Raw genomic sequence first — 59,765 nt, 5'->3', positions numbered from 1 at the left:
CTATTCAGAAACGCAGCTAATGCATACACTTTTTCACAATAATACGCCATATTTCTGGAGTTCATATTTTATCACAACATCAGAAAAGATATTTAATATTGTGAAATGTGCCATTCCTCGTTATATAGCATTTCTACTGTATAAGGAATGATTATTAAACATTTGTAAATCGTGATTCCATTCATTTTCTTGCCTATTCGAAAACTTTGAGCTCTCTAAAAATTTAGCTGTAAAATATAAAATCAGTAAATCGTAGAACAAAGGTATGATTTCTATTCTTTCTATAGAAATTACGCCTTTCTATCTTTATTTGGATGCGTATTATTGATTTTCATAATTGGTTTGGGATTTCGAATCATCATCACTTTCAAAACTGGCTATTTTTTTCTAAGATGCTGACAGGTTGTTAATATCTTTACTTTTTTTTTTCCAGATAAAGAATGACAATTACTGAAATAGTTATAATTTTATGTCTTACTCATTCAAAAACTTCACATGCATACCAAAATATTACAGAGTCAGAAATTTTCCATAATTATCTTAAGAGTCAAAATCAATCAGAAACTCAAACCAAAGAAATTCAGGATTACGTTAAACCAAATGATACTGTTGCAAATGAACAACCAGAAACTTTTCTTAGTATAGCAGATGAGGGAATCGAAAAAAAGTACAATACATCACAAAATAATGTAATTTTAAACGGAAGAAGCAAACGAGCGGCTTCAAATTTCAAGACAAATCCTGATAACATCTTTTTTGGCAATAACAGAGGGCATTATAAATTTCATTCTTCACTTTGGAAAAGAAGTAATAAAAAGAATTCTAAGTCAAGAAAACATAAAAAGAAGAAACAACACCATAAAACTTCAACAAGTATTTCATATTTAAATGCGGTGAATACCACAACGCCAGTTGCATTCATAGCAGAGGGCACTAATGCCCCTGCAATCAGTGCTGATAATGCTTCGACAAAAGGAAATTTATTTATTATTCCCATCAAAAACAGGAAAGAACGTCCGCCTGCGAAGAATAAATCACACAAAAAGAAAAAATACAAAAGACCCACTATCTCCTCATATAGCGCTGCAACTTCAAATTCTACAGAATTGGTCAGAAGTGATATAGGATTTTTAATAGAAAGCATAAAGACCGTGTCTTCGCTGAAAAACAATGGGAGTATAGCCACGAAGAAAAATGGATGGAATGTGTATATTTCGAATGACAAAGGATCAACGACAACGACGATGGAGAATGCTGTTACGTCTGCTATTAGTCCTATTAGCAATTTGTCCTCTCTAGTAACTGATACAGATGTGTCACCCAATATTCCCACAATGTTAATGATTCTCGAAAACTTCACTGAAGCTCTCAAGAACGAAGAAGCGTTGCCCAATCAAGATGAAATATCAAAAAGTAAGGACATCGAAAATGATCTGAAACTTCTGAAAGCTATTATGCCTGATGAAGGTACTACTGCTCAAGAGTTATTGCTTACAGAGGAGTAAGTTATTCTATTTTTCTTTTAAATGATGAAAATTTATTCCTTTCTGTTACACTGATAATCAGTGAGAACTCATCGTAATAAAAAGTCCCGTAAAAATATTTTGACAGAAATTTGATAAAACCAGTGATTTTCTTTTATATTTAATTATCTCACAAACTTGAAGAGAGCTATGACAAATGCAATGGTTATAAAAGTACTGAGAGATTCCGAGTAGATAACAAAGTGATGAGTATATTTAGTGAATTTTGAGATTTATTTAAAGTCATGACAACAGCAAATAGGGTGCTTCGAGGGTAATGACCATTTGGTGGTTGCATAAGAGTAAAAGTATTTTCCCTTATTGTGTGTGAAGACGAACTATTGTTGTTGTTTCTAATGACACTTGTCATAGACAAGCCCACTGACTTTAGAAGTCAGTGATTTTTTTTTTCAGTAGCGTCATCTAGAGCCAAGAGTACGACTTAGCTACACACACGTCACAACCCTTTTTTACGGGGCGGACTTCATTCATGCATTTCATTCACTCATCCGCAGATCGTAATTTAGACCTGAATCAGAGAACGATCACCCCCGATCCAGTACCTCAGTGGTATTACTCTCAACATGGAGGAATTTGTGATCACGGCAAATTTATACGTGCGCCAGCCACAATACACACGGAGAGTCTTCGACCGGTGGGTGCGAACTCGCAACCCAAGGGACGCCAATCCAACGTCCTACCAACCAGGCTATCCCAGCCTATGAAGGCGAACTAAAGATAGCCGATAGCTAGTTTTGGTACTTCTTTATTAAAATGTTGAAATTTTTATAAAGCTTTTAAATGAAACCTTTAGTTGGTTCTATTTTAAAAGCATGGCATTTGTCACGCAATGGAAAAATTTATTGTTCTGTTGAACTTCCCGGTGAATAATTTGCTTAAAGAAAAGGGTATCATATATCTTGCCTGATTATCAGTTTATGAATATTAATTATCAGTCTTTATTTGATAACTTGACTGAAATCCAGAATTGTTCACTTTACTGCACTTATCGGATATGGTTTTTTTAAAGATTAGACAGTAAAATTAATAGATTAGAGAGTCATAATGAATTTAATTATTCATAATAATAATTCATTACCATAATGAATTATTATTATCCAATAGGATCAATATAACTCTCTGTAAACATTAAGCAATAAAAAAATTGCAACGAATGCCTATTTTTGACATGTTTTTTTTACTTTCTCGTATACATTAATATTGTTAAAAAAGTATAGTAATCAATAAAAATTCGAATTCGAGATTTTGACGAATCACAACAGTTTAGACTTCCCTGAGATCGAAAAACACATTTTGGAAAGTGTCTCTCTGTCTGTGACAAATACAACTCAAACGCGCTTTGATCTAAACGGATGAAATTTCGTATATGGCCACATTTGTAGATTTCTATCGAATTTTCAGCAAACTCGACTCAGAGAAAATCTGCATGTCTGGGTGTTCGAATATGAGTCAGCACAATCACTACAAAACGAAAGAGCTAGATAAACCAAATTTTGTTACATAGATTTAATGTCTATAGTCTAGATATGTATAAAATTTTGAGTCAGATCCAACAAGGGGTAGTCCGTCTGTCGGTATGTACTTTTAGATACATGTAAGGGTGATAACTCTTAAACGCAGTGATTTAAATATATCAAACTTGGAATGTCATTACTTTGATTAAAGTATAGTTTTGTGCAGGTTTTTGTTTAATCGGTCTAGAAAAAGGCATTTAAAACACAAATTCGATTTTCGGATTTTATAAATCGCATGTCAGGGATTAATCGTCAAATAAATTACCTAGGATAATACTATAGAATGACACCGATTCATTAAAAATACTGAATTCACATTAAAAGTTAATATTTCGAAACTGTTGTAAGCCAATGCTATGCAAGGCGTTCTCTGAGATAACACCTTTATTAGAGATTATGCGAGAAATTTTGGAGAGACCACACATACTGGTTTAATTGTATTTTTATAACTGTCCTTTTACATGTTGAATAATTGTTTTTAATTTGTTTTTCCACTCCACTAAAGGAAAAGGCAGGGGGACACAAGAATAAAAATTTACCGGTCAGTCTGGCGGTATGAAAGAATGGTACAGTACATTCCCGAATATCTGGTTAGGGACTATCCGGTTTCCGTACTATCCGGTCTAGCTTTCTTTCATTGTAATTGAATGAGGAAGGCAAGGCGTCTATTAAATTATGTAATAAAGATTTTTTCAAAACCTAAAGACTAAGTTTTGACTCTTATCTTAGGGTTATCTTTTCATATCTCTGTAATCATTTATCAGAAAAAAATAAAATCAGTTTGAGCCAGTTTTCTTAAGAATTAGGCCTACGATTTAAGTTAATCTTTTATTTATGTTTCCTGCATTTAAGCTAGGCATTACAGAATTTATGTTAAAATGTGAACAGTTTATATCCTTTTTTTCTCGAATAAATTCTTGAAACGCGCAGTCCAATATATAAACATTTATAAACTACCAGTACAGAGACTTCTATTTTAACTCTACACGTTACCGGCAACTGCTTCTATGATTCCCCAGGCCGCGATTGCATTCACATTGAGATAAATGGAGGGTTTAGTACTCAGTAAGAAATAAGAAAATTCGCATTATAGCAGCGAGTTTTGGTATAAAAACTTCTGGTATTTATACAAATGGCAAAGAAATGAATTCATAGAACTCCGGCCTATTGACCTTTTTTGTTATCCTTCCGCCCCATTAGGCCGGATACTCGGGAGTGTACTATATTAAGAAGTAGGAAAAACACAAATGACAGAAAATAGCTCATCAAAATACTGAATATAAAAATTGTCACCTTTGAAAAGATTCGTTAATCCTAATATGAAAATATAATTATAAAACACTTAGAAAAAATCATATTGGTTAGTAGTAGATAAAAAGAAAAATAAATTTTACTTTAATAGTGGATTTTTCAATAATCAGACGGATAGCCGCAACATAGCAAAAAACTTCATACACACAATTCCAGAAATACACTAAATTTCATTTGATGTGCTACTGTCAAATTTCAGATTTTATTTGCATTTATATGATGACAAAAAAATCAAAATGTCTATATGTATATGTAATGATATTTTAATTCTAATTTCAAATTAATTAATTTCCAAGAATTTATCTTAATTTAGCCTATAGTAACTTCATTCTAAAAATATTCTCTTATTTCGTGATCCAATTCCACTTTCGGTTTAATTAATTACTCTGTAAAACTAATGCGCCATCATCATTTGCTGCGTATCAAATGAAAGTGATACTTCCGTTGCCCTTGTCAAAGGTCAACATATGTATTCCATCGGCATGTGGCCGGAAGTCCCATGTTATATAAGACTAGTGATCATTTGTTTCGACCCTTCTTCCTTTTTTTCTTACATCTGCTTTTGTCCCGCGCTGTACCTTCTTGTAAATAATCATGATTGCTTCCCAAGAGAGAATAAAACGAAATTAAAAACACAACGTCTCGTCTATGTCTTCAAACCTGCATTCTGCTTCAAACAAAATAATGTTATATATATATATATATATATATATATATATATATATATATAGGAAAGCTAAAGAGGAGGACATACAGGTGAATTATGGCTCGCCTTGCGACTTTTCCGACAACAATAGCAGCTGCTGGTATGAGCGAGAAGTCGGGGACACGCTTACCTTGGATGTGAACATCACCAGCTCCAAAGACGAGAACGCCTTTGCAGTCCGATGGAAACGAATGTACCAAAAATACAAGCAGAAGCAATGCGTGTACATTAAACTCGAAACTGGTGAGTGGTGTTCAAAATCAAAACCTTTTCTTTTATTCATATTTTAAATGGAACCAATTTAACATGACGCCAATCACATGACTCAAACATTCTATCAAATTTTGAACGAAATATATTCCGTGAAAGCCTGTCTGTCCGGTTTTTCAAATACATTACAAGTGAACTCAATAACTTCAAAAAGCAAAGAATTAGATACATAAATTTTGATATACAGGTTTATCATCGAAAATGTTGATACCTATCAATTTTTGAACCAAATTTGTCAAAGAGTTAACTGTCTGTCGATCTGCAGTTTTGTATTATGTAAACGGAATAATTCATAAACCTAATGATTAAAAATTTTTTTGTCTACAGCTTTTCCTATTAACACAGAATGCCGAACAATATTGTCACTATATCTTCATGATACTGACCGGATTCAGAATGTGGAAGAACATCATGGAGATATCGGATAATATCTTGAGATAATACTGTCAGTATCTAAAGCGTAGATTTTCTGCAAATTTAAAACCAAATCTCTCAAAGAAGAGACCATTTATTGGTCTGTCATTTCACATGCATGTAAACGCAATGATTTATACGCGCGTCAGTCACCAAGCACGCGGGGAATCTTAAGGCCGGCGGGGTTCAAACTTACCTTAGGAACGCGAATCCAACGCTCTTCCAACCAGGCATCCCGGCCTTGTAATATAATTAATATATTGTATTAATAGGGAAATGAGCAAATAAGTTCATAATAATATAAATGTTTTTTAAAAAATATATATTTTTACTAGACCGTTTGACTTAGAATTAACAAACAGGGAAATTGTATACTTTGGGGACAGAAAATGAGTAACTCGGCCATATATATATTTTTTGAAATTTTTATTAGAATTTTAATAAATTAAAAATTAAGTTTTTTTCCTATATAATTTCGAAAAATATTATGCCTCAAAACTAAATTTTATATCATCATACAATTTTTAAAATAAGTCTTTTCAATGATACCAATTCTTCAATTCTTTTGCCATATAATTTCATTTCTATTTTGAATCATTTTTTAAAAATATCTTGAACGTATTTTACAAAAATTTATCTCATTGAAGTAAAGTATTTCATTTTGGTCATTTTCTTTTCTCCCCTCGTTATTTCAGTCAAGATATGAAGATTCAGCTTCTTTTCCGATGTTGAAAAGGTTCAATATTCTAATGAAATAATCGTTCGTCCATCTCATTTTGGCTTTCACGAATGTAAAACACACAAAATATTGTAATCATTGAAAAATTCAACCATTATATTTTGGCGAATCTTCATGTTTCAAACCTCCCTAAGTCGCGGAAGCACACTTTTGGAACTGCGCCTGTCCGCCTTTCTGTGGATAAAATAACTCAAACACCTTCTGAGTTGAATGAAATTTGGTACTTGATCCTTACACCAGATCTTCAGATTTCTAACAAATTTTAAATGAAATCTATATAATAAAAGTTTATTTGTTCGACTGCGATAATTGTAAAGAGTCAAACGCTATATTACTAAAATTTAGTATACAGTTTTATTAAAGTTTTATCTAGGATTGAATTAAATCCGTCAATGGGTTGTTAACCTATTGGTCTGTGTATTCTCATGCGTATAAACGCAATAGCTCAAAAAACGCTTGCAGAAATTAAATTTGGTATGTCATTTTGTTGCTATTAATTGCAATTTTGTGTCAAATTTTGGTTCCATTGGGTCCGAAAAAAAGTACAAAAAGCATATTTGATTTTCTTCACTATAATACGAAAAGAAGAGCAAAACGCTCATGTAGAGGACTCTGAAAATACAAATTTGAGTACTCTAGACATTCACGGTGGAAAGGGGAGGATAATATCTTTATTAGAGATTATGCGAGAAAGTTTCGAGGAGACTACTCTCGGTAATTTCTTTCAGTTTCAAGAAAATTAAATAAAATGCTACGATTAGAAAGAGAGAACTTGGTTGAGATACTCTTAGGATAAATAAAACATTAACTACCATTTTTCTCTCCTCAACTCAGTTTATAGCACTATGTTTTTAAATGTATGCAAGCATTCAAAGTTTGAAATTCTTTCTTTAAATTTTTATTGACTAAGAGAGACTTCCCTGGAATATGGTCTTGGGCAGCGCGAACCGAGAACTGCGAATAGATCCAGTAACGAATACGGATTTGGATCCTAATGCTATTTCAGCCAAAGTATTTCTTGTGTCGAGAAAGGATGGCAAGAAGACGTATCTGTTGATCAGAGAGCTGATATTTCGCATCCAAATACCAGCCACAGGTAAGAAAGTTATGATAATTTACAAAATATACATAAACAAATGGCAAACGTGAAATACAGAAAATACTCAAAAGTGGAATATACAGAAAAATTAAAATACACTTTCCTTTCTTTGTCTGTGTTTGGCATTTCACAGAATAATCATAGTTGTTTTGTTGTTATCAAATGAATAATGTGACAGTTTATGCGCTGAGTTTGATACATCCATACATTACTTATTAATAAATTATTGAAAATATTACGCAGTTGTATTCTTAGATATGAAAACCTACGCTTTTACGCATGCGTCAGAAACCGTTGATTTCACCAAAACAGGAATAAAATGAAAGATGAAGTGTTTTCGTTGTATTTATCAATACAATAAGTCTTGATTGCCAGCATAAATAGGTGGTTAACGATTGCGGATAATCTGAAAATTGAACAAGTCATATGAACAATAAATACAAAAATTTCGAATTAAAATAAAATACAGTGGAATCCGTTCTTGAATCTTACCGGTAATGCGAAACAATTTTTCCTTTAGGAAATCATGTTAAATAGGGCATTGCGTTCCATTCCGAAAAAAAAATATTCAAGCAAATTTATAATAATGTAATTTATTAATAATATTTGCTTTTTTATATAAGAAAATTATCTAAAGACATCTATCTTCAGAGGCATAATCTAGTGAAAATGAGACACAGCATTGTCATTAAACGAATTTTTAACGCGCAAGCGACTGTCTTATGAATGTGTGCTAGTTTGAGTTTCGAACTCGCAACGTTAGGGTTCATAGCCGAGTAACAAAGCCACTAGACAAAAGTGTATATTCTTTTCCGGAGGTTGTTATCCGGTTATGAAGTTACCACCACAAATGTGATACTTCTCAACATACGATGTAATAATTTCCCATGCCTTCAACATCTCCCTTATTTCACTGGAAGGATGTTGCTTTATTACGTTTATTATTTTTTCCTCTCTTGCCCAAATCTCACCCGCAAGTTTTTGTTGTGATACAGCAAAAACTTACAAGTCATAACTACTGAAGAGCTATTCTGAACTAGTCACGACTGAAGAGCTACATTGAAGTCATATACATTGACATAACTATTGAATTATGACTACTGAATAGCTATACTGAAGTATAGTATAGTCACTACTGAAGAGCTATATTGAAATCATATACATAATCATAATTATTGAAGAGTTTATGAAGTTGTATTAATAGCTCCATAAACTCTTCAGTAGTAAACATAAAGCTCTTCAGTAGTTATGACTATATTCTTCCATCAGCTCGTTAATGTCGTTGTTATCCTTCTCTAGCTCCATAATCTTGGCCAGAAACAAAATCTCATCGATTAGGTATCCACAGGACTTTTCTCAACCCCCTCGAGGTTGCTTCCGACAAAGCTATCTGACCAAAACTTTTCTATGTAGATATAAAAATTCTTTTCAAATAAGAGCTCAACACAAACTGATGCAAGCCAATCCAGCTTATGACGTCAGAATGCCTCCTCATCACTTGCTCTGCGAAACATCGTTCGTTTAGAGAGTCACTTTTTTTAAATATTTTGTTTTGCTCGTTATTGGTGTGGTGCTTGTTAAGTGAAGTTTGACTCAAGTATTGTTCAAAATGACATGTGAAAACATAACTGATAGAAAATGCATCTAACCAGATGTAGATCAAGGCCTAACAACAACAACATCAAAAATCCCCCTCTAGGGACGTTCTAACTTCGCTCACAGAGTATCGCCTCTTTGTGGAATAAAATCTTCCAAAAGTGAAAACATCAGGTTTCTGAAATGAACAATGTTTATATTTTCTTGTTTGTTACCAAAATGTACTTTTCTCTCTTTGATAGACATGGGTTCGTTATATCCGGGCGAGGAAATAAATGTCAACCTAGAGAATTTTGTGACTCTCCCGGAAAATGGCAATTTTTTGTTCGACTGGAAGATGGAAAGATCGGATGGGAAAACCCGAACATTGCCGAGCAATTTCAAGAAAAGCACAAGCGGTAGATCGGTCGTTGTCAAAGAGTTCAAGAGGGCCCAGGCAGGGATCATAGTCTGTGTCGTATATTCTTCCACAGGTATAGCAGTGGCAAAGAGACGATTCAGCATTAATAGAGTATTAGGTAAGTACAGAACGAGTCGTAACTATTTTAACAGTTATTTCAAACTTTTTAGTTCTTTATAATAGTTCAAAATTGTACAGTAAAGCGTTAAAAACCCAGACTAACTGGTTTTTCAACTGTTTGATTTTCTGAATCCTAATTTAAATATGATTCTTCAAATTTCCTTATGTATAATCCTTTATGGGATAATTTGTGTTGAGCTTCATAGTTGAGTGTTGAACCATGTAAAGTTACATAGTTTTTCGTTGCAATTTTATTTTTTTATTTATTTGTATACAAAATATATAAATAGAAAAGATTATCGTCACAAAATTCGAACTCGAAATTTTGGTTTAATCTCTAAGTTTTAGACCTACCCTCCCTCCTAAGAAAACAGACATTTTTGGAACTATGTCTATTTGTGAACAGGAGAATTGAAAATAAAAGAGCAAAATAGAGTATATATTCTTAGTACTAAATAAAAGTCATATATTTCTATCAAATTTTGAACGAAACTCATATTTGTGAAGTCTATTTGTATACAAACAAAGTACAAAAGAACGCGATATCAAAAAATAAATAAATAAATAAAAATAAATAAAAAAATAAAAAGCTAGATAGATAAAATTTGGTACACAGATTTCACATTTAAAGTGTACATTTTTATCGAATTTTGTATAAAATCCGTCACAGAGCTAATTGTCTGTCTATCTGTCTATCCATATTCATGCAAACGGAATAGTTAAAAAATGGTAAGATTTAATTAAATGGAATTTGACGAAATGTTGAGTGCCAGTTTTTTTTATTTACTCGAGAAAAAGGCATCCAAAATCTATACTTATTTTTTTACTTTCTAGTATACATAGTATAGAGAAAATATTGTAATCGTCAAAAAATTCGAACTCGAGATTTTGACGAATCTCCATGTTTTCCACCTCCCTGAATTCAAAAAAATGCCCATCTGTCTGTTTATCTGTGGTCTATAACTCAAAAACGCTTTGATCTAGATGGATGAAATTTGGTATATGGTCTTTGCACCAAATCTGTAAATTTCTATCAAATTTTGAGTAAAACCTGTTCAAAGGTCAATCCGCTTGTCCGGCTGTTGAATATAAGTTAACAAGATAACTACAAAACAAAGAGAACTAGATAAATGAAATTAGGTACTCAGATTTAACATTTGTAATATAGACACCTATCAAATTTTGAGTCAAAATCCAACAAGAAGTGGACCGCCTGTCTTCTCTGTATTTTCAGAAACATGCAAACGCGGTAACTCAAAAACGCAATGACTTAAAAAAAATCAGATTTGATATGGGATTTGTTGTTTCGTTGTTGTTGTTATTTCTTATGGTACTTAACATGGACAAGCCCGCTGTTACGAAGACGGCGATTTTAAGCCGGTGGAGGAGCGTCTCTTGTTTTTATAGTAGCGCCAGCTAGGGCCAAGAGTACGACTTAGCTACTCACGCATCACTCATTCGCTTGCACAACCCCGTTTTACAGGAGGGCACATTCACACATCTCACAGATAGAACAACGGAAGAACAATCATGCCCAAACCGGGACTCGAGCCCAGGACGCCAGGTCACGGGGAAGACTCGCTACCCCTATGCCAGGCGCCGGCGGTATGGGATGTTGTGACCACAAATATAGTTTTGTTCAATCGTTGGAGAAAACGGATCTGAAACACAAATTTGATTCTCGGATACTATCAGCCGCATGACAGAAATAAATCATACACACATACAAAGAAAAAAACCTCGCCAAGAATGGCACGACAGATTTAATAAAAATGTTAAATTCCCATAAAATTTCGTAACTATTGTACGCCAATGTTTAGCAACGCGTTCTCTGGGATAACACCTTTATTAGAGAGTATGCGTGGAAGCTTCGGGGAGACCATTCTCGCTGGTTTTTCATTATATAGCTTCTGTGAGGGACTCTGAAAAAAAAATCTGAGCATCCGTGGTGCCCAAAACTTTGTAAAAGGACCAAAATTTTGAGTGGAAGTATTACATCTTTATTACGGAGTATAAAGAGAAAATTTAGAAAAAAAAACTACTTCTGTAGCACCTCTTTTTCACCTTGAGCAGAGAGCGCCCCCTTGTGGCGTTTTACAGAAGCCTCTTGTGGCATTTACAGACAAGCAGTTGAACGGGAGGCCTGCATCCTAAGGTCGACTTTTTCCCATGCGCAACCTTTGCGCTAACGCCGACTGCTTTCGGCTGGAACCGGTGGAATCCCTCCCCCATACTGTTTTCGTTAACCTAATTGTCTATGTGTGTTTGTAAATTTTGTAGTGTAGCTGTGTTTGTGCAGATTTAAAATATTATATTTAAAACCGAGCAGTTCATTAGAAAATCACAACACACTCACTATATTTCTGTTTTTTTTTTTTTTCTTTCCAAAAGGCGAATATCGATTATAGAAAATGTCTCTAAAAAGCTAATTTGAAATCAACATTGTTTAATAATGTGAATTAATTGACAAAAAAAAAAAAAGTGCAAAGGAAGAAGCATCTCAAAACTTCATGTTGCTTAGCAACAGAGTTCAACAGAGAAAGGAAAAAAAGAAAGCTGGAATCTCCATTTTACGGAAGGAAGGAAAGATGGTGCAATATCCTTTTGCAGCACATACTGCACCGCCAAGCAATTTGTACGGACAGAAAGAATAATATTTATGCAAATAATGAAACAACTACATTCTCTGGCATTCTCAAAATACATTCATAGAACAGGAGAATTTTTACTTCCTCGCATGCAAAGAATACAAAGAGAAAACATTGTAATCGTCAAAAAATTCGAACTCAAGATTTGATGTTTCATGAATCTCCACATTTCAGGCCTCCCTAAGTTCAAAAACAATTTTTTTTAAAATTTTTTTTATCTGTTTGCTTGTTAGCGTACACGAAAAGAAAACTGAAAACAATTTTGTGTTAGGTGAATAAAATTTGGTACAAAAAATTATCCCCAAATTTGTAGATTTCTGTCAAATTTTGAAAGAAATTCATTTAGTGGAAGTCTGCCTGCGCGGCTTTTTGAATAATCAACATGAAAACTACAAATCAACATGATATAAAAATGAAAATATATAAATCAACATGAAAACTACAAAAAATCTGATAAAAAATCGAGATAAAATTTGGAACATTGATTTAGCAACTAAAATGTAGATCTATACCACATTTTGAACCAAATTTCTCAGAGGGTTGCTTGTCCATTGGTCAGTACTTTCGCATGCATGTAAACACAATAACTCAAAAATACAATGACCTAAATAAATGAAATTTGCTATAAAATTATATATAAAATTTTGATTTTAATCGGTTGGTGAAAACCGGCTAAAATATATATTCGATTTTTCTGGTACTTGCGTATTAATAACCGCATGCCTGCGATTGATCCCCAAAAAACGAATGATAGATTTAGTAAAAAGAGCTCACAGTAAAAAGAACTACAGTTTCACTCAAAAGATCGATATTTTGTAGCAACTGTTCACCAATATTATGCAATTAAAACTCAGGTACAGGCTTCCTTTATAATCTAAAAAATCTTCCTTAAATCTTTATAAACTAATCTTTATAATTAAATCATGAGCAAAAATAAAAATTTGAGCACTTGTGGCATTCACGATCTTGTCTAAGGCTTGACAATTTTAGGTCTGGGGGAGAAGAATAACACCTTAATAGGAGAGCATGCAAGAAAATTTTGGAGTGAGCATTAACGCTGGTTTTTAATAGAATGAATAATAAATAGAATTCTAAGCAATATGCTTTCCGTAATACTGTTACAGGTTACACTATAAATGGGCGAGATATATAAAAGCAACTTTTAAAATTATTTTTAAAATATGTGTTTCCATAAATAACTTAGATTTTTTTTAAAAATATGTAAATTATGAATAATATGCTTTCTTCATTTACTATAATAGACATTAAAACTGTATATTTATCAATATTTGATGCTATTGGCAGCTGCAAGTGAACGAAGACGCGCCTTGATCCAAGATAAGAGCCAGAATAAGAGATCTAAAAGACATAAACATCGTCGTATTATTAAAAGATGTAACAAAAGATCCAACAGCATTCCAGAATCCACGGCTTTGAGGCTCTTGGAATCTTCCAGGCCGCTATCTCGAAAGAAGCGATTCCGGAAGACGCCAACAACAGATCAAGCAAGGAATCGTTCTGCCAGAAGTATGTAAAGTAAAAAAAAAAAAAATAAAAATAAAACTTTTAAAGAGATTTTTATTTTTTAATCTCTAAAAACACTTTTTCAAAGTTATAAACCCTCGGAAACATAACTTATTTAGTCAATCATCGAGTCATTAAAGTGTCAAAATTATCTGGTTTTCTCTTCTGTGTGGCAGTCATGTAAAAGCTCATCTTTGAAAAGTTTTGTCCACCCTGCTTCCCACTAACTTAATTCGGGCCATATATTCGTCATGCGTCTTCTGTGTGGTAGTCATGTAAAAGAGACAGTATATGTGGGCAACCGCCAATTACTATTGAATTGCATATTATCAGCTGTATTAAAGTGGTAGCCGTTGTCTATACTATTCCTCAGCTACGCCGCGGACTAGCTCTTCGGGCTCTGTGGAGACATTTTGACAGACCCTTCATTGCAAGGTAGTCAATCACACACCAATGTTCCGAGAACTGTTCATTTTAATAACCCGAGGCTACTATTTTTCAACGATTCTACCTCGCTAAGGGGCGAGACACGGAAGAATGAATGCATTTCCGGAATTCTTCACCATTCTTTGACTTCCACCCCATTAGATACTTATTTTTTTGAGTTTTTTTTCGCATGTGTATGCGAATGTGATCAGTTTCGGATTAGCAGTATTCTTGCATGGCAAATTCCGAGAGCAAAAACTTGGTGCTCTTAAGTAAATATATTAAAATACTAGCTGACACGGCAAACGTTGTTCTGCCATATAAATTATTTCTAGTAAATATTTTGGTTGCTAATTAAAAAATAACGAATGTATTTTAAGTGTGTGGGGATGGGATCTATGACAGAAAGAGGAATGGAGCGCTGTAGACGATGATCGCCGTTAAAAAAAAAATCATTTTTCATCAATACAATTTCATACAATTATTTTCAATACAATGTATTTCATTAATTAATTCATAAATATATACATTGTTTGACCTCTTAAAAGTTAAACGTAAAGTGAAAAAGTAATATATTTTTTATCCTATAATAAAAAAATGAAATAAAGAAAATCAATATTCATTTCGAAGAGCGATTGAGTGTACAATATTTTTTGTCAATCCGCTTTTAGCCAACACAAATAAGCTCGATAGTTTGCCCACGTGAGAACATGCCACGTATAATTGTCCGTGTAAAAAACATGGTGTGTCCAAATCTAAGCCGCAAACAGACATCGTTTGGCCTTGCGACTTATTGATTGTCATTGTGAATGCCAATCTAATAAAAAACTGAACGCGTTTGAATTCAATTGCCATGTCTGTGAGAATCATTGGAATTCGTGGCAGCAAAACATTTTCGGCTCGGAATTTGCCATTCAAAATGGTTTCTTCGATAACGTTTTTCATTAATTTTTCAAAGTCACAACCGCGTGCCATTGCATAGCCGTGGTGGGTTCTTAAATTCCAAAGTAAAATAACCGGAGATCCAACTTTCAGTCGTAAAAGGTGTGGTAACATACCTGGCAAATCCAGTGAGTTCAAAAATTCTTTTGGATAATTTACAGCTTCATTAGCATAGAAAACTGTATCGATCAACTTATATGATACCAAGTCGCCTGGCAACGACTGCTGTATCTTGAAGTTTAAATCGTCGACGTTCACATTTTTTGCTGCTAAAATGGCTCGCTCTGCCAGCCACATCGGAAAATATGTGGTCAATGAGAGCATTTTGCGAATCAACGATAGAGCAGAAATGAGTGGGCAATTTTATGCATCCAGTATTTTCATAGACAGCAACTTTTCCATCGCCGATATCTAGAACGATATCTGGTCCGAGAATGTGTCAGCAGATGGATCTTGTAGCATTTGGACGCGCATGTTTATTTTTAGCAGGACGTTTTCAACATTATGCCATAGTGGCGATGATTTCAAGCAAGCGTTGATCTCATCAGCGTACGTTGAACGTGGAATGACGGGAAATGTTTATCTGAAACCACCTGAAAGTAGTAACAGAGTGTCGCCGAATAGTTTTTTTTTTTATATATATGTGTGAGTCTTCTGTTCAAAGCTTCAAGAGAATGTTTGTGTGCCATACTGAATTCATCCCAGATGATAATTTTCTATTTTTTCAGTACCGTGGCCATGGACGATTGTTTTTTCATGTTGCACACTGCATCTGGGTTATTTTAAATATTCAGTGGTAGCTTAAATGCTGAATGAGCTGTTCTGCCTCCATCCAATAAAGTTGTTGCAATGCCAGATGGTGCAACGGCCAATGCGATGCCATTATTAGATCGTATCTCGAGAGAATTAGCAAAATGAGAAATGTTTTGCCGGTTTCACCTGATGCATCCGATTAAAAAATGGGAGGGTGGGGGTAGGAAGGTAAAACTTTGGGACTATAGGTATTTTTTGATGTCAAATAAAAAAAAATTGTCAAAAAAAATAGAAACAAATTCTGGATAGGGACACCCTAATTATCTAGCGTTATGAAATATACTTTGCAACCTATTCTCATACCTACCAAATACACATAAAAAATTTCATAAAAATAGGTCGAGCCGTTTCGGACGAGTACGAACACAAACACCGTGACATTTTTATATATTAGATATAAAATCGCATCTGATTTGTTTAAGGATTATGAGAATTATTATTTCTACAACATGGATTTTATTTTTTTCTACATTGACATCCTTTACAGATTGCAAGCACCACAACCGACTCCACCCTCGCTGGATACCATCCATCTTGGACGACGACGATACAACTTTGGACCCCAGGATCATGCCAGTGCAGAAGTTGGTGGAACTAAGCGAAAACAGCGACGGAACTTTGGATGATATCATACCTCAGTAAGTGTCACACAAAGAAAAAAAATTCATATCTTTTATAAAAGATTTTCTCGTTTGATATGCTGATTATTGACATATATCTGAAATATTACTCGTGGAATCAATGTTTTAAATCTAAAATAATTTTCAATGGAACATGAATGATGCAAGGGAACAATGAAAATGCAAGGGACAAATAATTATCTATATTTTAAAAATGTGCCCTAAATTTGAATTATCTTCAACTGGGATGATTTTGACCAAACTTATTATGAAAAAAAATGTTGTTATATCTAGCGAATGGACAGCGATTATCACTTAATTATGGCATTACTCGATAGTCAGAAGCTGTGTTTTGACTTTCTTTAACAATGGCTTTAGTCCTTCAATTTATCACAATTATAGTTTTGCCTCACTTTGGTATAACTAAAAGCTATTTTGTTGTCGCCTTCCAACTTTCTCTCGAAAATTTGATAGAGTTAGTGGCAGTACTTGAACATGGCTTAACATTGATCCACTCTAGGGCAAATAAATTTTTAGCTTTCAAGAGTTGAGCCGAAATTGCTCAATTCAAGGTAGTAATATCTAAATAAAAAAAGAAGAAGAAGAATAAAATTGTTTAATATTTCTCAATATTTTAATAAATAGATTGCATTATAGATGAATATATTTAAATTAATATAAATGACTAACCACATTAATTTTGAATTATTTTGTAATTGATATTTGCTTTTTCCGTTAAATAAACATGGAAAATCGGACAGTTTTTCATTTGATGGCATTTAAGAGAAAAAAAAATATTGACTTGTCATTTGGATCATCCAATATGTAAAATTCAGTACTAATATGAAAGTAATAAGGTCGGATTTTTCGATGCCATTCCAATATTATCTGCTTGTTGATCTCTCGATGTTTTCCCCGGGGTCATAAGTAATATTTCGACAAGTAGTTGCAAAATTATCAACGGGATCAGCATTGAAAATTGGTCCTTATTACTCTCAGATATACAAAAAATAGAATGATAAAGTAAGAAAGTATTGTGGCGGCGACCTGGCATAGGGGTAGCGCGTCTTCCCCTTGAACTGGGCCTCCTGGGTTCGAGTCCCGGTTTGGGCATGGTTGTTCTTCCGTTGTTCTATCTGTGGGATGTGTGAATTTGCCCTCCTGTAAAAAAGGGTTGTGCAAGCGAATGAGTGATGCGTGAGTAACAAAGTCGTACTCTTGACTCTAGTTGGCGCTACTATAAAAACAAGAGACGCTCCCCCACTGGCTTAAAATCGCTGTCTTCATAATAGCGGGCTTGTCCATGGCAAGTGCTATAACAACAGAAACTATTGTAATCGTAAAATAAAATTTAAAAAAATTATAACTCGCGATTTTAACAAATTTTCAAACCTCCCCGAGTCTCGAATACACATTTTTGCTTTCTCGTACACGAAGTATACAAAGAGAAAGTTTTGTAAACGACAAAAGGCTCGTATTCGAGATTTTGACGAATCTCCACGTTTCAGATCTCTCCAAGTCCGAAAAATTCATTTTGAAAATTATATATGTCTATCTGTCGTTCTGTTTATCTGTGAACACAACTCAAAATCGCTTTGCGTCATAGGAATGTAATAAGGTATATTCACATAATCTGTAGATTTCTAACTAATTTTGAACTAAACCCATTCAGAGGAATTTTGGCTGTCTCAGTACAAGTGAGTACAATAACTAAAGAGCATAATTTGATACAAAGGTTTAGCATCTAAGATGTAGATTCTTATTAAATTTTGAACTAAACCTGACGATGGGTAGAACGTCTGTAGGTCTGTATTTTTGTATGAAAGTAAACACGATAACTCAAACATGTAGCAACTTAGGTGAATGAAATTTGTTTCACAGTTTTATCATTCTAAAGTGTGGATCTATATGAGAGTTTGAACCAAATCTATTAAAGGGTTAACTGCGTATCGGACTGTGCATTCACCTGCAAGTACATGCGGGAAGTCAAATGTGCAATATCATAAACAAACGAAATTTGGCTACTAAACCTGTAGTTCTGTGTCAAATTTTGATTTAAATTGGTCAACAAAAAGAAGTCCAAAATATAATCCTGGAATCCTTCACCACAAAATGTTTCCATGCAGGATTGGAAAATTGTTGTTGTTTCTTATGGCACTTGCCATGGACAAGGCGCTGTTACGAAGACAGCGATCTTAAGCCAGCGGGGGAACGTCTCTTGTTTTTTAGTAGCGCCAACTAGGGCCAAGAGTACGACTTTGTTACTCACGCATCACTCATTCGCTTGCACAACCCCTTTTTACAGGAGGGCACATTCACACATCTCACAGATAGAACAACGGAACCCAGGACGCCCATATCACGGGAAAGACGCGCCACCCCTATGCCAGGACACCGGCAGGACTGGAAAATAAAACCTGCGATTTGTGTTGTACACGGTCTTCCTCGAGGATCATACTTGAAGATGGGGGACACCTTTATTAAGAAATAAGTTTCTTTTATTACAGAATATTTTGGTGGGATCATCTCGCTCATTCTATATTATACACCCATTATGAACTGAAGTAAGATAATTAATTAAGATAATTAAAGTAAGATTTAATTTAAGTAAGATAATTAAAGTAAGATAACCAGATGATTGATCAACCCATATTTGCAAAATTTTTATTTTATTTGTGCATCAAAGACGGCTCATTTATCCATCTTGAAAAGCTAATTAAACAAATCGAATTTTTACAGTGAAGTGCATTACGTGGAGCCGGTGGTCACTGTTGTCACAGATTATTTTCCAAACTTCTGGAAACCACCAGACTTTCAACCAAATTGTTCTACGGATTCAGATTGCGGAGATGGGGCATTGTGCATCATTCCTCAAGGCCACAAAACTAATAAAGTCACAGGGCAGGTAATGAACATGCAATCATTCTGTTTCTCTTAAAAATTTCGACATCTAAGATTTTCAAAAATTTCGTTTATACATGCCTATATTAATCCATTAAGAAGCAGCCCTCCCTCCATATTAACTGAAATACTCTTTAGTAAGTGAAACAGTGGTTCCGGAAGAGGAATACTAAATAGGCATTTCAGAGTAATTTCATTTTTTGCCTTTATTTGAATTATAAAGCCATTTACTCAAATATCGATATTATAACTAAGACCAAATTTTGAAATTAAGACTGAGATTAGATTAATGTGGTCCAGTTTATCCTGTTGGCTGAATACTCATATGAAACTGTCCTGGCAAGTATTATATAAGTTTATTTTAAACTAGCCGCCTTTGGCGACCAGCCGGTTCGCCAATCTTAATGCTCATTAAAATTTTAATAGTTAAATATTTTATGTGATTCCTACTTTAATAGCTTCTTCATTAAAATATTTCAAAATTTGAAATTTCAATTCATTCATAATATTATAAAGACCTTCAGTCATAACGTAATCTGTATCTCTCTAATTTTCTGTTAGCTCCATTAGAATTTATGCTTTACATTAAATTAAAGTGTAAATGATTAATCTGCAATTAATATAATAATATTTTTTACTGAAACAAAGCATTTTTTTTTAATAATATGATTACTGATAATAGAGTCACAGAGCGTTTAAACTTTATGGGCACTAAAGAATATCTTTCTTAATATATGTATTATCTCAAGAATTTGTCAACAAAATTTTCTCAGATTCATCATGAACAGATCGATTCATTAACAATGTTTAATTTTAAATGCATCAAACACTAAGAAAATAAAATGAATCGTTTAAAATAATCGGTCGAAAACAGTTGTAAAAAAACTACTTAAAAAACGATGTACTTAAAACTATAAGCATATACAAAAAATATATGTAACTAACATAAATACAATCAATTTAATTACAAAAGCATGCAACTAACCTACAAATAATTTAAATCATTGAAAACAGGTTAAAAAAAACTACTTAAAAAAAGATGTACTTAAAACTATAAGCATATACAAAAAATATATAACTAATATAAATACAATTTACTTACAAAAGCATGCAACTAACCTAAAAATAATTTAAATCGTCCGTTGATAATGGTTGTCATGGCAACAATTGGAACAGAATGCGCATGCGTGAATTTTCTTCGCCAATTACGGTAACGCAAATGCTTGAATTTTTCTACGCCAGTTGGGGTAACGCTATGCAGATTAGACATTTTTAATTTCCTTTATTCTGTGTTATTTAATTCAAAAGTACTTCAGAATGAATCTGAAACATGGATTAATTAACAATGTTTAATTTTAAATGCATAAAACCTTAAGAAAATAAACAGAATCGTTTGAAATAATCTGCCGAAAAACGTTAACCCTAGCCTCATTTCTGTTGGGAGAAAAAAAAAACTGAACTCTTACTCATTTGGCGGTGGGAAAAATGAAAGATTTTTTTGGCGGAAAAGTTAGTTTTTAATTAATAATTAAAATTCTAATTAAAATTTCAAAAAAAGGGACCCCAGGTGCACATTCCCGACCTCTAAGGTATACATGTACCAAATTTGATAGCTGTATGTCAAATGACCTTGCCTGTAGAGCGCCAACACACACACACACACACACATTGAGCTTTATTATAAGTATAGATGGAGTTTTGTAACTTTTTTCTTTTATTTAAAATTACTTTTGAATTTACAATTTTGTTTTTTACAAGCGATATTTGAATCAAATTCTTTTGAAGATGTTCGGTCACTAAACGTTTTGTAATTTTAGGCTGTGATAATATTTGTAACATAAAAACTGCTTACAAAGTGATTAAATTAAAATCAATAAGAAATATCTATTTTGGGAAGAAACGAAAATTGCGTTGCCTACAGTTTCTTTCCTTGTCATCATTTTAGCCGATGAAATACTCAAGAAATATGTAGAAACGAACTCTGACTGTTGAGAAATTTCAGAATGATGACAAATAAAGAAAATGACTGCCCTACCTCTAAATCCGTTATACTTAATGATGCTTAGTTTCACAAGGCTTCTTCGAAATAAAATATAATATTGCATTTAAAAAAAAAATCATAACTAAATGCCTTTGGCAACGAGATTTTCGATCATTATTTATTTATTTAAAATTGAAAAAATCAAATAACCATACTCCCAGCGACAAACAGTGAAACGATTTATCTTGTTTTTATTTCGTAAGAAATTAACTGTACCAATGGTCACGTGAATTATTTATCGAATCAATGATGCCCTTCTTTCAACCACCGTCTATTTCCGAAAGAAATTTTCAAAAGCATTAATTCGCTAGTCACAACCAATAAATAAAACATCCAATTTACTGATTTTATCCACATTTTTTATTCTTGTGAAACCTCACGATCAACCTGAACCTTTCGCCTCAATTTCGAGTGCGCGGAATAAAATTTAAGCAGAGCCCTCAATTCAACAACTGGACCAATGTCGCCAATTTACGTTCTGATTAATTTTGCCCCTTTGTGAGCATAGCTCCCAAGCAGAAGGCTCTATCATTAACTTTCCGACATAATAATGATTATAATTAAATAATAATATAAGGCGCATTTCATCAAAATTTGTTGATATAACCATATTAATCTGTCAACTTTGATGAATTACATTTTATCACAATGAAAATATAATAAAAGTATAGTTAAAAGAATAAGTTGTATAACAATGAAAGAGCATTCTGATTGATTAATTATACTTCAACATGGCGAACTTGTTCCAGTTGTGAAGGTTTATTCTGGAATATCTCTTAAATGGAGACGGATGGGGCAGACGATCATTGATAATGTATCGAGGATTCATAAATATTCATAAGGAAGAAAAAAATTTGAAATTATTTGAGAGCTCTGTCAGTAAAGTGGTGTGTTTCTGACTTATTTCGAAAACAAAATGCGTCAAGAGAGCAGGCATTTCATGATAACATGTATAAAAGCCTTGAGCATATATGAAATAATAATATCGAAATCGGAACAATGTTTTGGTCGGCAAACTCTGTAACTAGATTTTCCTACAGAAAATGTATCTTTCGAAAAGCGGAGGTAGAAGGCAACAGGCGATTCATGATGATTGGGGCATCTAGAAATCACAAGCTTTCATTAAAAAAAAAAAAAAAAAAAAAAAAAAACTTTATTCTTCACCCATGTTTTTGATTAAATAGTGCATTTCACATTAAAAAAATTATTCGAGGCGAACCAACTGATCAATAAAGGCAGATAGTAAGTATTAAAATATATCTGTATATTTTGAATACAATAAAATGATTAGTGATGCAATTCATATGCATGTTTATCTTTTCTCATTGGAAGGGTCATAAAGGCTATTGTTATTGCAAATCAGCGTATTTTGGAGATGGTTTCACATGCATTAAAATCCCAAGAGGTAATCACAGAGACAAGAGGATTAGGAGAGAAATTTATAGAAAATCTGAAGAATTCAAGATACAGCCACATCTCTTTTATGACCGAAGTATGACCAATGTGCGTCCAGTAATGAAAAAAGAAGCGGTACAAAAGGTTGGTTCTTAACTCACCATCTTGATTAAATTATATCAAATAAATCCAATTGCTCCAATAATTAAAGATTCAAGTTGAAAGTTTTTTCCCTTCCATATTCCTTATCCTTATTTATATAAAATTACAATGCTATGATGAAAAATAGGAGGTAGCATATTGTTGATCTAATTCATCCCTATCAGTACAACATATTGTATTATATAACCACAATATTGTTTGTAGTTCTGAATGTCGAACATTATCATAAAGTTATTATATTGTCCGGCATAAGGATAGAAATGATATAATATTGCAGGGATATAAAAATTGTTGCTCTTGGGGAAACTGGGAGTTCAAAACTTATGTAAGCAAAATAAATAAGTCAGGAAATAATAATAAAGCAAATAAGTACAAATGAAGATAAATTACTGAAATAAATAAGTATAGAATGTAAAAAATAAACAATCAAAAATAATAATTTAATACATAAATAAAAAATTTTTAGGAACAAAGGTTTATATAGAGTACAGCAACACAAAAATGAAATGAGTACAAGGAAATGATAAGATTTTTCTAGTTTTACTATTTGGAATTCTTTATGTGTTATCACTTTTTCCAAGAGCACAGATATCTATAGCCATTCATAAGTATATATAACTGCTTGCACCATTAAGTACTTATAAGCATGGAAATAATTTAATATGTTCTTTTATGTTTTAAATATTGTATGTATGTTTTAAATGTTCTACTAATACATATAAGCAAAGTTCAAACATTTTTATTTCAATGAACTTTGCATTCAAATTGCAAAAGATTTTGACTATTACCACTTCATATGATTTGATAAAGATTTTATAGTCATAAAGAAATTCGAGAAGGTAAATTTGTCAGCCACAGAACTTAAAATTTAAAAATCTTGCTTCAAATATAATTTTAACACAATATTAATTGTATTTGCATATTGCAACCAAAAATGTGTAAAAAAAATTTTTTTAAATAAATATTTTTAAAAATAAAACTAGGATTTTTCTTTTTATTATTTTCAAGTGAGATTTTAGTTTAAAATAAATAATAAAAATTCAATAAAATTTAATGAATAATTTACATAACATCTATAGTAATTAAACAAAACATAAAAAATTATACATTTAAGAATTAAAATAGTTTACTGCATTTTTTTTTTTTTGTATCATGCAATCTTATTTATATTTGATTAAAATTTATGTGCAATTGGAATTTTTTAAAATTAAAATTTCTAAATCTATTTTCAGAATTTTGACATTTTTTTGGCTTACCTCATATCTAGTATATCTGTCTCAATGTATTAAAATATGTAGTATTTTCCTTCGTTTTTACATACATAAATATTTACACAGATAACATTACATATGAAAGACACAACAATGTGCATACATTTTTGCTTCTTCTAGCCAAGTCCTTTGGAATCACTTCGTATTTCACCACTCATGATATATGAAGATGAAGATTCTTATTTGGTGAGCGAGTGTACAGATAAAAGAGACTGCAGCCAGCACGCCATTTGCTTTCAAGGCGACAGAGGACATCCATACTGCAAATGCAATCCAGGATATCGAGGAAATGGAATATTTTGCTGGGAGATGATCGACTTCATAAAAGACAAAGATCAAGTGACAGAAATGGCACCAGATTAAGAAAAACAGATAATTATAGTCTCTGACTCATTCAAAATAAATTTATCCTCCACTTTTAAATTTTGCCACTTTTTTTATTGAATTCTTTGATCTGATTACAGAGTTGTGCTCATCCATCTAACAATTTTAAAATTACACCAATCTGTAATTGAGTAGTGATTATCAAATTAAAATTTGCTTCCATCGTTCTAGTTTAACTATCAGTATCGTAAATAATCTAAAATTATCCATCTTTCCAATTCTGCACTTCCCATTTGATAAGTAAAGGAACTATTCAAATTAAATTTTGTCAATTTTGAAGCCTACAAAGAACATTCTATTAGTTTAAATAATACAAAATCTAAATACACAGTATTTCAGATATGTATCTGGCATTTTTTTTTTAATAAAGGCATTTTTCTTTCCTTTATTAAATAAAAAAGACACAGGGTTTTTAGGATAAACTTGGACTTTAGGACTCCTGCATCACATTGATTTAGATCATATTAGGGAAGCAGCCAAGATATCACAAAATGGCAACTTGTTTGTTCATGAAAGTTTACATTTGAGCTACAAAGTTTATGTATAAATTGATATGAACATTGTGTCTCAACTACCTTAATTTTGAAATTCTGGGATCATAAAACTTATTAATTTGCCATATTATCAAGTATTAAAATAGGCACAGGAATTTGTAAAAGTTATGTCTTCAAAAAGAAATAAGGCCCAATTTTTTTTTTTGTTTTTAACTTTTATAGTTTTCAGTTCTTTTATTTCTTGTGACATTTGAACTTTTTACCTCAAAAGTTTCCACTAAAAGAATACATATTTTAAATTCAGTTTTTCAAATACTATAATGTCATTTATAATCAAAATTTTGTATTATCTTTCATTTTATATATTGTGAGCACATCATCAAAAGTATTCAACTGTGTTATATATATTTTTGATAAGGATCTTCCCAATTTTTTGCATAAATTGAATTTTTAGCTAACAATTAAATAGCTAAAAATAAGTTTTAAGTTGGATTTTTTAAACTTACATTATTGTTAAGACACGGAACTAATAAATTAGATCAAATGTAAATAAAAATGATTCGCTATTTTTCTCCAAAAGTTTGCTTGGTAGCAATTTTGATGCATCACTATCTAGTAGACTATAATTTTCCACTTGTCATCGAGAAATTTTAAAAATCCACTGATCATCTGATCAAAACTTTACCATTTAAATATGTGATAATAATACTGCAAAAGTTTTTAACCAGAAGTGGGAAAGAATTCAATATTTTCCCTCTATAATTAAAATCTTTTAAAATTTGGGAAAATCAGTTTATGCAATAGTGCAGAAAATAAATAATTGAGTTTTTCTTTTAATTCAGATTATTTTCAAAACCTCATTAGTATCTTTTCAATTTAACATTGCATTTTACAACATTTATCAGTTTTTTATTTGCACAAATTTTCAATTTAAGTAGTGCAATATAGTGTTTAAACATTCTATGAAATGGCATAAAGTGTCAATATACTGTAAAAATATCTTGCTTTAATTTTAAAAGAAAAAAAAAATTAGAAATTATATAAATTTTACAATCTAGTTGTCTGATACTTCAACATTAACTGTGGAATATATATTAAAATATATTAGGAATTACACACAATAAAAAGAAAATACTAGAAGCAGCTGGAAGAAATGGTTATTCAAATTCTTTATTTTACACCATGAAAACTATAATACTCATAAATATAAACAAACAATATAAAATATAAATATCTTACAACCTTGAGTCATGATAAAAACCTTTTGTTTCCATGAGGCTATCTTCCATTACAAACCTAGAAAAAAGATAAGAAATTTTCAAAGATCATAAACTAGATCATATATGCAGTTAACAATCACACACATTAAAATCATAAATCAGCATTACAATTAAAATTCTTTGAATATATCATATAATAGTTTTAAAAATCAAACATTATGAAATTTAATTTTTTACTTAATTTTATTTCCATGTATATTTTTAAATCTTCAAATTTAAATATGAATATATTATATTTTTATTTAATGCATCAGTTTTATATTCAACTTCATTTTCTAAACCTTGAATACTTTCTTTGTTTAAATTTTATGATCGTAAAATTATAGGATAACTAAAATAGTGTTGAGTTTTGAGCTTCAGATAGTGCACATTATAAAACATTCCTCTGTAATTAAAAGGTCAATTTAGTTAACATAAATCAAACATTTGAAATCAACCAGCTAAAAAATTAGTTTAATGTATGACTTTAGCAATCAGTATATATATATATGTTTTCATTCAGTTATTTTTTAATACATATATCATGGAAAAAATGATTAAAGTCGTTGTTCATTAAAAAAAAAATGTAAAAAAATGTTGTTAAAAAAATGTAAAGTCGTCGTTCATTTAATAAAATCGTTGAAAAATTAACCATTATTACAAATTAATGATTTCCTTACTTACAAATGAAAGCATTTAATGATTATAAGAAATCAATAAATTTCAAAGCAATACAAAATTTTAAGTTATTATTTTATATGACTTACCAAGTGAAATATAATATAACAATATAGAAAAGTTAATATTCCCATATTATAAATAAATAATTATACTTTCATTCATTTGATAATAATGACTTTCATTCATTTGATAATAATGACTTTCATTCATTTGATAATAGTAATTAATATAAGCAAATATGGTTCTAATAACTTATAATTTTCTTTTTAAATTTATTTATTTGACAAGTATGCTAATAATACTTTTAATAGACCTGTCTGCAGTTTCTCGCTGTCCAAGGGGCCAAGATATATGCCTATTTGGATATTTACCACAATCTCAAAAATTTCATATTATTCAAATATGATCAGTTTTTTTATAATTTAAAAAGTATTTTTATTATATTTCAAACCTGCAACTGAAAACTTACAGGCAAAAGTTCTGAAGGAGTTGGAACTGACATTAGCATCCAGATAGTTTCTGTATTATTATCAAATGTAAATAAAGAAAAAGAAATTCTAACTTCATATTTTTACGTTTATGTATGTACCAATTAGTAACTTTGTGTTGCCTTTTTTTATCACAAAATCTGCCGTTTTATTAACTATCAATAGTAAATGTAGGAACTATTAAGAAAAAAGCATATTGTAGAACAAATGATGCTAAAGTTTATTTAAAGTAATTTGTTTATAATCAGTTGAATGCCTAAAATGTTTTATATAATTATGAACGTTCAATAATAATAATGAAAAGCTATTTGGTCTTCAAATTCTGATCTAATGTGAATGATTAAAGATTCGAACTAAAAATAGGAACAACTCATTTTTGTTCTTTTATTTCTGTCATTATATGTGCATTTGGAAAAATTTAAAACAAATACTTTTATTGATTTAAATAACCAATTAAATTAATTAGCTTCTATTAAATTCTTTCAAATATATTTTTAAAATAGAATCTTGAAATCTTCATTCCTCAAAAGTTTCAGAGATCATTATTATAAGTCGATTAGTTATGAGTAAATCACATTAAAACAATTTTTTTTTCTTTTTCTAAAATTTAAAAAAAAAAAAAATACAGAGGAAATTTTAAATACAAAATGCTAAATATCATACATTTGGAAATAGCCATGATTCAATATATGCCTATAAAATATTATATAATCATGATTATAAGAGAAATTTGAGTTAAAATATCAATTAAGCAAATCATAACATAAGAATGAATACAAACCTATAACTTTCAAATTTTCAAAAGATTTGATTCCATTAATATCCCATTTTTTATAATCTTCTTCCCTTGCACTGCCACTTCCATATTTTTCATTAGCACGGTAATATACTAGAAAGATAATAATTAACAAAACATGATAAAAATAAATTTTTATTTAAAAAAGATACAATAAACAACAGGTAAACAGCAGGAATAAAAATTTATAAATGAATAACAGATTCAGCCATGTTTCATAATTATTCAAATATTCAATTATTAACTTCTTAGGTTACATGAGATATGTTGTTTTTGCTAACTAATTGATCTATCAGATTTGAAACAATAAATTTTAGATATTTAGAAGTTTGCTATCACAGTTTCCAAGTGCCAAATTAGTAACAAGGAACATACTTTTTACTTCTGACACATTATAAGGTGATATGGAGACGATGTTAAAATTCTATTTTCCAAGTTTTTCATAATATACAATATTGATAACAATATTTTAAAGCAGCTTTCAACATTTACAAAACCCATATGTTGATCAAATAAAGAAATAATTCTTGATTATAAATCTAAAAGCCAATTTCAAAATCTAAACTTTTTACATTTTTGTATATCTTATTCAGTAACTTTAAAAAAAATCATCAAGATCATCATTATTTTTTCTAGGAAATACTTTAATGAAATAAGCTATTTAATTTCGGTATTCTTTTTATTACTGATGCAAATTAAGTTTGAGACTGATGTCTAAGTTCTGAAAATCTACAATTTTCAATTTTAATTCTGAAAGTTTTCACAGTAATAAACCCTTTCACAAGCATTCAACATATAAATAAATCTTTAAAATATACTGTTCAATAAATACAAAAAGTTGATAGTTAAATTTTAAATGCATCAAAAAAGCAAGTTCTTCAAGAAATTTTTCTATTACTTTTAAATACAAACTAGAATGAAGGTTAAAATTTTTAAATATTATTTATTTGGCACATATATCACTACCTAATGAATTGAAATATAACAATAATTTTTATGAGTAATAAGGTCACTTAAAACCCATATATTACCATATATTTAGCAATATGTTATGCATACAAATTACATACTGTAATATGTATTAGGATTAATTTCATTACTTAATTTAATTTCATTCGTGTTTCATGTCACCATAAAAAATAATACAGATATTGCAAAAATTAATAATACTTTTAAAAAAACATAGTGAGATATATATTCTTTCTTATATGTGACACAGGAATTGGTATACCACACCACCAAGCCATTAGATTGTCTACTCCCTGTCATAATTAATCTATAGACTATCTTATTAGTGTGTACTTAATCTCATGCATGTGATAATCTCATTGTATTATCAAATCTGGAAAAGATTGAAATTATTTATTAGATGCCTTTGGCAATTAGTTGGTTTGTTGATTGCAAAAAATTTCAAACAATATTTTTTTATGCAATTTGAATTTACTACTTAGTCTCAAAAATGTTTCTAAAATTTCAAATATTGATAAATATCTAACTAGCATAATTTTAAAAGCATTATACTTGTTCTGTTCATTATGCTATGCACCTAAAAATTATCTGTATTTGGCATCTTATCTAATTTTTAAACTTTAACCTAAAACTGAAAATAATTTATCATCATCTAACCCAATAACTTACTCCAGAATCAAAGCCTGGTCATAAATTATGTATGTATAATAAATGAAATCATTCACCATTAGAGTTTCTTGCATGATACCAAATGTGTTTCATAATTTTTGTAAATAGTTAAAAAAAATTTTATTTACTGATCTAATGAAAAATTTAGAGCACTATAAAAAAGTTTGCAAAACAAGTTTTATGCATCCAATTATATTACAGGAAAGAGCAATAGTGTTTTTATAACTACAGGTCATAAAAAATTTCCATCATCAGTTATTTTAATCTGTAATTACAATAAGTAGCTAAATATGAAAAGAAACATGCAAAATATTCATTTCTTAATTACCAACAATGAAAGAAAAACTGAGGATAAAATATTTTTGGCAATGACAAAAATGATTTAATTTTATTACAACAATGGAAAATACTGTTATAAAATATATGAAAAAATTTTCATAAGAATTTATAAAACTGGGTATAAAATTATTATGCAACTAAATTAGTATGATTTAAAAGTTAGTTTTTTTAATTCAATGATGGTGTGAGAATTTTTTGTACTATAATATTTTTTTGGAAATTAAAATAAAAGAACATCAAAATTACATTTAATTTTCAGTAATTAGAATTTCAAACAAATATCTCCAAGTTCCACATTCCCACTTTCAATGTTTTATTTGTTTGTTTTTAGTATATTTTTAGTGAGTTTATGCCAAATTCTCAGGTTTTAGGATTCAAGTCAAACAAAAACTTTATGCACACAGGTTGGAACAGCTTCAGGACCATTGTTGGAAATTTTGGAGTATTAAAATCACTTTATGTGGGAGTAACTCGAAGAAATAGAGATGAGGTATCTGATTAGGAACAGCAATATAAATGAGCCAGATCAGCTAAATAAAGATAGATAAATTAAACTGCAATGACAAACACATTTTATTTCACTGACAAACATGTTTATTCTCGAGGAAATGGCAACTTTAATTAAAAAAAAGTAGCAGTTCTCTAATCAATGAGATAAATAGTAAAGTAAGTGAAAGGGGATATCAAAAAAGGTAAGCATTAAGATTCTCTTGGAAAGCACATTTAAAGCAGAAGCTGATCAGGTAGAAAAATAACTAAAGTCAAAAATAGAAACCAGACTGCACTTCACCCTCAACAGTAGTGTCAGTTGCTTTCCTTATTTTTCGTCAATCTCATATTTCTATGTGTAGGATCAATTTAGTAAAGCCAAATAAAATTTCTCCAAGCAAGTTTATACCATAAACAAAAACTAATTATAGGCAAAATCTTTATGATAATAAAATTTATTAATTTTTGTTTTGTGGACAATGTGAATTATTATATAAACATCCTGTGGTAATGCATGCACATTAATATTCCTATATAATTGATTTATAAGAAAAAATTTTGTTGATGGATACATGAGATGGAATGAAACATATGCAATCATTTATATTTCAGCTTATTCCTACTATACATTTTTTTTTTTCTTTCTGTACAGCATTAAAAAATAAGAAACTACTACACAATTCAGAAGGAAAAAAAAATCTTACCATCAACTAGCCTTTCATCATATTTGTATATTTTGTATCTGAAATCTAAAGAATGAAAACAAATTAATAATGGAAAAAAGAAAGGCACATTCATTATAAATAGATTTTTTTTAATGATAAAACTCTAAAGGAGGGTGAATATCTATTATTAAGTTAAGGAGCAATTTAATAGCTCTGGCAGTTTTAAATTTGATCCATAATCATCTTAGGTTTTAACACTAAATTTACTGTTTTATCTGAATAAAATCAGTTCCCATAATCTTATTTGGCATGCAAACTTTGTCAATAATTACATTTTCAATCAGATCTGAATGGGTAATAAGTATTTTCAAGTTATTAAATTTAAACCATAAATTTAGCTTTGTTCGTTTCTAATATCTTTCTTGCTATATTAGGTGGTACACAAAACATTATTTTTAATATGTTAGTGAAAATAGTAGGTTCCCAATCTCACTATTGTTGAAATCATAGTTCTTCACCCCCTTTTAATTGAAGGACATTTTAATGGTGTTTATTTGAGATGCTGTTGGCATCAAGTGTAGAATGTTAAATATAAGGAGCTAGAATGTTTTTTAGCTCATAAATGTAGAAGGATAAATTGTGCATATGATGCCCATTGAGCAGATTTTTTAAAAAATTTAACACATTATGGTTTCTCTAGCAGTGAAAGTAAAAACCTAGTAGCTTTGCAAGCATATAAAAAGTAGATTCAGTAAAAAATAATGCAAGAATAACAATGTGACTGCATGGTGGACAATTAAAATTATTATTAAGGCAATAATCATTAAGATAGAAGATGAGCCAAACTGGTTTAGCTCTTTTCTCAAAATTAAACTAGACAAAAAAGATACAAAATGGTCTAATTATAACTAAAAAGTACTCTATTTTTAAAATAACAATCAAAATTCAGGGTTAGTTCAAAAGATACCCGAAGCTTGTTCTATAATAACATATGAAATAAGGTTTGTTCAGTCAAAATGTCATTGAAAGGCATATTGTGAAGTTAGAGAAAGACATAAAAATATCAGATAATAATCAATTGAGATTTAAGATGAACTTGATGAAACTTTTATCTTGATGTACTCATATCATATCAAGTAGAAGGTATTTAACATATAAGATAGAGGAATTAAATATATAATTGGCAATTTTCTAATATACAAAATAATAAAGCCAAGTTTAATAATAAAACAAAGTAAATAAATAAATTGTTTCCATATTTCCCAAGAATAAGAATAATATAAAGAAATTCTAACTTTGTTTTAAAGTAGGAAAGCATTAAATTCTACCTTCAATTTTTTTTTAAAAGCTGATTTCTAAAAATGTAATTAAATAAATACCTGAAGAATTTTTCATTTGATGATACATATAATAACCAGCTCCAAGGCAAGCAACATCCAATGCAACTCCTATTATTGCAGCCCATTTCATAGTCTTTATAACTTGTTGACTTTTACTTCTATTACGATACATCTTAATTTTTTTTTTTAAAGCTGTAAAAAGAAAGAGTGGAATTTAATTACACAGTCAACAATAAATGAAAGAACGAATAGAAGAACACATATGCAGGATTAGAATCAATGATGTCTATTTTTATCAGAAATAATACTAAAATATATATATATGCACTAATTAAGTAAAAGCCAAGGTTTTTAATATCAATCATATACAAAGAATTGGATTTTAAAATATTAAATACACAAACATAGCACAAAAAGTGGATACCTTTTAACTTTACATAAAAATGAGATTCTACATTACAAATATAAAAGGTTCTTTACATTGTTCACTCCCTTTTATAAGTTCAGATGAATAAATATTTCTGGAATATACTCTATAGACAGTAACCTTAATATGATTTTAAATACTGACATATTAACAGTATATGATTGCTAATAATAGCAATAAAATATCAAAACGCTTAGAAATAGTAAAAAAATTCTTAAGCTTTTTTCACTCTATTTATACAATGAATTTATATACAGTTTATTAAGTTGAATGACTACAATTTGTTATCATTTTATTATAATTTGTGTCATTGTTTCTATTTGTTGATCCCACTTTGCTATATACATTTAGAACAGATATATTAAAACAGCATAAGCATATTTTAACAAAATTATATAATTTTTTTTTTTTCATTTAAAAAAAGTGTTTGACAGTCTAATTTTAAAGATTTTTCATGCAAACTAATTTTATTATAAATAATTTTAAATATTTTCATTATAAAGAATTTTTTTATTTTATTGGTAGCTAACAAAAATTAGATTGCGAAAAAAATGTGTAAATCTGCAGAAGTTTTTAAATGCAGACAGCTTACCCAATACGAATTATATATGTATTTGTTAGTATGAAATTGAAAAGATTTAAAATTAAGATAAAGAATAATTCCTAATACAAAACACGTTCCAACTTCGATTTCATCATTAACCTTTTATTTTGTTTACCATTTAAAAGTTGCCACCATGGAAAAAGAGAATTGCCACATTTAGCGACACAATTCTCATTTTCATAATTGACGCACTAGAACTTCGCTAAACTAGTTTACTTCATTAAAAAAAATAAAAAAAATCTAAGACTTGTTTAACATTCTAATAGAAGTCTAAAACTACTGTTTTCGTGTCTTTCTTCTCTGCTGGGAACAATTTTGGATAACGGATTGAGTGGAATTCCATAAAGCAAGTGCATTTCTCAAGAACGAGGAGAGATGAGATTGAGTTCGAACGCTTTCTTTTAAACTTGCATGGGATTTTGGCAGATAAAACAAGTTTAATTTGACAATATAGTCAACATTCTTCTCCTTAAAATATATCAATTCACAGTCCAGAAATATACGGGGATGCAAATTTCTTTCATCGACCTGTTAGTCTAATGAATCAAGAACATAAAGGCACAAATTCTTATAAACTAAGGACGATTAGAAGAATTGTAAAGGGCATGCAAAAGGCTTTGAAAGAAAAAAAAAAAAATGCAACTTTTTTGTTATACTTTTCTATTCTCTCTTTACATATTCTTTACTATTAATCAATGATTTATTTTAGCATATTTTTTTGCAATTTAGCGAAAATATGCTTTTATTTACTTGTTTAATATTTAGGCATGAAAAACATGGCCAAAATAAAATTCTTTAAGAAATTAACCGTAATTGCTATTTAACGATTTATTTCCTAATAAGCATAAGTATTTAGCTGAATTGAAAGATTATAAGAAAATAGTAATTTAAAACATTATTATTCTAAAGGCCCTGTCAAGTAACATTACATAAACATAATTGAATGAAGTAACAGAACTTTGATTTACACTATTTTAACTATTTATTGTGTACACTTACTATAGTGCAAATATTTTATAACTCAAAAGCTTTGTATTTCTTACTTATTTATTTATTTGACATTTAAATAAGCGCATTTTTTTTTTTTTTTTTTATAAATCTGCCCTCTGCCTTTTTCAGTCCACAAGCCTTTGGCAACTGTCTGCTCAAGACTGTATATGAAACACTCATTGTGCATGCGAAACATTCTAATGGAATCGACTCGCATGACATTATAGTGTTTTTAAAAGCGTCGTTTTTCAATTCATCTATCTTCTAACATTTACAATAGTATAATTTTACTTCTTTATTCGTCATATAAATTACAAAAATTCTGAACAGAATCCTTGTTCCTTAGCTTTCAACAATGTAAGAAAATTATGTCATAAAATATTTGATGAAACGATTTTATTTTCAGTGCAATAGATTAAAAATCAATCAATCAATATATATATATATATATATATATATATATATATATATATATATATATATATATATACAGAGAGAGAGAGTTTTTTGAATTTTTTTTTGTTTATATTACCGCATAAATTTGTATCACTATTAAATTGGTATCATTTATTTAGGAAAATTTGCTTGAATATTAAATTAGTATCATTTAAAAGATAATTTTTAGAATCTTAAGATAATATATAGTTTTTGTGAAATAATATTTTCAGGAATAATCTCGGGGAAAATACAAAAATCTTGCATGATTTTTCACTAAAATTGTTAATTAAAATTTTTAAAAAATTGCTCCTAAACATACATTTCTAACCTTTAAGAATATATATATGTACCAAATTTGGTTGTTGTATTAGCAGCTTGTCCTTTAGAGCACTAACACACTCACATTTATCATTAATATTAATATTTAGCATCCTTTGACCAGCTAGTTCTCAGAGATTAAAGGTTACTAATATTTTCAATTAAATATTTTATGTATTTAGCTCTTGATTGTTTCCTAAAGAAAACATTTTTAAAACTTGAAATTTGATAGACATATAATGTATACCATTTTAATTTTAACTTTATATTGTCTTATTTATCGTGTTATGCATCTCCTCAATTTTCTGTCATTTTGCCAAAAATGTGAACTTAAATTTCAAAAATGGATGTATTTAAACTTCAGCTAATGCAAAAAATTTTCTTGATGAAACTAAACATTTTTATTTAAAATATAGAATCATTCAGCATTGATGTTTTATATGTACTACAAAATATTTTTCATAATTTTTTTAATAACTCAGAGAATTATTCGATAAAAATTTTTCCTGATTCAACAAAATATTCAGTGTATTATAATGAGAAAGCCGTTTACAAAGACAAGAAAGATAATGTATTATTATAGATCGAATTATATTAAATGAAAGAGTAGCAGTATTTAAGGAATAGCATTTTGAAATAAATTTCACCATTCCTTATTTGCCATGTTAAACCATAATTATAAGTATAGCAAATTTCATAAAGTATATTAAAAGCATGTTTCAGTTGAAACCAAATTATTGTGGAAAAATAAGCCATATTTTCATTATCAACGATGGAAACAATTTTAGTCTCACTTTAATAATAAAATACACTGTTGTAAAATATGTTTACATTTTTAAAAATTTTTTAAAAATTGATTAGAAATAGGGAAAAAGTTAATAGAGTTCAAATAATAAAAATTTTAAAAAGATAATTTCTTAAAAAGATAATATATATATATATATATATATATATAAGAATCATTTTTGTTCTATAAAAAGTTTGGAAGTAATTGTGCGAAGGCGTCAAAATTTCGCTAATTTACGAATTAATTAAAATTTAAAGAAATCGTTCCAAGTTGTACATTTCTACACACACACACAAACACAAACTTTTATTAGAAGTTATTTTCCAATTCTTTAAAATGTGTTCAAAATCAATAAAATTTTCTGATTGTTTGCTCAAATAATCAAACTTTAGACTTTATTTCATGTTTAAAACACAAATTCATAAGTTATATAGGACAACTGTTTCTATTGGCATAATCTAAGCAACACTTAATAATACAGATTTTAAAAAAAATCAAAAATTAGTCAAACGGAAACAGTATAAATAAGACAAAACACATTAAAGTTTAAAAAAATATTTATTCAAGTTATAAAAATTGTATAAATACAAAAGTTGTACAGAAATAGAATCTTCTACAAATATCCCCATAATATTCGTAAACAGAACTGAGAGTAATAAATGACAAAGAAACTGAAATGAGATGAGAAAAAAGTTAAGTTTTCATATTTTATTTACTATTTTAAAAATGATGAGTACTATTCAACTCTTTTAGTTCCTTGTATTAAAATAATTTCTTTTTATTTGTAAAATGATAAAAATTTGTGCAAAAATAAAAAATTCCCTAAAAGTAAAATTATTAAAAAAAAGTTCATTTCTGCACAATTTTACAACGAAATAATGGCAAGTTATAGAAATTTCACATTATTAATAAAATATTTTGATTGATTAGTTTAATAATTAAAATCATTGTTATAATTACAAAATAATCTTGTTTCTTTGTACTTAGTTAAGATGCCATCCCCAAATGTTAAATTAATGAAGGTAACATCAAAAAATGTCTGAAAATAGAAGTTCTTTTTTCTCATTTATTTCGTAAAATATGAGTGAGAGAAATATGATAAAACACATTTATTAACAAAATATAAAATATTTTAAAACAAAATAAAATCATTCTTATTCAACGTTTCAGGTCCCTTAAAAAACTGGGCACTTTTCTATACATTTTCTAACAAGACTAGATAAATTTAAGAGATACACATTAATAGCATATTCGTCAAATAATTTATAATATGTGTATTTAATTTTTAATACAGTTGGATGAAATTCAGTAACAAAATTTTAGCTCAAAATATTTTTTGGATAAAAACTCAAAGATGCAAAATCGTAATAGTCATAACTACTTCAATTATCGATGACAATATAATAAGATTATAAATATTAATAAATTTCGTTTAGAGTTTTAATTTCTTTCCTAATTATTGTCTATCTGAAAGTTTGACCAAGGAAATTGCCATAATACAAAAAGTATAAGCAAACGATTTATTTTAAATATAATTTCTTACCTTAAAAATCTAAGAAAAAAATATGGAAAATATTAACTATGTTTTAAATCTTTTTTAAATAGATTATAATTTTCTGAACTGTACCTAGAACATACAGTGATTAAATTATAAATATAGCAATATTAGTCAATGAAGCAAAAACTTCAACCAGATATATCATTTTAAAATTTATTACAATTTCATTAATAATTTATTGCTATTATTAAAATGGCAACATAAAGAGTTGAAAATTGCATAATTTTCTGACAAAGAATGTATGCTAAAAATCTGTCCAAAATTATCAAAAGCGACTATATATATTATCAGTTGAGCAATCCAGTATGTCTTTTTCTTTCCTGTCTGTAGACCTGATTAAATCTATCACTAGAAATAAAATGGAATTGTACAATTACTGGCTAATAGAGTTTTCTAATATATACATATCGGTAATTTTTAAAAGATTATTTTCACAGGAGTTTTCACACATGTTGCCACCTGTTGTTATTGATTGCCAGAATGGCGAGCAAAACTGGCATCAAATAGCTGATCAATTGATGAATCCGGGGGCTTCCATTGCATAAATCTCCTTGACAGAAACACATGAAAACGCGTTTTCGGTCAATAATAGTGTCCGAGCACCGTTCTTCGCCATCGGCTGGTGGTCGCTGGACGCACATCCGTTCGGTTGCCACATCAAATTCTGTAGATTAAATCGATAAATATTTATTAAAACTAAAACTTCATTTTGAGAAAATACAGCATTAATTTAATTGCATAATTGTCGTTTTAGTCAAATATTATCATCGTTCTAATAAAATAATCATGTTCTTTAATTAACAAAACAAATTTGATCAAAACTATTAATTTTTTAAGAAAAAATTTCATAATCAGGTATTTGTTGCTAATAATAACTTTAGATAGTTAAAAGAGTTGTTTTTAATAAATCATCATTAATAAATATTAAAAAAAAAGTAGTAAGAAAAATTTCGAAGAAAACCATTTTAAAAAGTATTAAGTGAATAGATGTTCTTATTTTTTTTAGCCTATTAGTTAATCTGCTGATATATTTAACCAATATCTCATAATTCTTTATTTGATTAAAAGCAACAATATAATCATTTCTGTTTGAGAATCAACCTTATAAGGAATTTGTTTTTTAAAAAACTGTTCTTAATTCAATCAATTTTATTTTTCATAACGCATTTAATATTGGCAACATGCACAGAAACAAAGAATAAGACAGTAAAACCAACAATAAATAATCTTTTATTCTAATTTCTAGAATAAAGAAAAATTCCTAGAACTTTATTCCTAGAATTTAGAATTTATATTCTTCTTTATTCATATTAAAGCACTTAGCAAAGAATTTTAATTCGGAGAATTATTCAATGTTTTTATATTCCTTTTTTTCCTACTTTATTCAGTAAAAACTTAAATGAGAAATCAATGACCGTGTTAAATTGACCCTGAACGTGAGACGTAAATTTGTAACAATTCATCAACCTTAACCTTGCCCAATCAGAATTTTTTTACTTGAAAGATTTCTTAATTTTTTTAGAATTTTATTTCTCAATTGTTTGATTAATCTTTCACACTCTGTATATTCACTTTATTTTTATTAGATATTTATTCATTTGTTGGGTAATATATTTAATCGCATTTGTATGCAATTTATTCAATTAAATAGTTACCAGAATAGACCCATTCACTAATGGCAACAGTGAAATTCACTATAAGCAACCCATTAAAATAAAGAGTGTTATAAAACTCGCGCGCAGTTCCATGTAGTTTCAAATTATATTTAATTATATGTTATACAAATAAAGCATGCTTAAATTAGTTGGATGTACCAAATTATGTACCAAATTTTATCCCTCCATTATTTATGCCTAGCTCATTTTAATTGTCGTGTTCACATGAACACGGATGTGAAGTTAATCAGATTTCGCATAAATGTATTTCGTCCAAACTTTGATAAGAATCTATAAAATTTATCAGATATGGTATGTATTTTAGCGTTGTAAGAATGTTTTTAAAAATGTTGAATTACAAAAAATTAAATTAACAGTCACAGAACAGAAAATATAATCTTTTTTCCAAGTCCAGTTCCTTGTTCGTAACTTGTCTCAACTGACGAGGCTTTTTGGTTGTTTTATGTGTTAATTCGAATTAAGTGAGAAGATGTTCTTACCATCAGTTTCTCCCTCAATAATCTTTGCACACCATCCGGAAGCGCAAGGGATGACCTCTACACCTTTCACCTCATCTATGACCGTCATATTGTATTTGAAGGGATCTTTGCAATCTCCTAATTCACCTCTGGAACGACACGAGTAACAACGGCGGATTCGACCTGGAAAGAATATGATACATATTAGTCAATAGATGTTTCGAAGATACGTTCTTCTACTATAAATACAATACTTCATAGTTTGATTTGTTTTTCTATACTTTTAAACGGTTTTTTCTTATAAAGGAACCTCGTGTCTGAGGGGTCCAGACATATTTATTACACATACAATCATTAAAGTAGGAACATATCTAATCATAGTAATCCCTTAATGCTCTTCAATTTTAAAATTTAACATAAAACTTTTTTTCTGGTATTTTCTACAGTTTCGAACGTTTTCTTCTTCTTCTATAGTATAGTTTCTAATAATAAGCTTGGAAAAAAATCTGTCGTGTATCGAAAAGAATAAACAGTTATCGTTCTAAAGAAGTTTTCTTCTCTTCCCCGACATAATTTTTTGAATTTTGAGAAATTATAAAAAAAAGTAGCACTTTTTACCAAAAACTTTCAGAATGAAAATTACAAATTGTCTAATCAAACATTTGATACAATTTCTTTCAATTGTAAACTTTTGTCAACAAATCCATCTGCTCATCAAGCTTTCAGGTGCTTTGATATTTGCTACCTGCAACATTTTAGCTTTCATTCTGTGTTATCCCCTGATATCTAATATCTTATGAATTTCAATGAGTAATTCTTGTATATATATATAAATTTATTTATTTCATAAGAAGGTTTTACTTTTTAAGTTTATCTAGACAGGTGTTTTTCCTTTAAAAAATGATTTTACACACACACACACACACGCACACACGCACACACGCACACACGCACACACACACACACACACACTTGTTTATAACTAACTATTATAATAAGTACAATCAACTTGTGCTTCAAAGTGTGGACAGTGCTGTATAGTGGTCAGAACGGCATGATTGACGCGTGTGTTGAAATTCCTCTGTTTTGCTTTTTAAGCTTATTTATATTGGTTACTTCCTGAAAAAACGTGATTTTAAACACACATACACCCGTTTTTTTATAACTAACTATTAGAGCCTTTTTCTATCTGCGCTAATGCTGACAATGTTATATAGCGTCATCTCGAACCCGATTTCACCATGGTAAAAACTGAGTGCAAGTTCAAAAATATAAGTAATGATAGATAAAACTATAAAATGAATACTGTAATATAGCAGATTGTTTCAAATAGCATTTAAACTAAGTGCATTCATGATTTTTTTTTTATTTAAATGACCTTTTCAAATGTAGTTAAGATTAAAAAATATTCATATGTAATCAGTATGGGATTCGAATTTAAATATTTTCTCCGAAAGAACACAATTTTACAAAAAAAAGAAGAAAAAAAAAGTACCGAGGTAAACTTAGTTTTCCAGATATTATCTCATACATTTTCCAGATAATCATCCATCTCCATTTTTAAATATGCAGTTAAGCCTAAAGTTTATCAATGGTGCAATGATTAAACCAATTCCAAAGTTCCCGAAAATATTCCAGAGTTTTCAGCCATTCATTTGCGTTTTAACATTTATAATGAGTGTCGGTTTAATTTATAATGAGTGTCGGTTTAATTTATAATGAGTGTTATAAAATCATATTAAATATTCTAAATTAATTGTAATTTCGATCATATTTATTACATATTTCAGTTTTTAATGAAATTTAATTTTTTTTCGCTTATAACATAAATTATCTATTTATCGTTCTATTTAATTCTTCACTGTCTTACGATTTTTATTTTAACTTTCAAATTTTTTATTATTGGAAAAAATAATTACTTTTTATTGCATTAATGAAAGAATGTTTTTAAAAACATTTTTATCTTTATTATTAATGCATTATCATTGCAGCTACCACAAATTTTTGTTTTTATAAGTTCCAGCAATATAGTTAGCATTTATGAATGTAATGTATAAACATTTGCGAAGAATTGACGAGAACATGTTTCAATTAGCATATTATCAAGAGTTAATGCCAATTTGTCTGCACACTTGTCTGTTTTATGTTTTACATATTTCTTTCTATTTGTTTCCTCCCCCCCCCTTCTTTTTTCCAAACAAGTTTACTTGTGCTCAGTTAACAATGCAATAAAAGAAAAGAAATCAATGCCATGTCAAAGACCTTAAAACGAATATTATTACATCACAGAAATATTTAATTTAACTAGGGCAAGTTTTTATTTTTGCAATCAAAAAATGAAATTTAAATCATTATCAAATTAATTCGCGATCTAGTAATTTTTAGTTTCATTTAAATCATTGAATGGCAACTTGCAAAATGTACTTCAGTTTTGAATGAGACATTTTTAATTAGATTAAAAAAGATTAATTGAATCCGATTGAAATGAATTAAAAAAAATTTCAGCTGATCAATAATTTAAAGAAATTTTTTACTGAAATAGATTAAGAAATCAGATTCTGACAAATTTAGGTCTAACTATTTCATCAAGTAAATGTTGGGAAAAATCCACGAATTCAATCATGTAATATTTCGACATGAGAACTTACTTAAAACTTGTTCAAAATATGATAAGGTTTATGTACAAGCAAACGATTCCATAGATACTAATTAAAATCCCATCACAGTTTTCACTTTTTTCTATCTAAAATTTTCCACTATGAACTTTTGATTTTGAAACATCTGGAATGAAAACTAGAATAGAATAAATATTTTTATTTGAATCGATCTAAATATTATAAATATTATTTTACTAAATATTATATTATGTACCTATTCGAATTTTATTCTTTAAATAAACGAGACAATTTTTGTACTATCTAGGTATTAAAAAGAAAAGTCTATTCAATAATGCCAGTTTGATTGTTGTGCTTTTTTTTTTACGTTGCTTACAATTTTTTGCAAATTAATTTCTAATTTTCGTCATGGTAACTTTCATACAAATAAATGCATTTAATATTTTTTTTTTACAGGAATGGCAATGAGCATGTAATTAAATGTAATAAACAAAACATATTATATTATTTTCCTTGCACGTGAGTGACAGTGATCTCTTAAATAAATATATTAACTATAATATTTATAATTATTTTATTGAGCTTGAATGGAAGGTACATTAAAATTTTTTGTAAATATATTCCTTTTGTATGATTTCATGGTACGGTGAAGAAAATCATGTTGACCCAGGCAAAGAACACGTTTTCTTTTATTAATTCCGTTCATAATTAATCAATCCATTTATAATCAATCCAAAAGAAACAAAACCCTAAAATATCTATATATTCAAAATAATAGGCAATACCAAAGTATTAGTTTCCTTTTATATCCACTGAATGAAATTCGTCAATTTTTATTTCATATGAAGCTCATAATTCTTGGATATGCCATCCATGATTGCTTACACTAATTCTCCTCTGTCCTCCAATTTTAAGAGATGTTTCAAAAGAAAATTCTAACAGACAACTGCAACAGCTGGGCTCATTTTTTGTTACAAGTAATTAACAAATAAGTAAAAATTTATAACATGACAGAACAATAAATAATTTGTATTAACAACAAAAATTCAAAAGAAACACATTTATAATCCAAAAGAAACAAAATCATAAGTTATATATATAACTGGCAAAACGAAGAATTCAGTTTCTTGGGCATAACCAATGTACCAATTTCACTAAATTTATTTCATATAAAAACTTGTAACTCCTAGATATGTCATCGATTATCACATCCCCTACATTGCTATTCATTTTTGTGGGATGTCGCAATGTAAAGCTTTAATACAGCCCCCAGCGCCAATAAATAGACCGATCTCGACAACTTGATTCATCAACTTATTTCGCAAGTTTCCAAATAATAGGAATGCTCCATGTCTATTGTACAGGTATAAATTAAAATACTACTGTATTTTTGTGTGACAATATATAATTCACCAAAGATAATTGATATGACTAAATTAATGATATTAATAAGGTGGGCTAGTTGCCAAAGGCATTTAATAGCTGATTAAATTATACTGTAAAGGCTTGAAACTAATCTATTTGACATAGGGATTCGGTTTAAAGATGCCGGCCTTAAACGTTAAGGGCATTTTTTCACAAAATATAATCACAAATTGACTACTTCCACCCGTTCTGAGGCACACGGAAAAAATAAATCACGGACGGCAGCGACGACAACACTGGCGGGAACTGTGGTTGAGTCATAAGACCCACCATCGGCCATGGTACAACCCTTCCCGTGGGAAGTGCGCCCCGTCATTGATGGGAGATAACCAATCTCCCACCTTTTCTGTACCCACCTTTGTGGCGAGAACCAACCACCATACTGGTGGTTATTCCTGAGGTGCCTCCCCCTCGGTGGGGTTCCACAAAGTATAAGAATATCCTTGGTTGTTGTTATTATTATTATTATAAGAAAAGGAATTAGTGAACTGTTACTTATAAATATTTTTACGAATTTTGTAAATAAAATATTCTATAATAAATTCTGTCAAAATATACTCTTGCAATGTGGAATTGGACTAAAACAAATCTAAATATTTATTTTGATGAAGTAAAGTAATAAAAATTTATTTTGTTTGCATTTTAGCTGATTGGATGGCTAAGCTTAATGACTCAGTAAGTGGCAAAGCTTATTCATGAAGTGTTCGAATAAGGCAAAGACACAGAGTGGGCAAATAGCTGGTCGCCGAAGCTGCCTAATTCAAATAAAAACGCATTATGTAAGAGTTTTAACTTATTTTCATAAGACAATAGTTCCGCAAGATAAACTCAAATGGCTTAAACTTTATTTTCAATCATCTAATAGTTAAAACAAAGGAAGCTCTTGGGGATAATGAAAACTGCTTCACAATCGGGTCAACAAAGCCACCCTCATCCAATAATTTCTTTGACACAACTCTTACTTGAGTTTAATCTTCTACAATCCACTCTCCCTATTTATGTATCCATCGATGTTTTCATTTCCATATCGATCTCTACTTAGAAACGACCCAGTTGCCTACAAAAAACGACTGGAGCCATTAATCTAGATAGCATGTAGAGCAGTCAGCAAACCACTCCCTGCGTGCCGTGGTCGGTGTTAATGCATCGGGATTAATTATTAATTGATGATTTGTCGCTCATTTTTTTTTTTTTTTTTTTTTTTACTTGGAGAAAGCGTAGAAGCGATGGAACTTGGCGCAACAGTTTTTATTTTTTGGGGGTTTGATACAATGACATTTTACGGCCTAGGAAATGAACATTATGAGACCGCATTTCTACTAAACTGGTTGATACAGTTTGAAATTTCGACATATTTTTAACCTAAAAAGTTCTGTTAATAATTTATTTTAGATTATTTTTTTTTATTCTATTAATTTTGTGAATGTTATATATGTTTCTTATTTGTTTAATGGCCACCAGTGATGACACGATGAAGATAATTGCTAAAATTTTGTACTTTGTATTTTGCGCAGCTTGTTTCTTATAGCTTCTCAACAAGCTACTTTTAAAATTCAAATTTTGTTAGACATGTAGCAGATAATATTTTAGGAACCTTACATCGTTCTGCACGTTGTGCTATCCATCTCCTTAATTTTCTATTATTTCCTCTAAAATTTGAAACGGAAGTGTTTAAGTATCAAATGATGCAAAAAGTGTCTTGTTGAAATTGTTAAAAAAATTAATTATCTTTGAAAAATTTCTTACCGTTGTTTATTTCCAAAGTTAAAACTTTATTGTAAGTACAACAGAATTTAAAATTTTTACTAAACGCATATTTTAAACTGAAACGTACTCATTTCGCAAGCACGCACGCACGCATTCGTTCACACACGAGAGAAGGAAATAAGTCATCTTCATTATAAACAATGAGAAAAAAAAATCAAGGATGAAATATTTATAGCAATAATGAAAACGATTTAAATTCCTCTAGAGCAATGTAATGTATTGTTGTAAGATCAGCTTAAAAATATTTTTTTTTTAAATTAAAATGAGCAAAAACGCTATACAGCAATTAAATTGGTATAATTGAAAAGATAATGCTTTTAATATGTGGGTGTACAGATGTAGCATCCTATTACAAATCGTGATCACTGTTGCAAATATTAATTAAGAGAGGGTTTTAATGCGGGTTTCCATCCTTAATAGGATTGCAAACTCCAAATTTTGTAATTAGCTATCAGAAAGAACAGATATCAGATTTTAATGTTTAAATGAATAAAGATTTTCGAAACTTGTCTTGATTTGAAGTATTTCATGGAAAAGTTGCCAATTATTTAAAATAAATACAAATTATTTGCTTGATTTGAAATAATTTATGGAATCTATTTATTTTTTTCCACCAAAATTATTTAATTAAATTTATTTTTTGAATATCATTAATAAATGCTTCTTTTTGCTTTTGACTCATGCGAAATTTGCAAATGCAAACTATTGTAATTATAAGAAGGATTCAAGCTTTTGACAAATCTCTATGTCTTAAACATTTATGACAATGAAAAGATTTTTTCTGAATTATGCCTATCAGTAGAGTGAATACTGTAACTCAGAAATTCAAAGAGCCAAGAGCATGAAATTTTGCATGAGGTCTTTCAATCAATTTTGTAGATTGCAATAAAATTTTGCAATGAAATTCGCAGAGGAAAGTCTGTCTATTAGTTTCGTTTTTGTGGTAAGATCTCGGCTTCGAAACTGGAAGGTTTCAGGTTCGAGACCCGTTTCAATCGAAAAACCGGCTGGTAAGCAGGTATCGTGCCCGCTAAATCCATCGAGGCTAAATGTCCTGGTGTAGTGTAGAAGTTTAGAGAGGGTGGTGCCAGCTCAGGTGTTGTCTTCGTCATCTGACCCCGGCTCAAAATTGCGACGTCCTTCCCAAAATAGCCCTAATATTGCTTTTAAAACGGAACGTTAACATAACTAAATTAAACCAAGAAAACACTCTCATCCAGTTTTTTTCCCAGCGTACAATTTGAGCAGGAGCAGAAAATTTTTTTTGATCAATAATTATTTAGGACGAGCAATGATAAAAGAGGCGCGGATTTAAATTATATGCCAACAATTAGAATGAAATAATTATGCTAATATCATGCAGAGTACCTAACAATAAATGTTTTGAATTTTCAAATGAATCTTTAATATGTCAGCCATGTAAGTGGTCACAGTTATGTTGAGAAGCTTTCATCTATCGACGGTGTTCTTAATTCACGATAAAATATTCATTTTGTGTGGGTTGAAGTAGAGTGACGGTTACTTCATAAAAAGTCAATCTACGGCTCTAAATGGTAAGTGTTTTGCGAAGGACGACGGGTACTTCATTTTAATGATATGGAGACACCTGCAGGGTCAATGTTTATCAATGAAAAGGGAATGAATCGTAATCGAGGTAAAAACAAAAGCTGAAAACTTCATGGAAAGTGCGTAATTGTTTGGGAACCAAGGAGGGATAAACCATTGAGTATTTCAGAACTCGCATTTGCATTGAACGAGAATTTCGACACTAGATGAATAATTCACTTTAAATTTCTGAAATTCAAAAGTTATGTGCAATCAGCACTTGAAAGAATTCAAATTGTATCAAGAAGTTCTAATGAATTAGTTGAACACTCTTGGTTGAATTTTCATTAAGTAAAAAATAAGCGAAATTTTGCATTTTTCCACAATAACTTTCAAAAATATTACAGAACAAAAGTGATTTTTATATTATTTTAAAAGTTTAAAAAAATCAATTTTTAAAAAAAATATTTTAACCATTTCTTCCAAAAATTTATTTTACACAAAATAAAAATAAAATTTAAGCTGTGTGAACCCGTTATACAAGCATGGAAAAGATTAGCTTTTATCAACGTGCTACCATCACATTGACAAAAGCTCAAATTAAAAAAATAAGTTAAATATTACTTAAAATTAAACATAGGAAAGTACACATTTTCAGCACGTGTTTGCATGAAATGAAATAAATATGAAATACGATATTTTCTAAAAAATAAATGCAAGAAAAGGTTTTCTATGATCCTTTTCACAGAACGCAGACTTAACTTCGAATTGTGAAGTGAAGTCGTTAATTTACAAGCAGATTCTATTGTAATAGGAGCGTTGTACTTTGAAACACGGATAATCCCTAAATGATTTCCATTATTAACTAACAAACAGACTCAGCAATGACTGTTATACATCGCTAACTGATTCATCAAAGAGTTCGTACGCAGGTATGTACAAAACGAGCTAATTTCTCAAAATCTCGAAGTCGAATTTTTTGTCGATTTTGTCGATCTTCTCCTTGCTTGTTTTATATACAAAAAAGTAAAAATGTAGAAAAAAATTATTAAAAAAACAGTCTACATTAAAATGTTTTCACGAAGTTTTTAAAAAAATAAGTTTAAGAAAATAATTCCACCTATCGAGATCCAGCTACTAGGACAAAAACAGAATGGAAATGGGGGGGAAAAATACTAAGGAAATGGGATTGCGAAACGAAAAATACAATCAATAGTATTATTTCCTGGAAGTCCATTTCATTTCCTTTTCAAAACATTTTTTTTTATTTTCTTATTCTGAAGAACTGCAAATCAGAAAAGATGGAAATATAATGGTTATATATATATTTAATATTCTAATGGAACAAATAAAAATGCAAAAAAAAAAAGTCAAAAATATAGACTACATAAGACAATCAACAAATTGATTCCTGAACTATTAAAACCAGTTGGAGTAGTCTCCTGAAAACTTTCTGGCATACTCTCTAATAAACTTGTCATGCCAGAAAATGCCTTACATGGTATTTGCGTACAGTTATTACAAAATATTAAATTTTGGCATGAATTTAGCGTTTTTACTGAATTTATCGCATCATTCTTGGTGAATTATTTGGCGATTAATCCCTGGCTTGCACTAATAGTATCTAAAATTCGAATTTGTGTTTTAGATACGTTTTACCAAACCAATTAAAACAAAAAATTTGACATTAACAACACTTGAAGACACAAAAGATCATACAGAATTTTTTATATTTAAGTCATTGTGGTTTTAAGACGAAGCATTTAAATGTTTTTGGTACTAACAGACAGACAGACAGTCAACCCTTTTCTTGGGTTTGGCTCAAAATTTGATCGGTATCTATACTAGAAGATATTAAATCTGTGTATCTAATTTTATCTATCTAACTCTCATCGTTTTGTAATTATCGTGTTAACTTACATTCGGACAGCGGGACAGACAGACTTTCTCCGAATGGATTCTGCTGAAAATTTGATAGAAATCTGCAACTTTGGTGTAAAAACAATGTACCAAATTTCACCCGTGTATCTCAAAGCGTTTTTGAGTTATCTTTGTCATAGACAGACGGACAATTTCTAAAAATGTCTTTTCCGAACAAAGGGTGGTTTAAAACACGGAGATTCGTCAAAATCTCACGTTCGAATTTTTTTGACGATTATTATACTTTATCTATACTACGCATACCAGAAAGTAAAAAATATCGACAATTTAAGACAATCGTAAAAACGATCTTTTAACTATTACCGGATTTAAAAAATTGAATTTCCAAGGTGAACTATTAATTTAACATGAAAATCATTGATTTTCATAATTTTACCGTCCATCATAATTTTATAATAATAGCTATGAAAACTTTAAAATAAATATCACCGGCGACCTTGCATAGGGGTCGTGCATCTTCCCGTGATCTCGGCGTCCCGGGTTCGAATCCCGGTTCGGGCATGTCTGTTCTTTATCTGTGAGGTGTGTGATTGTGCCCCCCCCCCCGTAAAAAGGGGTTGTGCAAGCGAATGTGTGATTTTTATCTTCATATGAGCTAGAAGTCAGACTTCTGCTCTCAGCTGCTCAGGGGTCTTTACCCTCAGAAGCTACTGCACCCCCTTTCAGTGGTAACGCGGACACGACATCATAAAGATAAATATCAGTTATAAGCATATCAACTGTGTAAGACATTAAGAAGCAGTTTACAATTAATTGAAAAGCTATAAAAAATCATTAATTCTAATTGCATAACATATTCATTATGTGAAAATGTTTTGTGTCTATTGGAATTATTATGTTCACGTACCTTGTGCATCGTATGTCAACTCGATAATTCTAAATTTCATCGAGCTAGATGGTTAAATATGAAAATGCGATAAACGTACAATAGAATGAATCTCCATCCAAAAAGTTTCTATTTAACGAATTTTTCTGATAAACTAAAATTTTGAATGGAATTTTGATTTTGAATTACATTTACATGTTATTTACTTTCCATGTTAAGAATGGATTTCTAAATAACGGAATCTTTCCGATCAAATATTTTTTTTTTTTAATTTTGTATTATATGAAGAAAAAGTATTGCAATTGCAAAAAAATTCGAATTTGGGATTTCGAAATTCAATACATCTCCGTGTTTCAGACCTCTTCGAATCTAATATATATATATATATATATTTTGGAATAATATTTTTTTATCGCTTTGTCTGCCTGTCTATGAATACGGTAGCTTAAAAGTGCTTCGTGCTATATGGGCGAAACTTATTATGCAGTCTTTAGACCAAATGTGTAGATATCACTCAATTTTTGAATGAAATGCCTTCAGAGGAAATCTGTTCATTCGATTCTTCAAGTGCAAGTGAATATGATAATAATAAAACATGAAGAGCTATACAATTTGGGTTGTGTCTAAAGTGTAGATCTGCGTTAACCCTTTAAAGGGCCATTTTTTTTCTAGTCATATTATGTTAAAATATTTTTAGGCTTGAAATTAAAATAAGAAAAAGGATTCATTTAGCTTATTAGATAAATTTAATTTGATTAATTAATTAATTTGGCTAATTAATAATTAAGTGACAAACCAAGACACATCATTTTGTATGAGATAAAGAAATGAAGCATCTAAGTTTCTGTCTTTCTAAAAAAATTTGTCAAAACTTATGCCAACCTACATAATTTCATACAAAGATTGATAAATTTGGTGGGAAGCATACTTCCCACGGGCTTAGAAAGGGTTTAATATTGTATCAAATCAGTCAAGGTCATTTGTGGGTCCTTTATTTCGCGATCGTGCAAACTTCATAAGTTAAAAACGCAAAGAAGTAAATAAATGAAATTTGGTAAATGATCGTTTGACTAAAATTGTAATTATGTGTTATATTTTGGTTTCAAATTATCAAAATAAAGCTGTTCAAAATGAATATTTTATTGCTCTGCTACCAAGCACAAACCTTCAACTGCAATAAAAATCTGAGTCGTCATTGCGTTCACGATTCTAACGATAGTCCACAATCTAATTCAATCTAATAATATGTTTTTTTTAAAGAATATACGAGAAAGTTCTGGTAAGATCACACTTTGTATGTTTTGTATTTTGTTTCTTTTTTGAAATATAGCGACATTTCAAAAAGAATATCATTTTCTCTTCTGAAGAAGGTATAGAGCGCTCTACTTTTAATCATGCGATTGTTGAATATTTAGCTGCGCTTTACATACTACAAAGTTTTAAGAAATGTAATGAAGGCACTCCAATGAATGATGATAATGAAGAGGTTATTAAAATAATCTTCATAAGAAGAAATGGCAACAGCATTTGATACATTAAGAGTTTCAAGAAAATATTCCAGGTTTTGTGTTTCAATATTTACCATAGTTTGAAAATGTTTAATGAAAAATGTATTCTACACAACAAACTTATGCAAAAGAGGTTTAATATATTTAGGATACGTATTAAAATTAATAAAATAGATAGGTAAATTTCGGTGTTTTTTCTTTCTTTTTTTCTTAATAGAAATTTGCTTAGTTTCAAAATTTCTATCCAAGGAATTTTCTTTGCAACAAAGTTATTTTGGTGGAATGGTTGGATTTCGATAATAGAGATAAATTCAGATCTTTTTTAATACTACTTTTGTATTTTTATAAAAAAATATTAATCACGAGGAAAATTCTGTTGTAGAGTGTAATTAGTAGAAACTGTTGCAATTAGATTTTGGTGATAATTCGTGATATAGAATTCAATAAATCTAGAATTTTTTTTTCTTCAAATTTTGCTTATACTTGTTTGTCTCTCAAAATGTGTGAAACATGATAAGTCAAAAATTCAGCAAGCTAGAAGGATTAAAATTGGCGTGGAATCTTTACGAAAGTGTATATCTGAATGAAATTTCGAATACAATTCATTAGCGTGAAGTGCAAAAACTCTATCTTAAAAATACCTTAGTTACATAATACCTTAATTACACAAAAAGACTTTAATTACGGATTTTTTTTGCTTATATGTGATAATTCTCATTTGCATATTATTTAATATTTTAATCAATATATTTATTTCTTGCCAAAAGAAAGAATATCCAAAGAAAACTTTACAAATTTTGATAGCGTGCTGTTTACCGCTGTTACGTTAAAAAGCTAATTTTAAAAATACCAAGCTATAGGGATTATAGCTCATAAGAAGATAAATTATTAAGAAGAGATTTTTTTAAAAAAAATTTTGAAATAGGTTATAAAATACTTTTTTTGAAAAAATATTCTAAATTAACTTCTAGAAAACATTTAAAAAGAATGTGGAATCTGCTATAACGTTGACAAAGTACCAGGGACAAAAGGCAATTTCAGATATATTTAGAAACTATTTCTGTTTGTCAAAGCAAAACTATCGCAAGTAAAAATGTTAACATTTTACTGGAATGATGAAAGATATTTCTGAGCTCAAATTGTGTCATACTGTATTTAGTTTTTCTTTCTTTCTGAAAACATGTTTATTTTTTCTTCGAAATACAATAGATATTTTATACTACTGAAATTATGATCAGGATAAATGCGATAAAAACATCAAAATGAGCAAAACAGAGACTCATCGTAGTTTACTTCTGAGGTGCAAAATTATTTATTTATTATTGCAATTGGGAATGATTATTTATTAATGCGACTTGAAAGGAATTTTTGTTATTGCCATTTGGGAAGAACATTTTATTACTATTAATTATGAAGAAATATTTATTATTGCAATACGTAGGGATATGCATTATTGATAATTGGGAACATTTAGATGCATTATCTATCAAAAATTATCTATTTTGGATATCCAAAACGTTGACAAAATTATAAAATATTTATGTTTCATTTAATGCAAGTAAATAATTGAATAATGTGAATTTAATATTCTTTGAAAATATTTTCAGTTAATACATTTTTATTTTTAATACAACGAAAATATTATTTATATTGTTTTCTAATTTTCACATAAAATCAGTTGCATAATAGCGTCTACTTATTAGAGAGGTGAACTGATATAATTTCTTTTAGCTTATTTGTGTTTTTTTAACAAATACCATTGAAAAATTATTTTTTTGAAAGTTTATTATCTAAAAACAGATTAATTCTGCTATGCTTAAAATTTAGTTATATGTGGAAGATATTTTTTTAAATTTAATTTTTAATCGCTGCATATTTTATTACATCATCTTATAAAATGTTTTCAGCATTTAAACAATATTTTAAAGTATTATTGATGATACATTAGCTTAAATACTATATATATATAAGAAATAAAAAAAAAAAAACTATTTACTCTTTATGTAATGTATGTTTACAAAGCTAGCAATCATTATTTCTTGAATATTCTAGAAATTCTATACTCTTGATCATGCCAGAAATAAACTTGATAAACCGAAAAAGAAGAAATTATTTGAGTGAATTCATCTTTGCAATGATAAGTCACAATAAACACAAAATTAAACGAAGCTCCATACTGTGCAAAAAAATTTCGACATCTTACCTTGAACACATTGCAAGTAAATTCCAAAGATCACTGCACAAATAGTTCCAACTTTCACAGCGGAAATCATGACGGAATTGCACGCAACTATCTCCCCTATGAACTAAAACATTGCATCACACATCACAGCTGGCAACTAAGTACCTCTAAATTACTGCACTTTATTAATTGCCCTTGAATTTCTCAGTTTGATGATGTCTGGATGACAACCGATATATTGCTTCACACAGCTTGGAGAAGACTGTTTCGGAATCCAGAAGATGATTTAGATTCCGTTAAGGAGTTAAAAGTAAATCTGGGACATAGCGCAAGAAACCGGTTTCAACGCGTAACGGACCTTACGTTGTAGTGACCCATTTTGGAGTTAATCAAGACACATGCTATGCAGTTGAGAACTTTCTACAGTTTTTTCTCTCTTACTTTTGTTTGTTTATTCCCTCTCAAAAACTTTTATCAATACCGTACATTGATGGTTGAGTTGGCGAAACTGATATTGCGCAACCAACCGTTTTCCGTTTTGCAGACGGATAGGATGTCGTATTGTTTAAGAGATAAGCAAAGGATGAGAGAGTTCAGATGCATCGAACTTTTCTAGGTGAAATTGAAGCGCCTCATAAATTGGGTCCCGAAATTAAGGCAAGATTTGAATTTGCCACCATTTATGCAGCAAAGTGTTAGCAACCCTATTAAAAAACCCATTTGATAGCTAATAGTTTAGGATTAATAAAAATGGAGAATTACACGATAAAACAACGTGTTAATGCAAGATTTAAATAAAAGCAAATCACATTTTTTTCTTTAAATTATTATATATTTTTGAATCGTAAACTACACAGGATAGGATTATATATGGAATAGAACATAGGGCAAATGGCCTCTACGGATTTACTGGCACATACGCACTCTTTTGTCGAAATTTTCCACGACCATTTTGCATAAATGTGGCTGAATTTCATTGATGCAGCGTTGAGTTTCCTCCTTCAATGTGCGCGTGTTTGTGGGCTTGTTGGGATAGACCTTTGACTTCAAATGAACCCATAAAATCTTTGTACGTTTCTGCTTATATTCTTGATTTACCTTCTAGTGTTTTTATTTTTAAATGTTTTTGTCATTCTAGGTATGCTTTGTATTTTCTCCTTGTATTTGTGTCATTCACTTATTTTTCACTTTATGTAATGGGATAGATATATGATATTAGATATTGGTATATTGTTTGCTATTGCTGTACAGTCTCCTTTGGACTTTGTGATATTATTTTTATACTTATGTATGTTACTGCTTTCACTGAGTACCATACTTTTCAACTTAGTCTTTTGAATCCAGAATTGGTTTTCTAACTATTTAATTTAAATATTTTATTTTAGTCAAATGAACTGTAATGTATACCCTTATTTACCGCCCATATTCTGGCAATGACTGTAAGTCTTTCAATAAATAAATAAAGGTTCTCTCTTTGGCGATCTTCAAGGTCTTACACCCTTTCAAGTAAGCGGGTAATCGTGGGGTAGACCAAGACCAACCCCTTAAAAAGAATTCCAATGGTGTTAAATCACACGGTCTATGGGGTCAATTCTCAAATTTACCAACTATGGTAGCCAGACTTTTATCATTTTTGAAATATTGTTCAATAATGAAAGCGCGTTGTTCTATCTTGTAATGCTCCATTTTTACCAACCCTAAACTATCAAATGTTTTTTTAATAGGGTTGCTGACATTTTATTGCACGAATGGTGGTAAATTCAAATCTTGCGTTAATTTTGCGACACCCTTTAGAAGGGATCAAGACACCTTGGATTAGCAGAGATTAGATTCATCTGCGATGTCCGTCCCTAACAGTGGATGATTTGTGACTTGGCCTAGCCTAGAGTCGTTACAAGGTGAGGAGACCACAAATTCTATTTTCCTAGGTGCTAAATAAATAAGTTTATAAAAAATACAATTTCAGTGAAATATAAAATATATAGATAATATCACTTTATCAAGTATCATTAGTTAACTTCTTATATGGCCATTACGTTCATTTAGTTATTGGAATATTTATAAAACCGATTATTTGCCTCAATAATATTGTATATAAATGTCGCTGCTGAGTAGTCTAAAGTTATAATAGATAAAAAAAATCAAATACATATTTAGAAAGTTAATAAATAAAAAAAATATCAACTTAGATTCTATCATTAATACGTGAAAAATATGCGGAAATTCAAAATTCAATTATTTAAAGAGGGGCCTCATGATTGCCTACGGTTACAAAATACTTATATCTGTCGCTGGTATCGTAACTTTACTTTTTTTACTTTTACTATACAGATATTAAACAGAATCTTTCTTCATCAATTCTCACAGATGGAAGAGAAACATGTTATTCATTTTTGACAAAACATTGAAAACGGTTTGAAATTCATACGAATAATGAAATTTGCTGTTAAAAAATTGTAAGAAATTGGGGGGGGGGGTAAGCCCCCCCTGCTTGCTACTGCTAGCCAACCCCCCTATAATAGTAAACATTTATTAGAAATTCTACTTGAAAAAGCAGAATCATTGTCCCGTATACAAATTTGTGCTAATCTGTACTTTCGATTATTAACTGGAATCAAATTTGTAGTAGCCCTAACATTGACATCACCTATAAAAGTAATGCAGTTTATACCTTTGAAAGACATTTCTTGAGATGGGTAGAAAACAGCCATCTTAAACGAAGAATTAAACGATCAAATATTTTAGTAATAGTATCGGAATAACATCTGAAGAAAAGAACTTTTGATACTTCTGGATAATTAACATCAGCGAGTTCAACTTGACTGTGGTGCCAACAGTTGTGTTTAGGCCTGCCATGCTCCGTAGGAAATGAAAGAGCACCGCAATATGAATATTCTTCACTGAGTGTACTAATTAATATAAAGGGTATATCGTCTAATAAAATCTCTCTTAGATACTCACTGAGACGCGGTGGCCTGGTCGTAAGGTCTTAGCTTCGGCACCTGGAGGGTTTCAGGTTTGGGGCCTGATTCCACCGAAGAAATGTCGTGTAAGCCGGCCTGGTGCATGCCAAATACGCCGGGGCCAAACGCCCTGATATGGTGCGGAAGCTTGGAGAGGGGAATGCCAGCTCAGGTGTCGTCCTCGTCATCTTACCGCGGTTCAAAATTACGAGGTCCATCCCAAAATAGCACTAGTGTGGTTTTAAAACGGGACATTCATATAACTAAACTAAACTTAAATACTCATTTTTATGCAGACAACTCAACTGTTCAATTCTTCTTCTGCGAGCATTTCTTTGCTGTGTGTTTCGTTTACTTTGCCGATAAATAAGGTGAGCTTCAGAAAAATCAGCTGCATGTCGCTGTCGAAAGAGTTTATGATAATCGCATCGATTATTCAACGATTTTTAAGCAAAATTAATGCTCACAAACAACGTAAACAAATTCTTTAGAATTTGAATTTAGAAGCGATGTTATATTGAGATGAGTTGCAAATTTTTAGCAGATATTTCTAGTTTCTGATTGACTGTTTGGTACACTGATTGCTATGTTTTCTGTTATTGGTTATGTGTTATCATTTCATTAACTTTTTATATTATATAGAGAAATGCAGTTAATTAATTGCAAAATTTAGGGAACATTGCACTACTATTATTAAGACAAAATTTTAAACATTGAAATTGTATAAAATTCATTTTGTATGTAGTAATATTTTTTGAAAGGTATCGCGTAGAGATTTCGTTTAATTTTTAATCGAATAAAATTTAAAAAAATCACTTTAAGGCGCACATTCCCACCCTCTTAAGTATATATGTGCCAATTTTGTATCTCTAGGCCAAACGGTCTGGCTTGTAGAACAACATACATACACATTCAGCTTCATTATTATAAGAGAAGTCACTCCATTCACATCATATGAAAAAAGCTATACATATCGAAAGTTCTTCTTTAAGATTTTAATGGTAAAATTTACATATTGAGCAAAAATTGGAAAGTCAAATACATGCAGTGAATAACGACATTTTTAAAAATTTTTAATCCAATTTGATATTTATATTTTAAGAGGATGCCTAAGAATTGCTGGAGTACAATATTATTAAATGTATAATAAATGCAATTTAAAGTGTGTAATAAATAGGAAATTTCGCGCTATCTTTCGCAAATCTATACACAACAAAAGAAAATTTGAACTGATTATTGAAGGAATGACAATTGTATTACTGCATTGTATTTCTCTCCGTTTCTTAATCCTAACATGGCATGATTTTTGCAATGAAACAAGCAATTTACTGGTTACATTATAAGTTATTTCTTTCTGCGATACATTTTCTGCAATGTTTTTCGCTCCATTAGATTTAAATAGGTCAAATAACGGTTTTCGAAGTTTTTGAATTCTTCATAAAACTTGAATTTTGTGGCTGGTAAATAAATAAAAAGCGATAATTTAATTGAAGTGATTTTACAATTTAATCAGCGATTATGATTTAATTGCAGACGATTTTAATTGAGTATATTTTTACTAATAAAAAAAAAGGAGAATTTATATGTGTATGTTTGTTGGTCCTTTGTAAATCAAACTGTGTGATTTAGAATAACCTAATTTGAGCCAAATACACTTAAAAGGATGGAAATGTATACCTCTGTGCGAATTTTTAAAAAAATTCAATGGGAATTTTAATTAATTAAAAGTTAAGCTGATATTCCGAAAATATTATTACAACAAATATTTTTTTACGGCATTTTAAAATTAATTTATTTTTTGCTAATATTAATTTAGCTATTTTTCTTGAATTTTGACAATTTTTAAAATTGTTTTTATAAACAATATTTATTTGAATACTGAATATTGAATTTCGGTAGTACTTTTTATTTTTACAATGAGATTCAAATCGGTTTTCAATGCTTCATCAAATATTTAATCGCAACATTTTCTTTCCTTGTTGAAAGTTAAAGGACATAGATTATTCTTAACATGTGTTGTTTACAAACCGAATAAAAAAGTAAACTTACAATAACTCAACAATTAGAAGATAGAACACTAAGTTATACATTTTTAATAGCACAATGATGCTATGGGACTTGATTCCAGTAGGAAGGTTCATTTACACAATGAAAAGAATAGGTGTGAGACTATTAAAGTATTATTTTAAAATGCCTACCACAATTTGGTGCTTAAAAGTTCTTTGTTGACGATATTATAGATAGCATGTACAAGAGATTGAAATTAAATACAACTAATATTCCTCATGAGCCAACCTATTGTCAAACTTATCATTAGGGGAATAGTAAAATTAAATAGAAGCAATCTAGTGCATAAATAAGCAGATTTTTTTTTGTTTTACCAAATACCGCGTAGTAACGCAACTTGGCGAAGACTTTTTCAAAAGAAAAAATTCATATTCACATGATATTTATTAAATGTGCCCAATTGAAATTCGAAAAAAATTTACACAGTTTGCTATTGCTGCTTCTAATGTTAGAAGATTTCGAAATATTCTTCCCAAATTAGGATTTCACTAGCAGCTTCTTTCAATATTAGGACAGAAACATATACATAAAGAGCTTCTGAGATGGTAGAATCAATCCCATTTTATCTTGCTTTGAAAAGAGACATATTGGTATATATTGTTGTTATTATTTAACTTCATGTCCAACTCACGAGAGAAACA

The 59,765-nt window shown here is 29.7% G+C and overlaps 3 protein-coding genes across 3 annotated transcripts; 1 reads left to right on the top strand and 2 right to left on the bottom strand.

Moving 5' to 3' along the window:
* Positions 1–1,244: 1,244 nt before the first annotated feature.
* On the top strand, positions 1,245–24,819 carry LOC129971716 (uncharacterized). Its single transcript, XM_056085693.1, has 9 exons — positions 1,245–1,501; positions 5,101–5,318; positions 7,409–7,594; positions 9,436–9,711; positions 13,667–13,888; positions 16,554–16,704; positions 19,426–19,591; positions 22,961–23,167; positions 24,577–24,819. Exons 1-9 carry the CDS (start codon positions 1,245–1,247, stop codon positions 24,817–24,819), a joined length of 1,926 nt encoding a protein of 641 aa, XP_055941668.1.
* A 1,669-nt stretch (positions 24,820–26,488) lies between these two features.
* Positions 26,489–34,184, bottom strand: LOC129972711 (protein CEBPZOS-like). Its single transcript, XM_056086944.1, has 5 exons — positions 34,049–34,184; positions 33,069–33,221; positions 31,729–31,773; positions 28,544–28,651; positions 26,489–26,630 (listed from the first exon to the last, which is right to left on the bottom strand). Exons 2-5 carry the CDS (start codon positions 33,199–33,201, stop codon positions 26,623–26,625), a joined length of 294 nt encoding a protein of 97 aa, XP_055942919.1. The 5' UTR covers positions 33,202–33,221; positions 34,049–34,184; the 3' UTR covers positions 26,489–26,622.
* A 3,975-nt stretch (positions 34,185–38,159) lies between these two features.
* Positions 38,160–54,559, bottom strand: LOC129972187 (protein quiver-like). Its single transcript, XM_056086217.1, has 3 exons — positions 54,116–54,559; positions 40,307–40,468; positions 38,160–38,815 (listed from the first exon to the last, which is right to left on the bottom strand). The coding sequence occupies exons 1-3, from the start codon at positions 54,183–54,185 to the stop codon at positions 38,595–38,597; spliced, it is 453 nt and encodes a 150-aa protein (XP_055942192.1). The 5' UTR covers positions 54,186–54,559; the 3' UTR covers positions 38,160–38,594.
* Between the last annotated feature and the right edge of the window lie 5,206 nt (positions 54,560–59,765).

The sequence above is a fragment of the Argiope bruennichi genome, chromosome 6 (genome assembly GCF_947563725.1).
Source record: "Argiope bruennichi chromosome 6, qqArgBrue1.1, whole genome shotgun sequence".
NCBI lineage: Eukaryota > Metazoa > Arthropoda > Arachnida > Araneae > Araneidae > Argiope > Argiope bruennichi.
Note: the sequence above shows the minus strand (reverse complement) of the source record. Positions and strands in the feature narration are given on the sequence as shown.

Excerpts from the sequence above, each read along its gene's own strand:
- LOC129971716 (XM_056085693.1), top strand. The coding sequence starts at position 1,245 with ATGGAGAATGCTGTTACGTCTGCTATTAGTCCTATTAGCAATTTGTCC. Across the intron at positions 1,502-5,100 it reads GAGTTATTGCTTACAGAGGA|GAAAGCTAAAGAGGAGGACA; the intron begins GTAAGTTATTCT and ends ATATATATATAG. Across the intron at positions 13,889-16,553 it reads AAGGAATCGTTCTGCCAGAA|ATTGCAAGCACCACAACCGA; the intron begins GTATGTAAAGTA and ends CATCCTTTACAG.
- LOC129972711 (XM_056086944.1), bottom strand. The coding sequence starts at position 33,201 with ATGTATCGTAATAGAAGTAAAAGTCAACAAGTTATAAAGACTATGAAA. Across the intron at positions 31,774-33,068 it reads TCAAATGAAAAATTCTTCAG|ATTTCAGATACAAAATATAC; the intron begins GTATTTATTTAA and ends TTCATTCTTTAG. Across the intron at positions 28,652-31,728 it reads TGATGAAAGGCTAGTTGATG|TATATTACCGTGCTAATGAA; the intron begins GTAAGATTTTTT and ends TTATCTTTCTAG.
- LOC129972187 (XM_056086217.1), bottom strand. The coding sequence starts at position 54,185 with ATGATTTCCGCTGTGAAAGTTGGAACTATTTGTGCAGTGATCTTTGGA. Across the intron at positions 40,469-54,115 it reads TTACTTGCAATGTGTTCAAG|GTCGAATCCGCCGTTGTTAC; the intron begins GTAAGATGTCGA and ends TATTCTTTCCAG. Across the intron at positions 38,816-40,306 it reads TATTGAGGGAGAAACTGATG|AATTTGATGTGGCAACCGAA; the intron begins GTAAGAACATCT and ends TTTAATCTACAG.